This window comes from Gastrolobium bilobum, unplaced genomic scaffold, assembly GCF_033153095.1.
Source record: "Gastrolobium bilobum isolate Gb01-03AN ecotype WA unplaced genomic scaffold, APGP_CSIRO_Gbil_v1 utg1266, whole genome shotgun sequence".
In the NCBI taxonomy this organism is placed as follows: Eukaryota; Viridiplantae; Streptophyta; class Magnoliopsida; order Fabales; family Fabaceae; genus Gastrolobium; species Gastrolobium bilobum.
Window position 1 is genome coordinate 46,636 of NW_026898770.1, and position 72,089 is coordinate 118,724.

At 35.4% G+C, this 72,089-nt stretch overlaps 4 protein-coding genes, 1 non-coding gene and 1 pseudogene across 7 annotated transcripts; 4 read left to right on the forward strand and 2 right to left on the reverse strand.

The window, feature by feature from the left end:
• Positions 1-10,277: 10,277 nt before the first annotated feature.
• On the forward strand, positions 10,278-12,737 carry LOC133283939 (transcription factor MYC2). Of its 3 annotated transcripts, none has more exons than XM_061480869.1 (2): positions 10,278-11,341; positions 11,468-12,737. In XM_061480869.1, exons 1-2 carry the CDS (start codon positions 10,418-10,420, stop codon positions 12,404-12,406), a joined length of 1,863 nt encoding a protein of 620 aa, XP_061336853.1. In that variant the 5' UTR covers positions 10,278-10,417; the 3' UTR covers positions 12,407-12,737. The 3 variants fall into 3 exon arrangements, with proteins under 3 accessions (XP_061336853.1, XP_061336854.1, XP_061336852.1); XM_061480870.1 differs by having other exon boundaries at positions 10,278-11,245; positions 11,441-12,737; XM_061480868.1 differs by having other exon boundaries at positions 10,278-12,737.
• Positions 12,738-19,552: 6,815 nt separating this feature from the next.
• On the forward strand, positions 19,553-33,310 carry LOC133283957 (uncharacterized). The gene is made up of 5 exons (XM_061480893.1): positions 19,553-19,672; positions 19,765-20,099; positions 20,403-20,660; positions 20,781-21,164; positions 33,010-33,310. The coding sequence occupies exons 1-5, from the start codon at positions 19,553-19,555 to the stop codon at positions 33,308-33,310; spliced, it is 1,398 nt and encodes a 465-aa protein (XP_061336877.1).
• An 864-nt stretch (positions 33,311-34,174) lies between these two features.
• On the reverse strand, positions 34,175-37,928 carry LOC133283969 (uncharacterized). Its single transcript, XM_061480904.1, has 2 exons — positions 37,698-37,928; positions 34,175-34,827 (listed from the first exon to the last, which is right to left on the reverse strand). Exon 2 carries the CDS (start codon positions 34,805-34,807, stop codon positions 34,310-34,312), a length of 498 nt encoding a protein of 165 aa, XP_061336888.1. The 5' UTR covers positions 34,808-34,827; positions 37,698-37,928; the 3' UTR covers positions 34,175-34,309.
• A 25-nt stretch (positions 37,929-37,953) lies between these two features.
• Positions 37,954-38,038, forward strand: TRNAM-CAU (transfer RNA methionine (anticodon CAU)). The gene is given in 2 exon segments: positions 37,954-37,991; positions 38,003-38,038. It is a non-coding gene; the product is annotated as a tRNA-Met (tRNA).
• A 15,023-nt stretch (positions 38,039-53,061) lies between these two features.
• Positions 53,062-54,570, forward strand: LOC133283948 (protein HAIKU1-like). Its single transcript, XM_061480881.1, has one exon. It carries the CDS (start codon positions 53,389-53,391, stop codon positions 54,361-54,363), a length of 975 nt encoding a protein of 324 aa, XP_061336865.1. The 5' UTR covers positions 53,062-53,388; the 3' UTR covers positions 54,364-54,570.
• A 16,113-nt stretch (positions 54,571-70,683) lies between these two features.
• Positions 70,684-71,744, reverse strand: LOC133283949 (abscisic acid receptor PYR1-like; annotated as a pseudogene).
• Positions 71,745-72,089: the final 345 nt, after the last annotated feature.

The following is a 72,089-nucleotide window of genomic DNA, read 5'->3' on the forward strand; positions in this document are numbered from 1 at the left end:
CTGAGGTGATGTCAACAACTTATTCTTCCGGTCTCATAAGAGTTTTATACCAAGAATATAATTGGCTTCCCCAGTACTTCCATACCAAAACACTAACTTAGCCAACTCTTTATGCTTGATATTACCTCCACATTGTTTCTAATAAGGAGCATATCATCTACATAAAGTACCAGAAAAGCTACTGTCTTCCGTTGTATCCTTTACATACAAATACACATCATTCATCAAGGTTCTCTCAAAATCAAAATTTTGATAACCTGATCAAAATTGATGTTTCAAGACCTGGATGCTTGCTTAAGTCTATGAAATAGACTTTCACAACTTGCATACCGTGTGTTCCTACTCATTTGCTATAAACCATTTTGGTTGTTGTATGTAGATATCCTGACATCCAACTCCCAAAATCAAATCTCATAATTGAGACTTATAGCAACCAAGAGAATCTGGATAGACTTAAGCATGGTGTCTGGCAAAAAATGCCTCCAAGCTAGCTTTGAAGGTTTTCACCTTTCTGTCCATCCTCTCTTTGCCTTTTATGTCCACATGCACCTTGTGGGTTTTACCCCTCTTGGTGTCTTTACTAGGACCGAACAGAGTTGAAATACAAGTATTTCATCTCATTGTTCATAGCCTGAGCAACACTTGATCAACATCTTCTAGTGCATTATCGTAACTAGTAGGATCAATGTCACTCAACAAGAGACAACTTGAGAGTTAACAAGGTTCTCTCCCACTACGAATGTACTGCACTAGACCTTGTATATTTATAGGTAAAACAAAGAGTGGGTCAAATGATGGATCTTCAATTTCTTGAGGATCCGCTTATCCTTGATATTGTTCCTTTACATGTGATACTAATATTTCTACTAGTTTCACTTATATATTATCATGTTGACTTTCCAATCATGGTTCTCTTGTTTGTTCACTTAGAGATATATCTATCCCCTCTTGAACAATCAAGGAAACAGTGGATGAAGCTTCTACAGATTTTGGAAATTCTTGATCTGAGATAAATCTCATCAAGAATAACCTTACCTTATAGCTTATAATTTCTCATCTAGTCCTCCTTTAAGAAAATCATGTGAGTGCTCACTTAGATTATCTTGTCCTTAAGACTAAATAAGAAATCATCCCTAGTTCTCTTAGGGTAGCCAAAAGATATGCACTCTTCCATACAAGATTCCATCTTATTTGACTTCTGTTGTAGGACGTGTGCCGTAGCACCCTAAATCCGAATATGGTTTGATCTGGGCTTGCACCCTTTCCATAATTCTTTAGGTGTCTTTACAACAAAATTTGACGGAATCAAGTTAAGAAGGTACATTTCCTTCTCTTAGGCATCTCCCTTGAACAACATTGACAAAGATGAATAACTGAACATGATCTTCACCAAGTCTAGAAATGTTTGATTTTTGCATACTGCAACTTCATTCAACTAATGCGTTCTTAGAGTTGACAGTTACAAAAACTATCCCCTCTTAAATCAGGTAAGACCTGAACTTACCAGACAGGTAGCCAACACTTTAGTCAGACCAAAGTGTTTTTGATTTGAACACCTACATGTTTTTCTGCCTCAGACTAAACCTCTTGGAAATTTCCAAAAGCTTTAGACTTATAGCGCACTTGGTTCATCTGTCCAAATCCAGAGTAAACATTCATATAATGAAGTACTCATCACCTCTTCTGGTCTGAACGCTAAGTGGTCCACATACTTTAGTATGTACCAGTTCCAGTTGAATAGTTGCGCAAACCTTCTTGGCCCTTGTAGGATTGCTTGGCCACTTTACCTTCCAAATAGGACTAACATGTAGCTGTTAGTTAAAAGATTCTTGAACTTTCAGTCCCTCTTTTAACTAAAACATGTTTCCTACTTGAGATAATGTGACTCAATCACAAAGGCCAAAGTTATGTTTCATTTGAAACTTTTATTTCTTTGGTGAAAATCCTTGTTCATCATCATTTCCATTCAACATAACAAATTTAAAAAGGGTATAGGACATAGGTAATAAAGACTATTTAAACAAAGTATCAGAATAAAATAAGACGAAGATGAACTTCGAAATGTAACTGAGGAATCAATTGCATTGTCAACCCATGTTTTAACAAAACAAATAACAAAAATTGAATTCCTCTTGAAATCTGGAACAAATAAACAATCACCCAAAACCATAGTCTTATAAATAACTTGTCCTACTGCAAATGCAGACACAAGTTCTCATTTTCAAGCTTAAAATATCTATGTCCATTGCTGACAGGTATGCCATGTTTGAACTACTACAAAGAGTAACAAACATAATCAGTGATTCCTGAATCAAAAATTCATTCACTGATCAGGCCTTGATATGCCCATGTCAGGTTCTTTTCATCACCTCTGGGCAATTTTTCTTTCAGTGTCCCTTTAGTCTGCACTTGAAGAACTTGCCTTGCGGCTTCTTCATAGCAACTGGTTTGACAACTGATAACCAAGTTATTTTGTTCTTGTTACCACCCTTGGGTTTCCCTTTGGATTTAACAAGACTCTTAGCAAAACCTGCACCGACTGCATTCTGTCTAGCAGAGCTGCTAGACGCAGCAAACATGTCATTAAGAGTTTGAAGCATTTCTACTCCACTCTTAATCATGTACACTTGCTTCTGCAAGTATTTGGAAAGACTGACAATAATATTGCAGCGAACTACCATATTTGCCATTTCCTAATCTGAGAAATGCATCTTAGTTTCCTTAGACGCATCCTCTGCAGGTTGCTATGGCCCTCACATTGCCAGGACAAATTTTAGCTTCCATATTTTAGAACAATATCAAAAAATTTGCTTTTCACTTATTCATAGTTGGTACCATCTAGAGGTTTTCGACTCAAAATCATTTCTAAGATATTTTCTGAAAAACATATAAAGCACACAATTACAAACAAATAATGCAATAAACAAATGAAGTGCAGGTAGATTCTCATAACTACTCTTGTTTATTGTTAACAATCCTTCAGTTTATCTTTACAAGGCTTACGATGGGCAAGTCACTTGTAAAAACCAAAATTGTTATTTGGGCCTTCAGTGCCATTGCCAGAGCCTCGATGGGAGGATTAACAATTTTACCAAAGTTGAATGTAATTAACCATTGTTTAATTTTAACTAAAATTTTGAAATTATTAAGATTTAATCTAGTGAAATCTGATTATCCTTATCCGATGGGGCTTCAGCGATAACCATTTCACTAATAAACCCACAAATGGAGCCCGCAGGTTTTAAAATTAATTAATTTTTAAAACCTTCACCCATTCAACATTTTTGTTTGAGAATTTTCATAAGCCCGGTCGAATTCATTGTTTAATTTCAAAATTATCTTTAATAACTTAGTATTATCGACGATGAGCCGTACAATACTTTATTAAAATTTTGAAATTATTAAGGCCCAATAAAATCCAATCATGCTTATCCGTTGGGGCCTCACATGATTATTTTATTGATAGGCCCACAATGCACCTGGAGGTTAAATTAATTTCTTAATTTAAATCTCCTCCCATAGATATTTAAGTCCAATCTAATAAAATCCAAGCATGCTTATTCGATGGGACTTCACATGATTATTTTATTAATGGTCCTATAATGCGCTTGAAGGTTAAATTAATCTCTTAATTTAAATCTCCTTCCATTCAACATAAACAACATTTTCTAATTTCCAAGAATTATTTAATTGAGAGTATCTTTTGTTTGATTTCAAAAACTATATAAGTAAGAGCGCCGATAAACGTGCACTAAGCTTAACATAATTTTGAAAGCATTAAGGTCCTGAAATTCGGTCACTTTACGTCAGCATGTGCTCCAAACAATCATGATACATGAAGGTTGTATGCAGCGTGTGTTATTCCATGACCATTTCAGAAAACCCACAAATTACTCGCAAAATAAAAGAATTCTCTTAGGAAATTTTTTCTAATTATTTTTCTTGATTTAAATCATCCAAATAGCTGACTTAATTATTAATCTAGATTGCAACAATCATAATAATTATCATTTATGAGGATAATTTGAAATCAAAATAATTTCCATAACGATTATTTGTCTTGATGTTGATTATCCAAAATTAATTAATTCAATTATTAATCTAGATTTTTAATTAAAATCATAATAATTATTAATTAATTTCTTAGGATGATTTAAAATCAAAATATTCTCATAATAACTATCATACTAGTCGCTGAAGACATAATAGCTATTATGCTCATGCAATCATACAAGTTATGCAACAATATGGCACCACCTATTCTATATGGCATGTTATCGCAATAAAGCATGTTATCAATCATATAATTTATACCAATCAATAAAAGCATTAAATAATAAATCATAATTACTTTAATCCATGGCCTTCCTATTTTAAAGAAAATAAAATAAAATAAAATTAAATAATACAACTTTGGAATTCGACTTTCGCCTAGCCCATAGTATCTGTCTCAAGCCCCTTTAGGGTTTCATGGGACCAAAAGCCCAAAGACCCAATCCTTTGGCGAGAAACCCTAGGACGCGAAAGAGGAACCCTAGCCGTCAGGTCTGCCGCGCCGTCACCCGAAGTCAAATCAGGCTGAAACTCCAGGGGAAGGACCGCCACATAGAGACGAGTGCACCGCCTCCAGAACCACCCAAAAAGGTGGCCGGACGCTCCCTCACTCTCCCATTCTTTGCCGGAGAGTGGCGGCCACTCTCAGACGTTTGTGGAGGCGCGTGGAGGAGCGCGAAGGCTCCTATGGCGGCGATCCACCCACCGTTGCGTTCTTCTTTCCGTCCTCTTTCCAACCATATATAGATCGCCCCATTCCGAGATCGGTAAGTCCTAGAAAAGTCTCCGACAGTGCTGACTACGCATCTTTCTTGCGATTTCTCGATCTTGAACTTTTACAAAATATTGAAAAAATACACAGAAATTCCAAAAATAAACAAAAACAACAAGGAGGAAACCTAATCATATGGGATTAGGCTCCTTGTTACAAATCGAGAAATACACGAGAGACCCTAACCATGGATTAAAGCATTTTTACCGATTAAAATTTAAACTTTTATGAAAATGAATTATAAAATACACATGCTAGATTCATACCATAATCCTAGAACCCTAGGTGCCACATTTCAAGAAGCAAAACTAATTACATGAATAGTGAAACTAGATTCACATACCAATATACAGCCAAGGCTCTGATACCAATTGAAGGAAATCTTAGATTTATGCTGAAGCGGTTTAAGACCTAGTACATTGGTATGCTTACCGAATCATCCTTGTTTCACAATTAAGTCTCGGTGCGCAGGTCTCGTGTAGAATCTTCCCTTGTAGGATTCCTCTTCACGAACAGCTCACCTCAGCGCCGCAGCACGAACAACCTCCTTGAAGCTGGACTGTGGCAGATCTTCCAGACTATCTCTCGAGGAGGATGAGATGGTCGTGTGGGCAACCGTTCAGATGAAGAATGTCTGCCTCTTGGGGTTTGTTTCTGATGATCTGTTCACCTTGGAGGCACAAGAGGAGAAAACTATGAATATATACGTTTAGGTCTTAGACATAACTCAACCCTAAGCCTCATGGGCTCAAGTTTCACTGAAGCCCAATAGGACTTTAGTGACCAAAAGAGCATATATCCAACACTTTGAGTATAGGAAAATAGATACAATAATTGTATCTCAATACTCAACGATTTATCAAGATTTTTTTTGGGGTGATATAAGTTATTAGAATTTTGACAATGTTAATTTCAAATAAGAATCCTATACTTGAGAGCCTATGTCCATTTGTACCAAAAAACCAGTTTTATATCAAAATAAATTGATATTCACATATTTGTTTTTAGACTTCTTTACTGGTGCATTAATTAATCGATTCGAGCTCTAAATCATTAGTCAAATTGAAACAATCTTATACCAAATAATTCATGTGCTTGATGACATTCGCATATTATTATTCTAGTTATATAAGCATGCACACCGTATCATAACTCACTTTGAACAGCAATAGCGCTTATATGTAATTTAAGATTAAAATGCAAAAACCCTCCTTTAAACAAAATGAGAAATACCTTATTTATTTTAGATAAGTACTAAACATGAAAGAAAAAACCTATCATATTCAGGAAGAAATTAATGCGTTCATAATGCATTGCGATTTTGTTTTTTTACAAAATATTATTTTATGTGCTAGCTGTTGAAATAACTTATTTTATATTTTAAATACGAGGAATGTTATCCTTACAACTTTTTACAATTATATTTTAACCATTGATTTTCACCAATTAACGTGTTTAATACTTTTGCTTTTATTATCGAAATTTTTTTTCAGTCACATTTGGATCCCACTATGAAGAAAAGAGGTTATGTGTATGACAGACACATTTTTGTTATAGTAAAACAGAAATATTAAACCCTTTTAAATAATTTATAATCAAAATATTTTTTTTAAAAAAAATTAATCAAAACCAAGGGATCTTGTAAGAAAACACGATAGAGAATGCCTTTACTTTAAAAAAGCTTCTCTAGTGATTTACATTACAAAAAGTAATTTTGATCTCTATAAAAATTAGTTTTGCCTTCTTTGAATGTAAGAGGAAAATCATCTCCCTCTAAAAGGAGGATTAATATCATCCTTTTTCCGTTAACAATGATTCACTGCATTATCTATTTCTACGAGGAGTTAATCTTATGGGCATATTCTGAGAACAAGGTGGATAGAAGAAGTTGTGAGACGATAATTACATGTTATTTAAAAAAAATAAAATAGTTTTGCCACTTCTTTCTTTATTTCTCTCATTTCGTAATACATAAAAAAGAAAACAAAAGTGGTTTCAAAGGATACTCTTATAGCTTATAAAAAAAAAAAAAAAAAAAAAACTCCTATAACCAACACTCGTTAGTTTGAGCGACGAAGAATTTGTTATCCGTTAAGTACGGTCTTAAATTCAAGTCTTAGAAAAGGAATAAACAAATTCCGGAAAAAGTAAAAGGAATAAACAAATTCCGGAAAAGCTTTGTTCTCATAGGTGGCTCTACTTGACTACGATTAGTGAGACCCAAAGATATTATTACATATTAGAAAAATAATGTGATATTTATTCAATAATTAAAATTTTGAATTAAATTGATTGTTTTATATAAAATCAGGGCTTTTCGACCGAGTGATTATGAATTTTATCTTTATACAATTAAATATTATAAAATTTCCTAATTAACATATGTAGATAAGCTTGTATATGTGTCACGCTTTCAATAAATTATTATAAAAGGTGGCACGGGAGCTTTTGACCTTTGACCGGGAGTTAAAATCTACATGGATATTTTTTTTTTGAAAGAACTCATCAGTCATCATCCTCTTCAATCATTTTATATCACTCTAACAGTTCTCATCATTGACATTGCACGGTGCATGTTAGAGAGGTTGTGATCCCACTATGTAAATTCAAATATTCTCTAGTAGGGAGCTTCCATACCCAAGTCCAATCGCCGCCAAGGTTAGTTGTGCACTTATGTCGGGATAGAACCTAATAGCGGTCATTAGAAAAATCGATGGTTTGAGGTGGTGTATGTATAAGAACAATTTTGATATGGGCAAACTATGTCTTTAGGAACAAATAGTACTCAAATTAGTTAATTGACCTTGATCCCAAAGGTCTTGTACTTGCAAGTAGTTGGTGAAGTTGCATTTAATTTGAATTTTGAAGCACAATCCAAAATGATCTGTCACCATTACCAACATATATATTTGTGCGCAAGCAGGATCACCCAAATTTTGTTCCTATTATTTCGAAGGTTCCAAACAAGCTTTCCAAGAATACAAATATTCACAAGCTAGCTATTCCCACTTTTAATCCGCCATGACGTTTTTGGGCTGGTAACCTTTATCCTAATTTACCAAGTGATGCCCCCCAAGAATAGTCTCTATGACCATATAAAAACCTACGAACCATCCCATCAATAGCATCAAATATGGATTGATGATGATGCCAAAACATCTGTATGGTATGTTTAGGAATTGAAGTGATCAATTAGTTAGTTGAAATGAGTCAAAGCATCCGAATAAATTATAATTAATCCTTACTCTCTCTTTTTTATTTTATCAAAACAAGTAATATATAGAATATTATTAATTCCAAAGATTTGGTTGTAAATAAGGGCTTAAACTCAAATGAAATAAAAAAACAAAATTATTAATGGATGTACTATTTTTTATCAAAACAAATATTTAGAACCTTATTAAACATAAACAATCAGATTGAAGTATGTGATTTTATTAAACACAATTGTCTTTACCTTTCTCATAATGAATTGCACAATTTATTAAATATTAAAATACACATGCAATTTAAAAGAGTATGTTATGTATTGTAAACTTACTTCCTTTTGTGGGAGGAAATATCTCAACCAATTCAGTCTTCGAATCAAGACGTGCAAGATTATCTTGTAAGGAAAAAAAAAAAACTTATCTTTCTTTGCCTCCCATCCACCTTCAATTCAGTTTTTTTATGAGAGGATTTTTTAATTTAATTTAATTTAATTTTTAATTTTAACAAGGGCGTTGGTTTCAATTTGGGGCCATACTCTTACGGCGTGTTTGGTACTTGAAAAATTTTGCAATCTCCGAGAAATTTTGCTTGGAGAAGTAACAACTCCATGTTTGGTACCAAAAGTTTTTATCCTTTTCAGAACGAATATATTTCCTGACAATGTCTTTTATGTGCAAAATTTTGTGCGTTCAAGAGCTAAATAGTTTCATAGATTAAATGGACCTTTTTGGTACTCGAGAAGTTTCAAATTAACGCAAAAAATGTGACGAAATTAACCTTACTTTTGGTACGATCTGTCTGAAAACATTTTTGAATCAAAAGATAAATGTGAAGTTATTTTGATAAAATAACATCATATTCCTACTAATAATTCATAACCAACCAAATACATACTCAGTAAAATAACTTTTATTTTTCTAAAAAAATATGGGTCTACTAAACAACTTTTTAGTAATATTTCAGTAAAATATATTTCACGCTACATTTCGATAATAATTATTTTCCAGATAAAAAAAAATTTCACTTCGCTCCCTTAGTCTCCACGGTTTGATTACGGGACTCACCGTACCAAAAATATTATTCCCTTATCTCACCATCAGGAATGCATTGAATTACTGACATGGATGGGAGCAACAATTCTGAGATTACACTTTATGCACAATAAAATTTTTTTACCTCATAAATACCCCATTCTCTCGCATAGAAGGAACTTTTATACTTCTTTTCATAACTATCATGTTTGTTTGTGCTCATACTCAGCATAATCTGAGTCCCTAGTACACTCTTCCCTTTTACTTTCCTAATCCAAAATTAGCCCCATTTGTATAAGCTAGCATGGCTCGTTTTGTCCACACTATAGTTCTCTAACCAATTACATATTGATTATTTCAACCCCTTTATAGGTTGAAACCTCATTTCTCATATCTACCTGACATAATTTCCTTAATTTGAGATTGTACGATATATGTGCTTATAATTTTGTTATTTCCTAGAAAGACACGAGACATTAACCTTTTTTTTTTCGATTTTTTTTACATCCTACGTGTGACATTAACTTACTAACAATTATTCTTTTTTTATGGAGAAAAGGTGGATTCATTAAACATTTTACCAAATAACCAAATAATTATTTTTTTATAACAACATGGGTTTTGTTGTTTTTTTTTCTTTCTCAGTATTTTTATTGTAAGGAATTAATACAATGTAGTTGCTAATTTTCGGGGTATAAAAGCGGCACCTGTCCTGACTCGTAGGAAAAAAAAAAAAACCAAAAAGACAAAGAAATGGTATTTAAAAATCGAGAAAAATACAGTTATTTTAGTTAAAATTATTATTTATAATTTAATATTTAAATTAAAAAATTATTATTTTCTCCAATTATAATTTGTGTTTTTTTTTACTATAAAACATAATAATTTTAATTAAAAAGATATATTTTTATATTCTTTAAAGAAATGCTAATCCCTTAAAAATCAAGGCGCATCAATTTTGATCCGGTGGGCGGAGATATTAAGGGGGAGATATTTGTTGTTGTCCACAAAATTAGAAAGAGAAAAAAAGAAAATAAAAGAAGAAATGAATCAAATGCTACAACTGAACAGTGAACACTTAATTACTAGGACGCCGACTTTTTACTAATAAATCGGCAAGGCCATTTCCGCGAAGCCCCACACTCGCTGTCTCTTGTAAAATTAAATTCAAATGCACTCGAAATAAATCCCAAACCCAAATTCACAATCTCTCTGATTAAACAAGCTATATTCCTGTCTTTCTCTTTCTCTCTGTGTGTGCGAGCGCGTGCTTCTCTCTCACCACTACCAGTGCCATTCCATTCCTTCAACCCCAAAACTAAAGGATTTGTGTTTTAACTTAAATCGGTGAATGAATCTGTGGACGGACGACAACTCCTCCGTGATGGAGGCCTTCATGTCCTCCTCCGATCTCTCCTCCATCTGGCCAACGCCGGCGGCCGCTTCGCAACCCGCCACCGTCTTCAACCAAGACACCCTCCAGCAACGCCTCCAGGCACTCATCGAGGGTGCCAGGGAGAGCTGGACCTACGCCATCTTCTGGCAATCCTCCTACGACTACTCCGGCTCCTCCCTCCTCGGCTGGGGCGACGGTTACTACAAAGGCGAAGAAGACAAAGGCAAAGCCAAGGCCAAGGCCAAAGCCACCACCATCGCCGAGCAAGACCACCGCAAGAAGGTCCTCCGCGAGCTCAATTCCCTCATCTCCGGCTCCTCCACAGCCTCCGACGAAGCCGTCGACGAGGAGGTCACCGACACCGAGTGGTTCTTCCTTGTCTCCATGACTCAGTCCTTCGTCAACGGCGGCGGGTTGCCGGGTCAGGCTTTCCTAAACTCCACCCCTGTTTGGGTCACCGGCGGCGACCGACTCTCGTTGTCGGCGTGCGAGAGGGCGAGACAGGGGCAGGTGTTTGGGTTGCAGACCCTGGTGTGCATACCGTCGGCGAATGGAGTGGTGGAGCTGGGGTCCACCGAGCTGATTTACCAGAACACGGATCTGATGAACAAGGTGAAAGTACTCTTCAATTTCAACAACAACAATAACCCTGACGTGGCTTCATCGTGGCCGTTGAATGCTAGCACCGCCGATCAAGGCGAGAACGACCCTTCCTCGCTCTGGCTCAACGATCCTGAGATCAGGGATTCCGTCAACACCGTAGCTGCCACTCCTTCAGTTTCAGTTCCAAACCATAATAACAATCAGGGAATTGCGAAAACTATGCAGTTCGAAACCCCAGGTTCAAGTACCTTAACAGAAACCCCTAGTGCGATTCATGTCCCGAACACTGTCACTCATCATCAGAACCAGCCATCGCAGAACCAGAGCTTCTTCACCAGGGAATTGCAGTTTTCCGAATACGGCTTCGAAGCGAAGAATGGAAACAACCAGCATTCTCTGAAGCCCGAATCGGGTGAGATTCTGAGTTTCGGAGAGAGCAAGAGAAGCTCTTACGGCGCAAACGGAAATTCCCATTCCCATTTCTTCTCGGGTCAGTCTCAGTTCGTTGCTGCTGCTGCTGACACCACCACCACCACCACCAACAACAACAATAAGAGGAGGTCGCCGAATTCGAGGAGCAGCAACGACGACGGAATGCTATCCTTCACCTCCGGCGTGATTCTGCCGGCGTCGAATATGAAATCCTCAGCCGGCGGCGGCGGCGGAGGAGATTCGGACCATTCGGATCTGGAAGCTTCTGTGGTGAAGGAGGCTGATAGCAGCAGGGTTGCTAGGGTGGCGGATCCGGAAAAACGACCAAGAAAAAGAGGGCGAAAGCCGGCCAACGGAAGAGAAGAACCGTTGAATCACGTTGAGGCGGAGAGGCAGAGGAGAGAGAAGCTGAACCAGAGGTTCTATGCGCTTCGCGCGGTGGTTCCGAACGTGTCGAAGATGGACAAAGCATCGCTTCTGGGTGACGCGATATCTTACATCAATGAGCTGAAATCAAAGGTTCAGAACCTTGAATCAGATAAAGATGGAATTGAGAAGCAACTAGATGCAGTCCAGAAGGAACTCGAGAAAACCAGGGAAAACTCTCCCCCTCCTCCTAAACCTGATAAATCATCATCGTCATCAAATAACGTTTTGATTGATTTGGAGATTGACGTGAAGATTATTGGTTGGGATGCAATGATTAGGATCCAATGCAGCAAGAAGAACCATCCCGCGGCAAGGTTGATGGCGGCTTTGATGGAGTTAGACCTTGACGTGAACCATGCCAGCGTGTCAGTGGTGAATGATTTGATGATTCAACAGGCAACCGTTAAGATGGGAAGTCGTTTTTACACGCAGGAGCAGCTTCGGTCAGCACTGTCGTCCAAAGTTGGTGATGCCCAATAGCTTTGCATTCTGTGCCATTGGGATACGTTATATGTCCTATCATATGTTTACACTGTTGTTCCTCTTGTTGTGGGGGCTCTGGGATATTTTAAGGCTTCCCGGTAGCAGTCTCTGTAAAATAAATTTCTTTTTGGTAGCTTAGTCTGAATGAACTAGAACTAGCTAGGGACAATTTTCATCAAATCTGTTGGCGGAGTTAATTAGGTACCTCTGGTGAAGTCAAAATAGCCGTATTCTTATCTGTCTAGATTGTACATGTATATATTTATTATATATATATATTGTCATAAATGTGAACATCATGAATTTTCTGAAGATTATTCTTCGGCTTATCACCGATTTCGTGCATTGCAGCTATATATGCTAATTGTGAGTGAATGGTTTTCATATTTGGGTTTTCGTTCGAGTATGCACTATGCACCTTATTATCGCTCAACCAAAGAAGAGGATATTTTCAGAATCTCTGCCATCTGATAAAGTTCTTTTGTGTTTTGGCTGTCTGATTGATCTATCATTTCAAAAGTTTGATGCTTTTTTTTTTTGTGTGTGATGGAGTTGATCGTTGGTTGTCTGTATTTGGGAACCAAAATTTGGTTTCTGCTTTGAGTTGATGGATCCTTTAAAGCCATGTGAAAAATGCATACCAGCAGAAAAAGCTTCCCCCGTCTCTATCTTTATGTTGGTGATAATTATTTTTGAGCGTATGTGTCTTTGCCAAGTTTTGAAGTTTTTGACTTGCTCGCACTAATGGACTTCTTGCTTATTTTTCCCATCTGATAAGCCTGTTTCTTTAGTTATGACCCCACCATCTTTGGCAATGAAAATGTTGGCCAACATGCATGGCAGGATTAAGGTTAAAAAAAAAACCAAACAGGATATTGAATGCAACTTTAGTCTAAAGTTGTCATAGTACGAGGCTCTGGTATGTTTGTATTTGTGGAATCTGAATCACCGGTAATGCGCAATGATAGACAGCAGTCCACCATTGGAAAGCTGGTTGTTCTTTTTCTCTTTAACCTCCATTAAAATATCGTGGAATCGGAAGCTGGTTTTGATGCGTTAACCAACTACTTCTGCAATGTCAAAATGTTGGCCTTGCGTATTCTAATTTAGGGATATGATGAGATTTTGATACAAATTAGGCTCAAATTATGATAAAAACTTCTAAATATATCAAAACCTTTGATGTTGTATTGGTCACTGTAAGACCGTTATTGTTTGGATTTGATTCATGTACCATCCAGTCGAATGTTGCCATTTGTAAGGAAGATAATATTGCCACGGTTAATGGAGGCTTTTACTGTGTTAATGCTTTATCCAATTTTCCATGTATGGGCGTCAACTGTCTTCAGCTTTTAACGGATTTAATACCATAGGTGATTAGTCCCTTTCCTTCTATTGGGTTGAGTTGTGAAATCAACTTTCTCCTTTAATGTCTTAGCAAAGGCATAGGGTGTTAAAATAAATGCTTTGCAGTGCAAGTCTAGTGCATTGAAAGGAGGAGTTCAAGCCAAAAGTATACATCGGGCTTTTCTTATCAGAGGGAAAGTAATGACTGATTCTTTATTATGAAAAGTGAAGATACAAATGTGAGTTACATTATTAACACAGTATCCTATATACTGACTGATACAGAAAGGTGAAAATAAGAAAGTTGGTTATATAACGAACAGTAACTGACTAAAAACTAATTCATATCACTTATAACTGATTCAAGCCAAAAGTATACATCGGGCTTTGCCAAAACAGACGCAGGAGGTTGCATTATACAAGACCATCCATGGACTAAAGAAACCGGATAAAGGAACCGCTATATCTGAACGCACATGATGGGAATTGTGCAGTTGTTATGAATGACTTTCGGTTTTCACTTATGTTGTGGAATAGAACCTCAATTTATGGTTGTACTCTCTTATTTAAAAATAAAAATAAAAAAATTCTTGTATACACTTTTGGTTCCCTGAGTTTTACCAAACTCAGAAGTCTTAATTTAAGCTTCTTACATCTATTGTCCTAAAGTTGAATTCTAAACTTTTGAATTGGTGCGAGTAAATTCTATCTATATTGTTAACCCCCATCACTATGGTCCATTTACAAACTTCAGTGATGATTTTCCAATTGAGTTGTGATAGGCAGCCAAGGAAAAATAATGCCTAGTTTACATAAAAGTTATACAAATATTTTTAGATAACTTAACTTCAAAGAGTCATGCCCCACAACACAATTATATATATAGAATGATACAGAGATGTGATGGAAGAGGGAGAGAGCAAAGAATGGCAAGTGGATAGCCGTACCTATAGATAGGAGTGTGATTAGAGATAAGCGATACCGGACAGTGTTCTTTTACACACAATAAATACGTGGATTCGACTGAATTTTTTTTTTCTTTCCTTTTGTCAATGGGATCCATTAATTTGTTGTGTGTGTATATAGGAAAAAAATATTTTCTCATTTGACATGAGAAGATATTACCCAATTAATATATACACATATAAAAAAAATAAAAAAATGCCATGGCCAGGCAACAGGAAATCCCACGCTGATGCAAGAGATTGCTTGCTTTAGAGAGAATTGAGGAGCTTGATTTTTCCCCTCTTTGTTATTCAATTAATATTATGAGATAGAGACGTATCATATTTATATCATTATTGGGGTTTATTTTCCCCCTTGTGATAAAAGATGCTTTGAATGCCTTAATAATGATTTGAATAAACGTTAGTTGAACTCAATAAGAGCAACTGTCAATATGTTTACTATATAAAACAAAGTGGTTAAGTAATATTAAGCTAGAATGAAACGTGATTAAATGATAAAAGAAGACAAAATCTTAGGATGGAGGACATCAAGATATATTTTTATGTCTATCTCTATCACTTTCTTTTAGGGAGAATGTAAATAACAAATCTAACTAAAAATAAAAATAAAACATGCAAATAAATTAAAAGTGATGTGGATTCAACCAATGATCAATACTCTAGGATCAACACTTCATTATAACTATCAAATTATTCTTCATCTATATTCCAATACGTTCTTAAAAGTGGTTTATCTAATTGTAATTAGTTATTTCTCTCTAATAAAAGAAAATGTTAGAATTAATATAATGCCCAAACTCTAGAGTAGTATTTGTGTTAATTAAAAATCATTAAGCTTTTAATTTACTCCTCAAAGGATTTAGCCCATCCCTAGGTCTAAGATTCTTAGGTTTAATTCCATGATTTTCCAATATTACACTTTATGTCTTGATCCTTCATATAATACCTAAAACCTTGCAAATATGGATATGGACATATCACATGCATTAAAAGAGTTACATCCTATTCCTAGAAAAGGGATCTATCCTCTTTTATAGACATTAAAAAGCACATGAATTACAAAAATACAATATCAATCATGAACCTATCTTGGCAATGAAGGAAAATAGTTAAAAGGAAGTGATGTATCCAGATTTATTTGATGGACCTTTGCATTTTCCAATCTGCTTCAGTTCTGGATCTCAATATTGATAGCTTCCTAGAAGCTCTCTAGTCATTAACTTATTGCCACAAACAGTTTTTTTTCTCTTATTTTTTCTCTTAATATTTATAAAAGATGTGCTATAAGTTGTTAGATTAGGTCAAAGAGTCCTTTCAGGTGTGTAACTTATTCATCTCTTAATAAGGATTTCAATCTTTATTAGAAGCCTTATCAAACTAGAATTTTTGTTTATTTTGGAGTAGTCCGGTTATTTTTTCCCTTCTTTTCGTAGGAACCTTGGACCTAGTAAAAAAATGTTTTTATAACTCTATACCATATAAAGTGATAACTCTTAATTAAAAATGTAAAAAAATATATATTTAAGCATCAAACAATATGGAATTAATCATTTTTTTGAGAGAGATGAGTGAAGAGAGAGAAACCGGCAAGGAGGCGAGAGATGCTACGGCGGAGGAAGAAGATATTCTCCATCGAAGCACAAAAAAACCTAAAGGCCCTGCTATGGAAGATCAAACTATGGATGATCACATGGCATAGGAGGATATCCAGGTGAATGTGACTAGAAACGGGGGAAAAAAGAAGGAGGAGTCAGGTGATTCATCTAACAGGAAGTTGGTGTCATATAAAGATTCTCTTCTTGGTTTTAATGGAGGACCCCATGCTGCTGATAGCGATGAGGAAGATTGGATAGAAAAACTACGTAAGGAAGAGGACGAAGAAGAAGGGGATGAGGTCTTTGTTACGGTTGATGGTGAGGAGGATCCTCTTTGCCCAACGTACTCTTTTCCAAAAGCCTTGCATTTAGAAGGTTGCAGAACTTGGAGACAGGCAGTGATTGTGAAACTTCTGGGGAAGAAAGTTGGAGTTAGATTCTTACTCAATCGTTTACTGAGAATGTGGAATATCTCAGGCACATATGAGTTCATTGATCTGGAGAATGACTACTTTTTGTTCCGATTTTCCAATAAGAATGATTACTCTCATGTTTTGGAGGATGGTCCTTGAATCATAGCTTATCATTATGTGGTAGTTCAACGGTGGCGTCCCTTTTTTAATCCTTATGATGATGAGATCAAAAAGCTGGCAGTTTGGATTCATATTCCAGGACTTCCTATTGAATTCTATACCTCTCATCATTTGTGGAATATAGGTAGTATTTTTGGTCGCACATTGAAGATTGATAGGAACTCTATCAGGAAACGTGATTCTGGTGAAGGAGATATTACAGAGAGAGCAAAGTTTGCTAGAATTTGTGCCGAAGTTGATCTTAGGAAAGACTTTTTGTCCAAATTTCGAATTGCTGATCGTATCTTCCACGTTGGATATGAGGGTCTCCACTTAGTTTGTTTTGCTTGTGGAAAGTATGGGCATAGAAGGGATCAGTGTTCCCATAGTAATCTTCAACAAGATATTACAGCTTATTCTCTTGAAGTTTCTGACTCGGTGGTGCATAAACAGCCGGAAAAAGATTATGTTCCGGTGAAGGAGGAACCGTTTGGGAATTGGATGCTGGTGCAGCGTAACCGTCGATCAAGGAGCATAGCAAAATCAAAGGAGGAATCAAGGAGCATAGCACAATCAAAAGAGGAATCATTACCATCAGGTAGGAGACAAGTTGGCGTTGTTAATAATGCAGCGTTACGTAATAAGGCAGTTTCCAATTCTGATCCTAATCACAGACATGTCATTCAATCAGGTTCAAGATTTCAAGCTATTGCTGAGTTGGCTCAAAAGGATAATAATATCTTAATTATTTTCCATTCTCCAGTGATTGATTCAATCAACATTGAATCTGGTCTGACACGAATTAATCATGGGGAATTAATTGCTCATAATGAAGAACCGTTGGTGAAAAAGGATATTCAAATGGAAACAGTTTCTCCATCTGCTAACCTATCCGCGGGCAAGTCGAGAAAAGAGGTCCAAAGTCAAGGAGTAAAATTCAAAGAGAACCAAAAGAAGAAAGCAGCTGCATCATCTGCTAAAGTTCATCAGCTGGTCCAGAATGCTAATATTAGCAAAGGCAGATTAAATGCTTCAAAAGGTGCAGAATCTCAAAAGTATAATTTTAAACTTGATTCTCAGAAGAATATGTCGGAGGATTTCCAAGATAGACAAATTGTCTTGCACCCTTCTTTTTCTAAATTCCAGAGGAAGACGTCTCATGTGGTTAATGATCAGTGAGAGACTCTTCCTTCTTCTAGTGGCTTGGATAATGGAGGTAAACATGGAAGACCACCAGATGCTCTTACGTTAATGAGGAATTTTTATCAAACTCACAAGGATTCTATTCCTTTGGATAATTTGGACGTTTTGGGTGCGACTTCGGTCTATACCAATGCTCTTTCTTAGGGTCGGTCTCTGTTCGGATAAATTTAAGATTATTTTTATGAATATTTTAACCTGGAATTGTAGAGGGGTTGGGAAAAGGAGTTTTCCGCCTCTGATTCGGGATCTTTCTCATAGATTCAGTATTAAAGTTATGGCTTTGTTAGAAATCAGATTGAGTGGTGTTATGGCGGATAGAGCTATTCGGCGTCTTGGTTTTTCTGGTCACTTTCATCGTGATGTTGTTGGTTTTTCTGGCGGTATTTGGGTGCTTTGGAACACTGATGAAGTTTCAGTGGATGTTCTTTTTTCTCATCACCAACTTGTTCATACTAAAATTTGTTGGGTAAAAGAAAATAGAGAGGAGTTCATGACTTTTATTTATGCAAGTCCGCGAAGACAGGAACGTATTCAGCTGTGGGAAGTTCTGTCTTCACTGTTTGATCAGTCCATGAGGAATGCGACTTGGGGGATAGCAGGTGATTTTAACACTTATTTGTATGAGTATGAGAAGCTAGGTGGTAATGGGCATAACTGGAATAGCATGAGGGAATCTTGTGATTGTTTAGATGAATATAGCTTGTCTGACATTGGCAATCAAGGTCCTATTTTCACTTGGCAAAGAAGAAATCTTCAGGAATGTCTTGATAGGGTTCGCGCTAATGATAATTGGAACTTGGTTTTCCCTAACCGTGTGGCTTTCAACTTGCCTTTCTTTGGCTCAGATCATCGACCAGTATTATTATGGGAAGGTCAACCTGCTATTTATCCGAGAGGAGAGCGTCTTTTCCGTTTTCTAGCGTCCTGGTTAACAGAGAGCACTTTTCATGAGGTGATTAATGGATGTTGGTCAAACAATGTAAACTGGATGCATGCTATGGAGACATTTCTTATTAATGCTTCAGAATGGCATAGAAATGTTTATAGGATTTCTCTGAAAAGAAAGAATGATTTGCATGCAAGGATTATAGGTATTGATAGATGTCTTAGTTATCAGTACAGTCATAGCCTTGAGATGTTGCAAAAGGATCTATGGAGGGAACTAGACAAGATTTATCTTCAAGAGGAAATCACTTGGTTTCAAAGATCGAAATTGAATTGGTTTGCTCTTGGAGATAGGAACTCGCGTTTCTTTCATTCTGTGACGGTTGCCAGACGTAGGAGGAATCACATAGATACGTTGAAAAACTCGGAGAGAGTTTGGATTGGTGATCAGCAGGTTTTAATGGAAATGGTTGTTTCCTTCTTTGAAAATCTGTACACAAAAGATCCATTATCTAAACCGGCTTTTCCAGTTCGTGGTTTTTTCCAGTTATTGAAGCGCATGCTTTAGACACGATGAGTATTATGCCAAACAGTAAGGAGATCAGAGATGCAGTCTTCTCTTTTGGTCCATACAAGTCGCCTGGGAAGGATGGGCTTAATGCTCTTTTCTTTCAATCTCAGTGGGATAAGGGGGTGAGTCAGTTATCTCTTTTGTGAAAGGTGTGTTCCTTCATCCGGATAATATCAAAGAGGTTAACCAAACTTTGATTTGTCTGATTCCTAAGATTGATGTTCCTGAATTACTTAAAGATTTCAGACCTATTAGCCTTTGTAATGTTATTTACAAGACTGTAACTAAGATTGTGGCTAAGAGGTTGAAATCTCATATGGCTCACTTGGTTATGCCTAATCAATGTGGTTTTATTAAGGGTAGACAAGGAGCGGATAATATCATTGTGGCTCAGGAAATCATCCATTCCATGAATAAAAAGAGAGGAGGTAAGGGTTGGATGACTGTCAAAGTTAATTTAGAAAAGGCTTACGATAAGATTTCTTGGGAGTTTATGAAAAACACGCTTGTGGATGTTGGTTTGCTTGAGAATATTATTTCTCTGATCATGTGTTGTGTCTCGTCATGTACAATGAATTTGTTATGGAATGGATCAACTACGACAGAATTTTCTCCTAATCAAGGTCTTCATCAAGGAGATGCTTTGTCTCCTTATCTTTTCATCCTTTACATGGAAAGACTTGCTCATTTGATTAATGTAGCAGTTCAGGAGGATGTTTGGAAGCCTATCAGATTGAATAGAAGGGGACCATAGCTTTCCCATCTATTTTTTGCAGATGATCTTCTGCTCTTTACAGAAGCCACAGAAGGGCAAGCTGTTATTATTAATAAGATTCTGGATTGTTTTTGCAGGTGCTATGGTGAGAAGGTTAGCAAGGAAAAAACAAAAGTCTTCTTCTCCAGGAACGTTAATCATACCCAAGTGCAGAATCTAAGCCAGTTGATGGGCTACTCTCCTATAAATGACTTGGGTAAATACTTGGGTATTCCTCTTCGTCATAGCCGTGTTACAAAGAGTACGTTTGGCTATATCTTAAATCGAATGCAAGCTCGTTTAAATGCCTGGAATCAACGTACTCTTTCATTGGCAGGAAAATCAACTTTGGCTAGGTCAGTTCTTACTGCAATTCCTCAATATCCTATGCAAACTTGTATTATTCCTAGTGGTACGTGTGATCGTATTGAGAGTGTAACTAGAAATTTCATTTAGGGATGAACTTCTGAACGAAGGAAAGCTCACCTGGTTTCTTGGGAGACGGTTTGTTTGCCGAAGAATGTAGGGGGGCTCGATTTTCGTAAAATTAAAGAGAATAATATGGCTTTTATCATGAAACTAGGTCACCGTATCATGACTGATCGTAATTCCTTATGGGTTCGGGTCCTTCGTAGCAAGTATAAGGTGGAGGAGAGGCTTATTCCTAGTATCTCGGCTTCAGCAAATGATTCTGGTTTATGGAAGACTATTGTTAAGTATTGGCCTCAAACTCTAGAGAATTCTCGTATCATTTTAGGGGATGGGGTTCATACGCCTTTTTGGATGGATTCATGGGTGCCAGGGTGTCCTCAACTTGTTTCTCTGGCCGTTCAACCTATTCCTCCTACTATGACTCATTGGTCTACGTCTCAATTTGTAACTTGTTATGGTAATTGGGACTGGCCTTTATTCCAGCACCTTCTTCCTACTTCAGTATTAGACAAGATTCGTAGTGTGCTCCCTCCTACAGTGGATCCTTCTCCGGACCGTGTTATTTGGGCAGGTAGCCAAGATGGGTGGTTTTTTCAGTGAAATCAGCTTATAACTATCTCATGGGTACCTCATGTTGGGCTTCCTCCTTCAATGCTAAGCCCAAGCCCATTTGAGGGGTTTCCTAAAAAACCCTAACCCTAATTTCCACCTCCTCTATATATACTCATTAGTTGTGGGTGGAGGCTAGGTCAGATTTGAGAGAACAAATTTGAGAGAATTATTTGATTGTTTGAGCAAAAGCTTTATGCTTTGCATTTGAGAGATCTCTAGAGAGAGTTTGAGTGAAACATCTCTAGGGTAGTTTGATTATCACCATTGTTGGAGAGGTTGAGTTAACCACCACATTGGTGTATTTGATTCGTTGTAACCATTATTTTCATAGTGGATTTCTGATCTGGACTAGGTCCCGTGGGTTTTTACTTCTTCATTGGAGAAGGTTTTCCCACGTTAAATCTGGTTGTGTTCTTCTTCTCTCTCTCTCTTGTTTTCGTTTTGATTTTTCCGCTGCGCTGCCTGACCTGGTGAAGTTCAGGCCGAGGTATTGCCGAGATCCGAGATCAGGATCTTGTTGATTGACTTCCGCACAAAGGCCCCTGAGCCGAGCTTGAGGGAACCGAGTTTTCCCAACAGTGGTATCAGAGCCCGGGTTCGACGGGTTCTGAGGGAGACGAGATGGAGACCAGTGGCATAACTCATGATGAAGATATGTTCAAGTTGACCGCAGACAATTTCATATATTGGAGACCGATGATGGAAGATCATCTCTACTGCAAAGATTTGCATGAGCCCATTATCCTTGATGAAAGACCGGCAGGCAAGACAGGTAAGGAGTGGGAGATCCTGAGTCGGAAGGCGGTAGCCACGATCAGGAAATATATTGATAAAAGCCTCTTTGAGCACGTGTCCGAATTCATGAACGCGTATGAGTTGTGGACGAAGCTGGAGTCCATGATTCAGAAGAAGACTCCCAGGAACAAAGCACACCTGGTTCGCCGACTTGTTAAGCTTGAATACAAGGACGGCATGAGCATGATTGAACACCTGAACACCTACAAAGGTATTGTGAATCAGCTGTCAAAGGCAGATATGAAAATTGATGAAGAATTGCAGGCATTGCTGCTGTTGAGCTCGCTGCCAGAAAGCTGGGATACTCTGATGGTGACCCTGAATAACTCGACTCCAGATGGAAAATTGAAGATGGATGTCGTGACAGACAACCTCCTGGGCGAAGAATCCAGGAGAAGAGAACGAGGTACTTCGAGTACGTCTGAGGCCAACGTTGCTGAGAACAAAGGGAAATCTGACTCCCGGGGTAGAAGTAAAAGCCGCGGTCGAGATCGAGATAGAAGAGAAAAGTCCAGAGGTCGGTCAAAGCCAAAATACGAGTTAAAGTGCTTTTACTGTGGAAAGACAGACCACAAGAAGCCAGACTGCTGGACCCTGCAGAATGATGAGAAGAACGGCTCTGTGAAGCCGGATCAGATTATTCCCAAGAAGAGGGAAGTCAAGAGCACCACTGCAGTGGCTGCCAACTCAGATGCCGAGATATTCCTCCTTGGTGAGGATAATTATTTGAATGTTGCATATGATGACTGCACCTGGATTGTTGACTCTGGTGCCTCCTTCCACGTTACTCCACACAAAGGTTTTTTCTCCTCTTATCGAGGTGGTGATTTTGGAGTCGTGAAGATGGGAAATCAGGTGACCAGCAAGATTGTTGGTGTCAGTGATGTAACTCTGACCACAGATGTCGGATGCCGACTTGTGTTGAAAGATGTAAGGCATGTTCCTGACATGCGTTTGAACCTAATCTCGGTAGGCAAACTTGATGATGTCGGGTTAGTGAACTACTTCGGTAGTGTTAGATGGAAGTTAGCCAAGGGAAACTTAGTCGTGGCCCGAGGTAAGAAGGAAGACTCCTTGTACGTGATGCAAGGAAAGATCAATGGCGGAGAAGCCAATTCTGTTCGAGATGAACCTAGCTTGGAGCTATGGCACAAGCGCCTCGGCCACATGAGCGAGAAAGGGCTACAGATCCTGAACAAGAAAGGATTACTGACTGGGTTGAAAGGCCAAGCGTTGGAGAGTTGCACACACTGCCTAGCTGGAAAGCAGCACCGAGTTTCTTTTGTGAGACCGGATCAACCAAGACGACGCAGGTATATTCTTGACCTCGTCCATACTGATGTCTGCTCCATGTCGGAAAGATCCCTTGGAGGAGCTCAGTACTTTGTTTCATTTATTGATGACCATTCCCGCAAAGTGTGGGTATATTTGTTGAAGTCTAAAGACCAGGTACTCCAATCCTTTAAAGAATTCCATGCTATGGTTGAAAGGGAGACTGGCAAGAAATTGAAGGTGGTCCGATCTGATAATGGTGGTGAGTATTGCGGCCCATTTGATGCATACTGCAGAGCGGCCGTGATTCGACTTGAGAAGACGCCCCCCAAGACTCCACAGTTGAATGGACTGGCTGAGAGGATGAACAGAACTATTGAAGAGAAGGTCTGAAGCATGTTATCCAATGCCGGATTGCCGAAATCATTCTGGGGAGAAGCCGTCAAAACAGCCGTTGACTTGATCAACCTCTCACCGTCACGACCACTTAAGGAGAAATTCCAGAAGAAGTCTGGACAGGTCGGAAAGCGGCCTACAATCAATTGAAGGTGTTTGGATGCCGAGCTTTCGTGCATATCCCTAAAGATGAAAGGGCAAAACTTGATGCAAAGACCAAAGAATGCATTTATCTTGGTTCGCCGAGATGTGAGTTCGGGTTCCGACTTTGGGATCCAATCAATAAGAAGATCGTGAGAAGTCGAGATGTGATCTTTCATGAGCATGAGAACATTCATGACATCTCGAAGCCCAAAGTCCGGGTTACTGTCAGACGTGAATAACCCATCCCTCCTGTCCGAGCTGAAGCAGGGGGAGAAAATCAAGAAAATGAAGAAAATGATGATCAGCAACAAGCTGATAATGACCAAGACACTGAGGTCCGAGTTGATGATGAGATTCGGGATGAGAATGATGAACCGGGTTCTCAAGCTGAAGAACAGCCGAGATATCCAACTCGAGAAAGAAGACCCTCTACGAGATACCCATCGGATGAATACACCGTTGTTGCTGAAGACGGTGAGCCTCAGAGTTATGATGAGGCTGTGACGAGCTCAGAGAAAGAAGAATGGGAAAAGGCAATGCAAGACGAGATGAAGTCTCTGCACGAGAATCAGACTTATGAGCTGACCGAGTTGCCTAAAGGAAGACGAGCTTTGAAAAATAAATGGGTCTACAAGATTAAGAATGAAGAAAACGGGCAAAAGCCGAGATACAAAGCCCGGATTGTAGTGAAAGGCTGCAATCAGAAGAAAGGAGTTGATTTTGAGGAGATTTTTTCTCCTGTGGTGAAAATGACCTCGGTCCGAACCGTGCTAGCCATGGCGGCTTCAATGGACCTCGAGGTAGAACAAATGGACGTGAAGACGACATTTCTTCACGGTGACTTAGAAGAAGAAATATATATGGAGCAACCTGAAGGATTCTAAGCTCCAGACCAAGAAGACTTGGTATGTCATTTGAAAAAGAGCCTCTATGGCTTGAAGCAAGCACCTCGGCAGTGGTACAAGAAGTTTGAATCATTCATGACTGATCATAAGTTTGAAAAGACAGATGCCGACCACTGCGTATTTGTGAAGAGGTATGAGGCCGGAGATTTTTTGATCTTGTTGTTATATGTTGACGACATGCTTATTGTAGGGAAAGACAAATCGAGGATAGTCGCCGTGAAAAAGGCGTTGAGCTCGTCCTTCGCAATGAAGGACCTCGGCCCTGCAAAGCAGATTCTCGGAATCGAGATCATCCGAGATAGACAAAAGAAGCTACTGTGGCTGAGTCAAGGGAAATATATTGAGAAGATTCTGAAGAGATTCAGCATGGACAAAGCCAAAACAGTGAGCACCCCTCTAGCCGGACACATAAAGCTGAACCAGAAGCAATGTCCGAGATCTGATGAAGACAAAGATGAGATGATGAAGGTCCCGTACCAATCCGCCGTCGGAAGCTTGATGTATGCAATGGTTTGCACTAGACCCGACTTGGCGTATGCTGTAGGAATGGTAAGCCGGTATTTGTCAAACCCCGGCAAAGAGCACTGGGAAGCAGTGAAGTGGATCTTCAAGTACCTACGAGGTACGACCGACTTATGTCTCCGTTTTGGAGAAGGCAAAGCCGAGTTGCAAGGCTACTCAGATTCTGATTTAGGGGGAGACGCAGACTCGAGGAAGTCGACTACATGATATTTGATGAGATTTGCCGGAGGAGCTATCTCTTGGCAATCAAGACTTCAGAAATGTGTTGCACTATCGACAACTGAGGCTGAGTACATTGCCGCTACTGAGGCAAGCAAAGAGATGTTGTGGATGAAGAAGTTCCTCATGGAACTCGGCCATGATCAAGACAAGTACGAGCTGGGTTGTGACAATCAAAGCGCAATCCATCTTGCAAAGAATTCTACCTATCACTCCAGCACAAAACATATTGATGTGAGGTATCACTGGATCCGGGATGTGGTGGAAGGTGGAGAGCTCGAACTCGTCAAGGTGCACACTGACCAAAATTGGTCCGACATGATGACAAAGTCGGTTCTAGCAAGAAAATTTGAAGACTGCTGTGAAGGAGCCGGGTTGATGCTGAAGCCGACGCATTGAAGTCGGAGGGGGAGATTTGTTGGGCTTCCTCCTTCAATGCTAAGCCCAAGCCCATTTGAGGGGTTTCCTAAAAAACCCTAACCCTAATTTTCACCTCCTCTATATATACTCATTAGTTGTGGGTGGAGGCTAGGTCAGATTTGAGAGAACAAATTTGAGAGAATTATTTGATTGTTTGAGCAAAAGCTTTATGCTTTGCATTTGAGAGATCTCTAGAGAGAGTTTGAGTGAAACATCTCTAGGGTAGTTTGATTATCACCATTGTAGGAGAGGTTGAGTTAACCACCACATTGGTGTATTTGATTCGTTGTAACCATTATTTTTATAGTGGATTTCTGATCTGGACTAGGTCCCGTGGGTTTCTACTTCTTCATTGGAGAAGGTTTTCCCACGTTAAATCAGGTTGTGTTCTTCTTCTCTCTCTCTCTCCTGTTTTCGTTTTGATTTTTCCGCTGCGCTGCCTGACCTGGTTAAGTTCAGGCCGAGGTATTGCCGAGATCCGAGATCAGGATCTTGTTGATTGACTTCCGCACAAAGGCCTCTGAGCCGAGCTTGAGGGAACCGAGTTTTCCCAACACCTCAATTATCATCAGGATAGGATTTGGAAGGTTATTTGGGCTTAGCCTGGTCCTGAACGTATTAGACAATTCTTATGGCTTCTCTACAGAGGTTCTCTTTTAACTAATGTTCGTAGAGTGCATCGTCACATGGCTACAGATGCAGCGTTTCTGAGATGTCATTATAATCTTGAGGATAGTTTACATGCAATTAGAGATTGTCCTGGTGCTAGGGAATTATGGGAGCATTGGGTTCCTTCTGATAACCGTAGTGACTTTTTCTCCATGGATCTTCACCTATGGATTCAGACAAATCTAGGATTAAAAGGTCCGTTTCAAACTGATCGAACTTGGCCTTTGTATTTTGGGGTGATAGCTTGGTGATTTTGGGGGAAAAGAAATAAGGCGATCTTTGATCAAACTAGCACCTCGAAGTATGGTCTCATTAGGCGCATTACCTACACTTGTGGTAATATTCAATTGGCTAATGAAACCCTTATTAAGATTGGTCATCGGAGCTTAGAAGAGAGGAACGTCTTATTCACTGGAATTTTCCCTCTGAGGGTTATGTTAAACTTAATGTGGATGGTTCCAGCATAGACAGTGGGCAAAGGACTGCATGTGGTGGAGTCATAAGGGATGCTGCTGGAAACTAGTTAACTGGTTTTACAAAATTCCTTGGGAGTGGTACTTCTACTTCAGCGAAAATTTGAGGGTTCTTGACAGGTATGGATCTGACTTGGCATAAGGAATTTAGGAGAGTCTTTGAGGAGGGTGACTCCAAGGTGGCTTTGGAATTTATAAGAAAAGGGTGTGACGTAAGTCATCCTCTTTCTGCTTTAATCATCCGAGCTCGTAGCATGCTTCAAAGAGACTGGATTATTCAGCTTAGTCATACTTATAGAGAAGGCAATTTTGTTGCTGATTGGCTTGCTTCTCATGCACCTCATCATGATGGACAACTGATTGTGCTGGATGTCCCTCCAACGGCTTGTTTGGAATTGCTTCATAATGACTTGAGGGGAGTTAGTCTCACAAGATTGTGCCCAGTATAGGGCTTTTTTTATATTAATTTAGTTTTCATTGTATTTCCAAAAAAAAAATTTTGGAATTAATGCAGTTTATATTCAGACGAGTAGGTCTATTTTGTACATATTAGTAGTTCAGCTAAATTTGCAAAGCGCTTTACTCAATAACATTCGATATATGAATTTTTCCTTAAGCATCAAATTGAAATACTTTTATTGAGTGATTGATTATTTGAAAAAAAAAACAGTTTATTGGACCAGAATTGATCCTAAATTAAAGAAGTGGACCACAGATATATGCCCCCATATTAATTAATTAAATCCTTTCCTTTAACAACAACTTAGAAAATCCATATCGAGATGGTTTTATTAAAATAGAGAACAGTGATATCCAATGACAAGACAACAATCTTTTTATTTATATAATATATAATATATGGCCAAATGAGTGTCATGGACCCAATGAAAGTGATTATTATCTGTTCTTGTCTACACAATTGAATAATGGTCTATTTCTTCAATCACAAAATTAAGTATAAGATACATCTTAACCACAAAACTTAGGGGCCAAGATTGTAAATAATGATCTTTGAGTTAGCTATTAAATAATACATTTATATATTTTTCCTTCTAGTTTGGTGATGTGTAAATTCTTGAGAATAATCGTTGGATATAAAATTACTATATTAGGCCTTATATAATAGTTTGAGTGAGAGTTAATTTTTGATAGAGTATCAAAACTTTTTTTTTTAGTAACGAGTATCAAAACATTTTATGATTAAGTAATTAGGAGTCAAGAGTGTAATTGTTATTGTCTCCGTTTTTAAATTAAAAATTAAATTTTAATATGGATTAAGGTGAATTTGTTATGATTTTTATAATAATAATATTGTGCCGCAATCAATTGTATTTCTTTTTTCTGTTTTAATAAAAATGAGTTAAGTTCTGATTCATGTAGGGGTGCGGTCTATTGGATTAAGTGATTTTTTTGTTTAGGCTTGTAACACTAATTAGTGTGGGTAGTAATATAGACTTAACACATAGGTCTGTGATGGAAAGGGGACGAGGGCTAATAATTTTGACTAAGACTCATTTGCATTTATAATATGTTGGAAAACAATCACTTCAAATTTGGTCAATCGATAGTTGTGAACAAGAAGTGATGTGAACTGTCGAAGAAGATCATATGATCCTTCAACAGTTCAACTTTGAAGGAATACCGAAGCAGGCAGGACAAAATTTATATATCACAAATCAACTTAAACCTTTTGATGCTATATTAGTTTTTCTTACAAAACTTTCACATCATTTATACTTTAAGCACAAATATTGACTCTTTAAGTGAAGGAAAATATTAAATACAAAATCATTTATAAAACTTCTATATAATAATTTATACTTTTAGAAAAATTAGTTATTGACTCCAATATATATTTTTATTTAAATTGTGACACATGATATATAAAGGTCTTAAATTTTAATTTTAAACTGCACAGTGGTGATTCTAATTAAAAGAATGAAATTTATAGTATTAATTAATAATCTATTGTCAGAACTTTCTTTCTTTCATTTTTTTTAATATGCTATTGTCAAAACTTTCACAAATGTAAATTTTACGTGAAATTATACGTGTACGACTGTCTCTAATGTGAGCAATAAAAGCAAGATTCAGATGTGTAAACAGAACACCATGAACTTTTTTTTTTTTTTTGAAATATTTCAATGGATTCATAATTCGCGACTAATTTGATTCGGAGTGAGTCTCAGGATTAAAATTTTAAACCCCTCTCAAATATGGTACTGAAGAGAATCAAATACATAATTTCACTCCACCTGCTCAATCCTTTGACACCGAGCTACCATTATTTGGTTGTGTGGTCTTCTTTTTTAATATGAACACAGACGCATGAATGTATTCGCTATTCAATTGTAAGAATTCAGATCTTGCAGTTTTAAAAGAAACTGCAGCTACAAATCCAGCCAAAAATTATTAAACTCAGTTTTTACAGATAAATTTTTCGTATAATAAAATAAATTGGATGGATGTTAATTTATGCAATTGATCTAAAAAAAAACCCTAGACGATCGCCATCCCCAATTGTATACAGCGTGCATCATTGTCTTGTCAAAATGTAACAGAAAAAAAAAAAACAGCTCCAAAACATGCACTCAACAGAAAAAGAAGGTGATGAGTGTTGTGTAATTGAAGTAATTTCGTTAAGTTATCATGTCATGTTAGCCGAGGAAATACAATGATTGTGTCAATCAAATATCAGGTTAACGTCATTTGAAACAAAAGACATGATAATGTATGGTTACATGAGAATAAAATATAAATCATTTGAATAACTTGCGGATTATTACACAGACAGTGATAAATTATTATTTAAAACAATATTTAATTATTTAAAAAAAATCAAAAAATCATTTTTTTAATGGGAGGGTTCAAATTTGACCAATTTATAAAAAGAATTTTTGCACACTAGTTTTTTTTAAAAAAAAAATTCTTTAAAATAACATTGTCACATTTTCAAGGAAGAAAAAAAAAATCCTTTATCTTTCAATTATGAAAACTTTTAAGAAAAATTATACTCTTATGTTATATGAGATTCATCTCTCATGTTACACTCACGTAAAAAGATGTGTCTTTTTTTTTCTTCTTTTTTCTTTTTTTAAAAATTGGTGACCTCACTTTATTTATCTCACAACATAATATAACTTTTCTTATATTACATGAGAGAAGTAAAACCCAACTTTTAACGTGTAAACTTTATGAAATCTTATTCAAAACAGTTTACCGGAGAAAGCTATACCTTTAATTTGTTCGGTGGTTTATTAAGGTTCATGCCTTAACAACGACACAGGATAAATCCCAAGATTATGAGAATTTGTAAAATTCTCAGAAATTTCAAGTTGTTGAAATTCGGTGTTAAAACAGAAATCATGATAATTGCTTATAGACAAGTCAAAGGCAGGTGGGGCTAAGAAAAATACGGGTTTGATCTCTTCAATCATTTTTGAGCACTTTACAAATAGGATATATTCTGTTTTACTCCTAAGTTCAAGCTTCGCCGTTCACTTTTAGAAGATATATAAATCTTAATTCGTTTATTTATGGATTTCTTGCTCAGAGTTTGCTTCCTGATAAAAATGTTTTAATATACTTTTGTCTAATATAGTAATTAAAATATTCAAGATTAAAATTCGTAGCAAATAATAATCTTAAGTATGCTATCAAATCATAAATTACAATGAGTTGAGATATATGTTTTATATTTTTTTATAATTTTTTTATATCGCCTATACTAGAGTTTTTATTAGCTAATTAAGGAAGGAAGTAGAAGAAACTGAGAGAAATTACCCAATGGGTGCAGCTCAGTTGGTAACTTGGCGCTGAGTTAGTGGGGTTGGATATGTGTTCGATTCCCGCTGAATGCATTCTTGGGGAGGGGGCTGAACCTTTAGCCATCACTGTTCCCCCGCACTCCGGATTAGTCTCATAGCTGGCTCAAAGAGTCGAAGCTCGTGGGGATACCGGAGGGAGCCAACTCGTCTCAAAGAGATAATTAAGGTTGGGTAACTCCAAAAAAAAAAAAGAAACTGAGAGAAATTCACTTTCTAAAACGTAGCTAAATAAAGGATAAGTTTTTTTATTTTATAAATATATTTTTTGGGCAGGATATACTTACCATAAAAAAGTTTATCGCTCTTACAACCAATTTAATCACCGTTGATTTCCGTCAATCTAACGGTTATAATTTATTGTGAATAATAATTAATTAATAAATGTGATACAATAAATGTTATTAATTTTCAATATATTATAACCGTTAAATTGATGAAAATCAACGGTAATTAAATTGGTTATAAGAGTGGTAAATTTTTTTGGCGATAAGTGGATCTGTTCCCTATATTTTTTACTTTAAAAGATTTCATATTTGAAGGAGGGAAAACAAAAACTCTACTTGGAAAATCGTCTTGTACTCTTGTATACCTTTTTATATACTTACGAGAAGATATAATATTAACAGTAAACAAAGATTAATATCTTAATATCAAGGGTGCCGAAAAAACTTGAAGGAAAAAGAAAAATTGGTGTGCCAATTAATCATAAAAAGATGCATAATTTGTATAAGTGAAACACAGACAGCACGACAACGTTATTCTTTTTTATTAAAGTTTGTTAAAACACGAATCAGCCCAAATGCTTGTTTAGGATTAAACATCCAAGTCCCTTTTTCACTTAAGGGGGGGAAAGTTTGCTTTGGGTCAATTTTGAGATCGACCTGGGTGGATATATACTGGGCCATTAACAATGAGGGCCGATCCGTTTTACTTTTGCTGGCCCAATATATCTGCCCAATCAACTGGGTCCGTCTTGATAGGTTTAATAAATTTGTTTTTTGTTTTATTTAGTTTAAAGGATGACATGCTGAAATGGACTCTATATGGGAAAGGAGTTTTATGGCATACCTGTAAAATCACTTTGAATTTGTGCAAACATGTTTGTTACTTTTAATGCAAAATTGATTTTACATTACTATTCATAAAAACAATATTTTGTTACTCTTGTGGTGAAAAAAATCCACTTAGATGGGTATGGGCAAAAATATCTTCATAATTTCACATTATATCATTACTCTGACAATATTTGCATCTCCATCTTAATAATTACACATCTTAAAGTATAAAGTTAGAACTATATATTTATTTTCACTATGATTTATTTTAAAAAATTGTTACTACAAATTAGACAAACAATTCAGAGTTGAGCTGCTATGTTGACCTGTTTACACTTTACAGCCACAAACCTTTGTAGTTAGTTTTAAAAGCGGGTAAACCTAAAATGGAGAGAGTCCTATTTTGGAGGGTAGCGATTAAGACTTGAGTTGGTACCAGACTGGCAACAGTCTAAATTCTAAAGTTTATAACGGCAAAAAATCTTAAAGTTGGCCTCCACCATGAACATTATGCGACCCAAATTCAATGCAATTCCGAGTATCAAGTGAGTGAAAGATCAAAAAGAGATAATATGAGTAACAAGAATGACTAAATTGACAAAAAAAACACTCCTTTTTAGAATGTAGGTTATAGAAGATAGTAAAAACCAATCAACGGGGTCAATGGTCAAAATTACATGCAAAACTATATTCCCCCAATTAAAAATGAATGGCTGGGCTGTGTTCACGGAATAGAAATCAATGCTAAAAGATAGCAACAGTTTCATTTTTTCAAAACCTCTCTAGCAAAACCCATCATGTCTTATCCCCACTTCATTCCCTTTGGTCTATAATTTTATATAAACTCATTCCCTGCCCCCACTTCATCCCCACCAACCTTCCTAACACTATAAGGAGGAAGAGAGCTGGGTTTGGTTATTTGGGACACAAGAAAGAACATGAGTCTCAAATGCCTAACCTGCAGCCAGGTCCTTCAAAGGACAGACTCATATAGGGAATATTTACCTGAAAATGATTATAGGGAAGTTACCAAAAAGGTTGACAGAAGCTGGTCAGGGAATATAACATCACCCCAATGTGAGCTACCCAAAGTTAAGGGGGTTGTGGCTAAGATTAAGGCTGATCATCGCCGAGTTCATAGTGCAGGAAATATTCAATATCCAGGAAGTTCTGAACCAAGATTGGTGAGGAGCAGTGGAATGAGAAGAGAATGGAGTTTCGAGAATTTGGCTGAAAATAAAGACCATAGTGTTAGTTGCCACTGAAATCATATGAATCAAACATTATTTGTCACACCTTCGTTTCTCGTGTTATATTCAGCCTCTTTCTACATTGTGTATACTTTGTTTGTGAGGGAATGATGAAAAGACTGGGGAAGCGGGGATTAGAGTGGATGTGTGTTATAAATATGGTGTTTCAAGCGCCTGGTACAAGTTATGAGAGCGCTTTTTTTTGCACCATATGTAATTTACATCCCTTGTAATTTATTTTATTTTTTTGTTTTCATTCTGACTCATTCATTGTAAGTCATGACTCAATATATGAAATTCATCTCATTTATAATCAATCTTTCTGGCTAGACATGAAATTTAAGGTGTTTTAAAATAAAAGGAAAAGGAAACCCGAATAGGGGTAGAATGACCGACCATGAAACATTGAGGCTTGAGCACATTGTTGACCATTTAGCTTTCAAGTTCTGACAAGCAAAGAGTAAAACCAGTATTCAATTCTTCTATTATACTTTAGTTGATCTATTTCAATCCTATTCTACCAAGGCCGTTGAAAATTGCAGTTTCAATGGATCTAAGGATAAACAACACATTTTACAAGCATTCTAGTCGTTTACATGAAATGAAAACAAAAGATCCTCCCCCGAAGAAGATTGGTAGCTTGTCTGTGAAACATGCATTGCACTCAAAAAAGAAAATTTAAAAATTCTCCATGCATACATGGTACTTCATATATCTTTTCACAGTGGAGATGGACTTCTAATTTAATTATGTGCCAAAGATCAAGTAATGACCGGATTCAACTTAGCTAAGCGTGTTCTTTAATACCCTGTCTACGTCTGCAATGAAAAGTATGAAAGAATTAAATAGAAAATGAGACAGAAACACAGTTTTCTTCGGTGCTTATAACTTCAAAACCTGCCAAATAATGTAACAGGGATTTTTCCAGCATTCTTTACATTATATAATGTCTATCATACAACAGAAAGTCCAGTGGGAAAAGTACTCTTTTTAAAAGAAGAAATGAAAAATCCACTAGTTTTTCTTTCTTCTAGCTTCTGCTTTCCAATCTCTACGACCCAGCACAATTCTAGGAATTTCATTATTAGAAGGTCCAGATTGAATTTCCCTCTCTAGCATTGTTTCTGCCTTATTCCCAAGGGCTAAGCATGTCACCTCAGGTACACAAGTTAGTGTTGGAGAAGGATCAATAGATCCATTCATTTCTTGATGCTTTGAAACATGAGCCCGTCTTGCATCCTTTTTCCAATCTCGTTTGCAATATATTCGGGTCATGAAATTGTGATTCCCATTTGGTTGTAGTTCTACTTGCACTGCTGCTGTCTCCTCTACAATAAAAGGCTTCTTGGTTTCAGCTTCTAGACGCTTACGAGCCCTATATCTACGTTGTCTCTCTCGATTCTTTAAACGTCTAGTCAATATGTCACTACGCCCTTTAGATCGTGCTCTTTGATCAACGGACTTCATTATAGAATTATCTTGAGTTCCAGAACCAGTTTGCTTGTTTTCCATTCTCAGAATAGGGCTAGCATCTGCAGTAATCAAGTTAGCTAAGGATGAAATCTAGAAATTCATTCCATGTCATAATTCCCGTGATGCAAGCATCTCATATTTTTATTAGAGCAAGTTAGCTTTTTAGTCTATGTTATACATCCTTTTAGGCTTTAGTAGCCTCTCCACTCCGGTATCACAATTAATCAGATTATATATAATAACCAATAAATAAAGTTTTAACAAACAGTGAATGGAGAAAAACTACAAAATAGTGCCTGCCCTTCATTGAGAGGCCACTTTTCTGACAAGGCTCCCTCCTCAACCCCAAGGAAAAATGGATGTGTCAAAATTTGAAATGGATGGGCGTATTATTAAAGCTAAAGAAATGTAGATAACCAATTTGTTTATAGGAAACATGGAATAAAACAAAAACAAAATTATATAGTCAATCATAAAACTAGAAAAATATGCTATAGTAGTCCTGCAAAATGTAAAAAATATCCTGCCAATGATGCAAAATGGTGATTTTCTCCTCTTTTCTTATCTTTCAGTCTTTTTTTATATTATTTTCGCTGAAATCTCATCAATGTGTAGCCGAAGGCACCAAAAGGCGTTGTCAGCGTCTTTCTGGTTCATGCAAGACATGCCTTTAGCATCTTATTGATAACAGTGAAAAATTTATGAAAGCTCAGTCATCTAATCAAATTAGTCAGAATGTTAAAAGAAGCTTAGGACTAGCCATCTAACTTGCTAACTGTTAGGCTTGACTGTTAGCAGCAAGCAACCTATAGTTTTGTAGGATGAATATCATTTTTACTATGAATATTATGCTTGAGTAGTAAATTTATATGGAAAATCAGTGCAAAATGTTCAAATATTACTATTATCCTTTTCTAATGCTCATGCCTTTCTCTAGTATGACATGCGCTTTATGGAACCTCTCCTCTCAAGGTTTTAAAACCTCTAGTGCCTTAAAGGCGCCTTTGCCTTTGCCTACCATATCTCATCATATGCTTAACTTAGGAATGTGGGAATGTGATTTCTTGGCACGGAATCATTTAGGCTCTTGCCAAATAGGTATTTTGAGATCATTGACTTTGTAGGGGAGTGAAATAAATTATCAATGGAAATCGCAGCATGATCATAGGGAGTTACCTAAAGTTTCTTGTATTGAATGTTGTTTAACTTACCATAAATGAGAATTAGAAAAGAAAGAAATGTATGATTTGAAGAATTAAAACTTAATGACAGATGGAATCTCCTGCAAAAAGAAGATGCAACAAATCAAACTTAGTCAGACTCTGACATGTAGTTAATGTCATGAATAGCTTCTTCCGATAAAGTTGTCCTACAGACAATGTATGTGCTAAATGTGCCCTGATGCAATAATTATCCGACTCCAATAATCCTATGATCCCACTCATTAAGTGATATTATTGATTACAAACTTTAGATGCAATTATGGCAAGTCGAATACTTCCAAACAAGGTCATCAAATTGCAATTGAAATCGTGAATTGCCAACCTAGTTTTTGAATGGTGAATTGTATCAAATCTTAACATTCAAAGACACAATGAAATATAGCTTAACAATGTAATAATTTTAAACTAGAAATGGACAAAACAATTCGACCATAATTCTCACAAAACAAAATTTTAAGTCATAAGTCATAACTGAGTCACATAAAACGATTGGGTAAAGCCTATGTTTAAAAAAAAACAAAAAATAGAGTAATAATGTAACCAAATAAGGTGCATATAGAGTGAGCAAGTGACTTGGTGAAACTTTAGTATCAAAAGAATTAAAAAGAGCAGTAGAATAGTCAAATAGGATGCATAGAATGAGTGAGTATCGGTGTGATTCCCCTGTTTCAGAAGAATGAAAACAGGACAATGTAATAATCAAATAGATGAATATAGTAATAGTCCTTTAGTTCCTTTCTCACTTAACAACTTAAGCTTATTTGACTCTTCAATTTATTTAATGAGAATTGATGAAAGAAAGCAAAAAAGAAAAAGAAAATAAAATGAATCATTGAATCTTCGATTCATATTAGTGATACGGAATCAAACCAATTTATGCATAGATCATGATAAGAATCGCTGGCTTGCCGAATCAAATCGAATCATGAGATTCGAATCGAAGATAGCTCATTAGCCATTCATTTTGTCTTATGCATAGGGGCTTTACTAGAATTAAAATGGAAGTAAACGAAAACAAAACCAAATAAATAAGTAAATAAATAAAATGCAGATTAATCCAAGAATTTTTTTCCCCCTTTTGGTTACCCGCAGATAGCAAGAGCTTTATAGCAGCAATCTTTTTATTTTATTTTATTTTAGTTACAAAAAGGAGGTCGTAGAAGATGAGTTAACTATAAAGTACAGGGCTTGAAATACAGCTCCTGGGCCAGTTCTAAAAAAATTTAACAGAATGCATCCCCTACATTTCAGTAAGCAACAAGTAAATTATCACAAAAACTCGGATCATGAAAAATGAAGAATCTGCGGCAAAGGGTATGAAGTGATCCTAGCAGCAGACTATAATGTGGCACCGGAAGAAACAGATAAGTAGTTTGAACTTTGAGAAACTCACAGTCCCCAAATCAGGCAAGAAAAAAATGGCAATTTCAATTCATGACAACACCGTTACAGTCATAGTCATAGGGTTATGCAGCAAAACAGATTACAATTAAACCGTGCAAAATTCGCTACCAAAAGGGTTAAGGTGAGAGGGGTTTCCGTCCTCAAATCAGAGAGGGGGAAAAAAAAAACACAACCATGTGTATGGAAAAAGTGACTCAGCAACAGAAGCTTTGAGGTTTCAACGTTAAATGGTTGTAGCTATATTTATTTAATGAGTAATTGAAAAGTGGAGAACATGCAGAAGAGGAAGGAGTTTGAGTTACCTTGGAGGGTGCAGATCCGCACGTGTCCTTGAGATTGTATCAGACACAGAGAGTAAAAAACGCAGAACAGAGAACATGTAATTGACACACACTGTAATAAAGATGAAAGAGACGATGTTTGAGTTTATGTTGTTTGGATTCGTCAAAACTGAAAATAACTTGGACAAGCTCTGAAGCTGGGTTGGTCTTGTCGATGTGTAACAAAGTAACAAAAAACTCAGTATTAGATGCTTTTGTACGGCCCTCAAAACTCATAGGGGTGGTGGCGCAGTTGGCTAGCGCGTAGGTCTCATAGCTTCTGAGTTATCCTGAGGTCGAGAGTTCGAGCCTCTCTCACCCCATGTTTTTGAGTTGCATCAGTATTGTCAATTACTTTATATTCAAAATAACTAATGAGATGTTGTCTCAATTTCTGAATGTTGGGATTTGGAGAAATTTCAACACCTTTTGCTCCAATTAGTGCTCCATAGAATTGTTGGAACATCCCCATTTTTTTTGCAATGGCCAGGATCGAGTCTCATAGGCTAGCTCTAAGGATGAGAAATTTTTCATTAGTTCTGCTTAGTGTCTTCTTACTGGTGTCCCTTTCGGGAATTCAACAAGGAAGTGGGATTTCATTTGGAGTTGGAAAGGCCCTAAAAGAATAAAAAGTTTTCTAGACACGTGTCAGACTTTGATACCTGTCCTAGATGCCTTCGAGAGTGTGAAAGTTGCCTCCATATGGTCAGGGATTGCTCATAGTCCAAAGAGGTTTGGAAATCTTTTATTCCTCCTTGTAACTGGTCCTATTTCTTCTCTCTTAACTTCTCTTAATGGCTTTTTCATAACTTATCTCCTTCCTCGCTCCTGCATATGGATCAAAACTGGCCCTTTTGTTGGTGTTGTCTGTTGGAAACTTTGGGCAGGTAGAAATGAATTGGTTTTTGATAATACTCATCTTGCTGTTGAGACTCTTGTTAGGAGTGCTCAAAGTCTCAAACTAAATTTTCTTGATGGTCAAAAGCTCCTTTGTAAAGCTGGTCTGCATCCTAAACCCAGGAAACATGCTTTTATTTCCTGACAATTCCCAGAAGTTGGCTGGATTAAAGTAAACACCGATGGTTCTTGTGGCAGTGGTGGTGCTCGAACAGGTTGTGGAGGTGACTTGAGAGATGCTTTTAGCAATTGGATTAGGGATTTTTCTAAAAATCTTGGTATTGGAACGTCTACCATGGCTGAGCTTTGGGGTGTGCTAGTTAGTTTGGAGCTGGCCTGGAATCTTGGATATAAAAAGATTCACTTGGAAGGTGATTTAGAAGCTGCTCATAAATTCATTAAGGAAGGATGTTCCCCCATCATCCCCTCTCTAATCTGGTGTTGCAAAATCGTTCTCTCCTTCATAGGAATTGGGAAGTTAAAATTACTAACACCTAAAGAGAAGGAAATAGTGTGGCTGATTGGTTTGCTATCCAAGCTCATCTCCATAGTTGGGATATTTTAATCTTCAGCAACCCTCCTCCTGATTGCTTGCAGAGGCTGGGCATCTCTTGGCCTAGAAACATAGCTATTAGTAGGGGTGTTCGCGGTCTGGATTGGATCAGTTTTAGAAGCAAAAATCATTTGATCCAATCCCTTCGGTTTGATCATATAATCATCCATTCGGTTTTGATTTTTTTTCAAATCCGATCCGATCCAATCCAATTTTTTTCGATTTGGATTGGATCGGTTTTCGGTTTTTTGAAAATTCTAAAATTTATTTCATGATTATTGTGCAAATAACATCTTTTGTATATATTGGCGTAAATTTGTTTTTTGAAATACTAAAGCATTAGTAAACTATAATATAGTTTTTTTTTTGACAATGAGATATGAAGCTCTACAAAGATAAAATTTTGTTGATGAGATGTGACTAGATTTTTTCTTGGGTTTAGTTGATGGGTTAATGGGTCTTGGGTTTAGAAATTTTTAGGCTATGATTAGGGAAAACCCCAAATAGGTAAAGGGGAATTAATATATTGGATCGGTTTGGATAGGATCGGTTTTCATCAACTCATCCTAAAACCGATCCAATCCAATTAAAATTTGCGGTTTTTAATCAGTTTTCGATTTTTCGGTTTTTGGTTTATTCGGTTATCGATTTTTCGGTTCGGTTACTACGATTTGAATCGGTTTGGATCGGTTGATGAACACCCCTAGCTATTAGTTAGTTTGTTTTTTGTTTTTTTTCTTGTATCTCCAAAAAAAAAAAAAAAAAAAAAACTAATGAGAAAGCCGAGAAAAATTTGTTTCCTTTTATCTACATTTTTTTTCAAGATATGTGTAATTAGAAATATCAATTAATTCATAAGCTGATAAATTAAATACTTTCTAAAGATAATTATTACTTTTAAGGTGAGGACCATAATATGAATAAAAAGCGATTTCGCAAGCATACAGTATACTGCACCATTGTGAAAAGTAGGGTAATGGGGATCTGAATGGAACTAATTTTGAAGCAAATATTATCTGATTCAAATCCTTTGCTTTAATCATTTTTTTCCTTCAAAAAATCCAATCCAATCCAATTCAATTGTCATACAAATCACTAATTATATCAAAAGAAAGACATTCAAAGTCCTCACCAAAAAAAAAAAAGACATTCAAAGTAAATCAATGGAAATTCAAGTCTTCAAACTAAAACAAGTCTTAAACTCATGAAGAGTTAAAATATATTAATATAGACAATAAAAAACTAAAACAAGATAATTTGCTATCAATAACATCCAAGATTCGAAGTCTATAAAACAACAAGATTTCAAGTCATCATTTTTCAAAAATAATAAATACATGATACATTGGACTAGTTTTTACCAACCAAATCGAAAATCGATCCAATCCAATTAAAATATCCATTTATTTTTCTGTTTTTGGTTTTTGATTTTTTGGTTATCAATTTTTTGATTCGGTCATTGCGGTTTGAATCGGTTTGGATTGGTTGATGAACACCCCTAGTTAGAAGGGAATAATGTTTCTCATATTATCAAAGATAATTTGATCTCCTACACACATATAAAAGTATGTGAGACTCATATGAAAAATATGAAAATACAAGTTCCATATATTTTTATATGTGTATATAAGATAAAATTATCTTCTACAATATTAAAAACGCTAATCCCTTCTTAAAATCAACAATTATTATATGGGACAGGATCCGTTTACAAACTTTTTTTGCAATTACACTAATGTAGGACCGGTCGGCGGTCGTACACTGTGTGATTAATGTAGGACCGATCTTACATAGTGTAGTTTGTAAGAGTTTGTAAAAATATAAGCTGTCTCATATTATATTTATAAAACCAAGTTTGCAACAATGGAGTTAGACACTTTTGCTAAGGAGTCAAGATGAAAAATATCATTTTAAGAGTAAATGATTCTAAGAAAAATTATATGGGGTTTTTTCCCTTTCCCAAAAAAATAAAATAAATAAATAAATAAATTAAGAATCCAGCCAATAATGATATATGCAGAACCATCTGCTGTATTGGATCAGTGAAGGGTTCTTTAAACTTTGGTAGAGGAGAAATTTTTTTTTTATTCAAAAATCTCAATTTTTAAAAATATAACTTTTACATTCAGTTTATGATAACATCTAAAAATTTAAAATTTAGAAAAATTTAATTTTTCGAAAATTCTAAAAAATACCGCATACCATACGGACCTAAATTGACTCGTTGACATTGCTACTAGGGGGCAAGGGGTTTTCCTCACAGAGCGATGCCCACCAATTATAATTTTTAATGGCTAGGTTGACTTTAGCTTGTGCCATGAGAAATATTTATTCAAGCCCAGGATTCTAACCTCCCCTTACCAATCCACGTTTGGTAGATAAATTTGTTTTGTATTTTTTAGTATAGTCCAAATTTGTTTTAATACTACGAGAAATATATAGATCAAAGTCTTTAAATTTTATGTATGATAGATAATAACGCTGGATTTTTTTTTCCTTTTCGAAAAGTATATAATTCATTAATGAATTTGATGTTGTTCATATTATAAGAAATAAAATTATGAATTTGTGTTTTCTAAAGTTACTTTAGATAATTTTATCTAATGTTTACCGAAACGACGTCGTTTTGGGACGGAAATCATGGTTTTTTGTAATTTTAATTTATTTCAGGATTATAATAGTTTTTATCATTCTAATTTTTTAATTATTTAACCACAAAACGACGTCATTTTGATAAACATTAGACAAAGTTATCTAAAGTAATATCATATACTTTTTTCCCTAAAATTATTTCATATTTTATATGTACATGTATAAAAGTATATGAAACTTATATAAAAAGAATAATAAAAAATAAATATATAATCCTATATACTTGTGTATATATATATGTAAAAAATTATTTTACTTTTTATAATACAACAAACATTAAATCCTTTATTAATAAAAGGAAAAAGGTATAAACGAGTATATTATATATAAGAAGTGACGGATCTTCTAATCAAACCTCAACATCATCATTAAAGTTAAAACTAACAAGCAACTTGACGAGTGACTGGCATTGTTTTCCGGACAAAATAAATTATATTTAACTTATATTACATAAGATAAATAAGTTTTCTACACACATAAAATAGGTGGATCTTACGTCTATTTTTTCTCTCCTCTTACATATAGATTCATTTATAATTTTATTTCTATAACATGAGATAATTATTATTATTATTATTTTTGGAATTACTCAACCCTAATTATGTCTTTGAGACGAGTTGGCTCCCTCCGGTATCCCTACGAGCTTCGACTCTTTGAGCCGGCTATGGGACTAATCCGGAGTGCGGGGGAACAGTGATAGCTAAAGGTTCAGTCCCCTCTCCAAGAATGCATTCAGCGAGAATTAAACACATATCCAACCCCACTAACTCAGCGCCAAGTTACCAACTGAGCTGCACTCATTGGGTGAGATAATTATTTTTTTACTATATAAGAAAAATATAACCTTTTTTTTCTAGACAAAATACATGAGAAATATAGTGACAAAAATAATAGTTTCGGCGATAAAATATCTTCGAGCAAATCTTTTGCTTTCTAGAGTCTAGACTACGAATGTCCATCAAGAGCGCATGTTCTACTGTGGTCTGTGTTAGTGTGTTTCACAATTATCTTTTAAAGATGACAATTTTCAAATTTCGTCTATATAGTCAAACACATAAATTCTTTCAGTCAACGTTCGGCTATGATTACGAAGCACTGACACTTCAAAAACTCTGACATATTGTGTTCGATATTTTTTGACACTCTTCGACACTCCGACATTCCAACACGCGTTATAGAAATTTAAAAAAAGATTTAAAGGTGTTGCGTTGAGTTTTTAATTTCAACTATTAGATTCGTTGGATTACGATTACTATTTTATTATGTTTAATATAAATATTTGGGATATCTTATGTTTTTTTGAAAAATTGATGAATATTATAAGTTTAGTTTCATTTTTTTGTTAAATTATTGAATATTTAATATAATATACACTACATAAATTAAAAATATCATTTAATATCAAAATGTGTCCTAACGTGTCGAAATCTAACATTTTTTAGAATTAACGTGTCGGAGTGTCGTGTCGTATCGTGTCACGTGTCTCGTGCCAGTATCGGTGCTACATAGATGTTCGGTATATGAATTTTTTTTCTTATCCAAAAATCACAATTTTTAAGAGTATGTTGGAAAAATAAATTTTCAAGAAATATTACCAAAATATTGTTTGATAGACCAAATATTCCTTAAAAATGTTGGGCCAATTTTTTTAATACTATGTTTGGTTGATGATAAAATATTACCAATATGTAGACCGAATTTACAAAATTAGCCTCATTTTTGTTTATTCAACTTCATTTTTTTTTTGTTCTGTTCATCTCAACAACTTCTTCTTTTTTATTTTCTTTTTTCGTTCACTTCAAGAAATTAAACAATAACAGACCATAAGTAATTCAACATTTGCAACAAACGAAGCGACATTTTGTTGACAATGACCCATTCCGGTAACCAGAAAACTAGCTCCATCATAGTAAATTAAATAGTAACAGACAACAAGTAAAGACTAAATGACCTATTCCAGTAACCAAAAAACCAGCCCCTCAGCAAGGATGCTGACAATGGGGAACTGAACTGAACACAGTAGCTAGCTAAACAAACTAAGATTTCTCTGCTTCAAAGCAGAAATCAGCACTTCAACAATGTGGTGCTCGAAACAATCGGTGAAGAAGATTGAAGAACAGGGTTTGATTATGAACGAAGAAAGGAAAAAAAACCCTAGGCGAAGATGGTTGAGATTTGAAGCATTACCGTTCAGAGAAGGAAAAGGCGTTTTTGGTTTTTCGCTGAATCTCGACTAGCAAAAGAAATTTACTCAGGGTTAATTTTGTCAAAATTTTCGCCACTAATTTTTTATTTTCTCGAGAAAGTCAGAATACCACCATATGGGTGGTATTCTTTGGTTGGATTTTGCTTCCATTTTTACATAGGAAATAGATTCCCTGGAAATTCGTGAGATAATTTCATCCAATGTGCTACCAAACATGGGATTTTAGGAAACTCAACCTCACTTTTTCAGGCATCTAAAAATAATCCTCCAACAAAACACTCCCTTAAAAATAAACCTCACTTTGCCAAGGTTTTCACAATTGGAAAGAAATACTAAAAAAATGCGAGTTTTTGAAGATCATAAAAAAAAAACTACTTAATTATCCTTAGATTGCATTACAACTAAAGCTGTCATTCTATGATGCACCGACACCGTCACGCGACACGACACGATATTCTGACACGTTAATTTTAAAAAATATCATATTTCAACACGTTAGGACACGTTTTGATATTAAATAATATTTTTAATATATAATATAGTTTACATTTAATACATATAGAAACCCATAATAAGTCACATATCAAATCAAATATTTAAATTTCATAACATAAATATAAAGCAAAAATAATAGAACATCCTAAAAGTGTATAGTGTAGAGTGTAGACTACTCATAAGTTCAATTATTTTCATCTCCATCTTGAATAATCACGGCTTCTATCTCTGGCTCATCAAGTGAAAGACTAGCAAATTGAGGATCTCCAACATCTTCAAGTGAATCGAATGTATCTCCAACAATATCCCACTTTTGATTTGCTCCTTGTACATAACTATAACTCTTGCTTGATAAGAGTCGAAGGTTGCTATGCACATAAACCAAGTCTTTAGCACGTTTTGGAGTGATCTTATTTGTTGCTTTAAGAATGCTACAAAAAGAAATATGCATACATACAGACTCAAAAACCTGTTTGTAGGACTCTCGGCCATTAATACAAACAACTTATATGCATCAAATTTTCACAAAACTCACAACATTAATCAACATGCAAATTAATTCAAGGGTATCTCATCAAGGTAACTCAAAAAGAAATATGCATACATGGAAGGAAGATAACACAATTCCTTTAGAACCATATAGTCCTTTAGAACACACATGCATAGAAGGAAGATATCATCATTCCTATTACCAACCCATATATAACATCCAATGCCCATAGAGCCACCCATAACCAAAATTATAGAAGAGATGAAGGGGGTTTTAACTTACCTCCTTGCACCCCTTTTTTCCTTTTCTACGTATTCACTAGGATCTTCCCCTATTATCCTTTGCCCAAACGTCTTCCGCAGCTGCAACAGTTTTCCCCAAATGGTGTCAGACCTTCAACTATAAGGTTACCCAAACTAGTATTTAGGTACAACAACAAGTTGTAATTGTTGGAACAAACAATAAAATCAAATTGAGGATGTTAGCATGTTTGTAAGTATAGAGAGAATGAAGAAGAAAATAATACCTGAATAGGTGTGTTAGAAACCTTAAGTGATGCTAAATTGGGTGAAGATCCATGAAATAGAGGAGAACACTATTCGTATACTGATCCAATTCCTAACCCAACACCAAAAGCAAGTGATGCCCACCGAGCTATACCGTGTAGACCTCAAAGGGTTGGTTGAGAACGAAGAAGAGACCTGGCACTAGCACTGACGGACGACGACGTGAGGGAGAACGACGATGGTGAGTCTGAGTGGTGACTGATTTAAGGCTCAAAACGTTCGACAAAATGTTTTTTTTTTGTTTTAAAAATTGTTTTTATTTTAAAATTATTTTAATTTTATTAAAATTTCAAAAAAATTACATTTGTACCCATTGATCGTGTCGGACACAGTCAAAATCGTGTGTCGGAATAGTCATCGTGTCATAAAAAGTTGACTACGTGTCGGACGCGTGTCGGAACATGTCGGTATTCTACACGTGTTCGACGCGTTTTTCTTTTCATTTCAAATTTGACGTGTCGGTGCTTTGTAGGCTGTCAATATGAATTACCAACCAAGACCGATCCCATTTTCCCTTCTTAACCTATTATTTTTAAAGCTTATGATGTGTTTAGAAGTTTGGAGAGGAAGGGAAAGAAGGAGATCCAATGAGAGAGAGGGAAATGAAGTAAAGAAAAATAAAGGTATTCACTTCACCGTATTTGGGAGTTAAAAATTCTTCTCATACCCCCAAATTGGAGGAATTTTAATTTCAAAAGGTAAAAAGGATTTTAGAGAAATTTACAAAAACCTCCAATTTCCTTCCCCTATTTTGTTAAACTCACAAATAAGGGGAATACATAAGTAAAATCTTCCCCTTCCTTTGTTACCCTTCTTAATAGTGTCTCTCAAACACAACCTGAATGGCTATTTTTTTCCACCTTAACTCATAAATCTTAAATTTATATGGGATATAATTAGGGCCAATCTAGATTAACTCACAATTAGACTTATCAATTTTTTCCACAAAAATTTAATTTCTCTTCCATTAAAATAAGAACACACTTATTCTTTCTTTTTAGCTACTATTTCTGGCAAAAATGATCAAACTCTATTCCTAATCCGTAATTTCTCCGATTCATAATTAAGAAACTCAACAAATTGTGTGTTCTCAGTCTCACTTAGGTAAGAATATTAGGGTCTGATTGATTGTGTTTTAATTTTTTTATTCTTAAAATAGTTTTGTATAATAGTTTATAAAAACTGTTTTTCAGAACAAAAAAGGAAAAAATCTGTTTGATAAAATTATTTTTAAAAGAGTTTTAAAACTTAAAAAACAAAAAAATTTGCTTGGTAATTTTGTTTTGGAAACATGTTTTCAAAGTCAAAAAATAGAAAACTCGTTTGATTACTATTTTTTTGTCAATTTAATTTATAAATTTTTTTAACCGTATGTAATGTTTTAAAGGAGAACTTATTTCCGCACCATATGTAATGTAAACTTCATTTTATAATTTTTTAACAATATCAAATAACTTAAAAATCACCTTGGATGTAAATTTAAAATATCAAGATCATATTTTTTTATTTATTATTATTATTTTTATAAAATCAGGCATTCAGAGCAAATTTTATTGTAACAATTTCAGGTCCCTATTTACCCCTATCACCATCATGTAATGTATATGAGAAAAAAGTACTCATATTTGATTACCTTTCCTTTAGTGCTACATAGTGATAATGTAAGCATACCTTCAAACTTTTTCAATTTCAGATGTGCTGTTGTAGTTCACTTATCAGGCTAGTTATAGTGATAGTACAAGTTTTACATACCACAAACTTTAACCAACACAGCTGATTTATAAACTTTAGGACATAATTTTACTATTGAATACAATTAATTGTATTGATCAAGGGCAATTAGAGTTAACTTAGATATAAGCCTAATAGTTATGGACATAAGCCTAAATAGTAAAGTTTTCAAAATCTTAGGTTAATTTTGTATCTCCTAAACTTTAACCAACACAGCTATATAGTAAAGTTTTCAAGTCAGCAAAATTTGAGCTTGAACTAAGCCTAGGAGATACAAAATCTCAGTCCATAACTATTAATTTCATCCCACTGGATAAACTTTTTCCTTTGATATGGGAAATACGATAATGGCTTTAAATATATCTATGTTTTTCCTTTATATTTAATACATCTAGTTATTTATATATAAGTGTGATTAATGGACAATTAGAGCATTTGGATATAAATGAGATTGTAAATCATTACCAAGTACATTCAAGTATATAACAAGTGAGATCTAGCATCTTTCTCAATTGATGTTACAAGACTACTATCCATTAACAAGGTATGCAGACTTGTACGACTACTGGAACATTCATTTGGCAAAAAGGAAGTAAACAAAAGAACTCCAAGTGCATAACACTTCAAATTATTATAACTATTATGCTACAACTACACAACAAAATACATAAGCTAGGTTGAACATTATACATCCTACTATACAGAAGTCCATAAGTCAAGACTACACATACGATCAAGTGTGTTCCTTTGCATTAATATTTTCCAAAACAAATATCTATGTCCACATTAACAGAAATGATCAGAGCAAAGTTTTTAGCAAAACAAAAGTTGTACTCACAACAAAGTGAATCTGATCAATACTAAAGTTGCAAAATAAACCCTAAAGCCACACTGCAGCACCAAAACTAAAACTTAAGTGTAGCAAACTACAACATAACATGACCCAACCAAAAAACATCAGTCACACATGCAAAGGTTCTCAATCAAGACTATCTAACCATATATTTCTCGTATCAGTATACATGGTAAGAATCACTTCCCTCCAACTAGGTTCCATAAACTTTTGCAAAGCTTTTAGGTGGATGTCATTAGCAATATCTTTAATCTCATCAAGGGCAATCACACACTTTGCAATAGAATAGTCAACTGAAGGAGTGACCCTATACTTTTCAGCTTTAGCTAAAGATTCTTCTGCTCTTACTTTAGATGCTTCGACCCATGCTTTAAGTGCATCTCCCATTTGATATGTTTTAGACTTTTTGTGTGACTTGCACTCTCTTACTTGAATTTTACGCTTTCTCCCATGTGTGTTGTACTCATTTGTTTGTATGTCATCATTTGAACTATCCCCATCAAGATCTACATGAACCCCATTATTAAGGTATTAATTTTCAAGCTCTTGTTCTTCATCTGTATTGGGTGGGTCTTAAGTAGAGCAATGATGAAGTATTTTGGTTGCAGTACTTCTATTGAATATGATTCCCAATAACTTGTAATGCTCACATCTTTTGTTTTGAAATTGAGCAGCCTCCGAATGTGCCTAAAATAATTTTAAAAAATAATCGAATTATACTTAAAAATGTTGACAATCAAGTAAAATCATAAATCACAAATAAAATATTAATGATACCCGAATGTATGATTGCCATACTTCTTCACTAGCAGTAACAATGTTTGTTTCTGCATCCCAACCAAATCCAGTGTGTTGCAAGACTAAAGAGAACTCACGATGCTTGGACCGCAATCTATTGTACTTTTGCTTTATTTGCTTAACATCAAAAGAGCGGTTAGTTATGGAATTCAGCCTATCCTTTATGGAATTCCATGTTTAGAGTTAAAAACACCAGTTTGCATATTTCCTTTGGTAACCTCTTCAACCATAATCTGGATAAAAGACTTAACTATTGAATCTGGCGAGACCTTTAACTCATGTTTGTCAATATTGGTTTCCATCTATAATGAACAACATAAAGACAATCTTGTTATTGTTGCTGGTATGAGCATTTCAAAATGTTAAATTTAATTGCATTTTTGAAATCATGAACACATTCGAAATACTAAGTAAATCTCACCTATGTAGCAGCCAACTACAATCATCTAATAATAATTACTTCACAGGAGAAAATGAACAAAAAGAAAAAGGCATATGTATTTGAACTCTGCCCAAGGAAAATAAACAGAGAACAACACATGAGAGGGATCATTTTGGGTGAGAACTCACTAAAAGACTCAACACACTTCTCCTATCAACACTCATCTCTCACCAACACACTCAAAAAAATATCACTTTAAAAAACAATGGATTTTGAGAAAAAGGGGGAGAGACTAAACATATACTGAACGTGAGAGTTCAATTGAAGTTTACAACTTCTGCAAAGATCATCAACAACTTTCAAGAGAAAAAATCATTTCAACACAAGGGAAGAGGATCTCGATCTTGTTCTAAGTTCCAAATATTTTTGGCACAAAGATAAGTTTTTCACTTTACAACTCATATAGATTATGCATATATTTTATTATTGTAGTATAAGATATCAGTTTTGGTTGTGTTCCATGGAGGAGAGAAGATAGAATGTAGAGTTTGAAAACATGGTTAGCAACCCCAGTTAGGACGCTTGGGATGTAGTAGTGTTTAATTGGGAGATTTGCAGAATCGGTGTGCAGTTTGATATGATTTGGAAATTTTGACAGGTAACACACCCTTAGTTGCTTATATATGTGTAAAAAAACTTAAGAACTGCTTTATTAAATTAAAATACATTTTCTTAAGAATGACTTAAATTTAAGTCCAAAAAACAATTCATTATGATCTGTTAAAAGACGTTAAAACTTTTAAGCATCTTGAATATATTGCAAAAGATGGATTCCTAAATCTTAAAAATTAAAATTGTATGAAATACCAATCTAAAAATATTTTTAAATTCAAACCTTCATTGAAAACTTGTTCTACGTGAGAAAAATTCGTGACAAGGAGAAGTGTGTTGAGTCACTCAGTGAGTTCTCACCCAAAATGATCCCTCTCATGTGTTGTTCTCTGTTTATTTTCCTTGGACAGAGTTCAAATACATTCGGAAACATGGCACTCAATTCATATTCTAAAGGGTGTAGCCATTGAAGAAAAAGAAAAAGAAAAACCCTTTTAAACCCTAAGACAAATTATCCATCCAAATGGCCACTTTTTAAGATCTACACATCAGACTATAGTTTACACACAAAGAGAGATCCGGGAGAGGTTTTAGAAAGAGAGAGAAAGAAGAATGATGGTCTGCCATTCTTAAAGAACATACAATCGATTGTAAAGGAACAACTCAAGAAAAAGGAACAAAAATGGATCCAAGAAAAATAAATCAAAGCTGACCTGTTATATGCTAAACAAAACTACGTGATGCTTTAAGGTTAATGAAGTTGTACCTTGCACATGAGGAAGAGGTGATGAGATAATCCTTTTGCGCACGCTTAGTGGCTTCAAAGGATTTCTAATTTGCCGCCCTCAAATCCTAACTCAATACATTTCACTTATATTGTAAAATGAGAATACAGATAACACCACTATTTACATCATTGCCATTAATGAGAATAGTTGTTCTCTGTGTTTTCACTTGTTTTGGGAACAAAAAACTAAAAAAGAGAACCAAAACATCATTTAGTTGTTTCCTAATTTTTGTTTGAAAAACTAAAATCTAGTAACAGTTTTTAAAATTATTTTTACAAAACAGCTTTGCCAAACAAATTTTATTTTTTATTTTTTTGTTTTTAAAATTTAAAAACTGTTTTAAAAAATTGAAATCAAACAGGCCCTTATTGTTTTTGTTCTCTTCAGTTTTTCTTTTCTTTTCTCTTTAGATTTCCAAGTTTCGATTATTATTCTTTTCACAAATTTCTACCAACTATTTGAGAAATATGATTGCTTTTTTATTTTTTTATTCAAGCTGAAATTGAACAGATAATCTAATATAAATTTTTATCATAAAATCAAACCTATTGATTTATTTTTATCATTTTTTTTTTCACATAAGTCTAGTTTCTCTCGTATGAAAACAAGCACATACTTATTCTTTCTATTTCCATTCCTTTTTCGACCAAACTCTCTTTTTCTTTCATAATTTATCAATCATAATACTCCACTCACAAACTCAACAAATCACGCGTTCTCATTCTCACTAAGATAAGATTGAACTTTTTTCATGATTTTGTTCTCTTGATTTTTGTTTTCTCTTTAAGATTGCTAAGTTTATACCATTATTCTTTTCATATATTAAATTTGTTATATATTTAAATCATTATTTTTTTTTTCACATATTTCTACTTATCATTTAACGAAGAGAAAAACGGCACATAGGTTCAAATAATATTTCTAACTCAAAGCATATAATTTTTGATTTCTTCATACACTCAAGGTTAGAAAAAAAAAGGAAATATTTGAGATAATTTTTATGTTATAAAATAGGGAAAAGTGTTTGTCATTTTAAATGGCATAAAATTATGTCATTTTAAGAGAGATAAACACAAAATAATTTTTTTATTTAAAATTTAAATTAAAAAAAAACACCCACTTTCTCTCTCCCATGATCAGCTCAGCACGGACACGCAACTTGCAAAAAAAATTGCGTGTCGGACACGCATCCGACACGCAGTCAACATTTGGGGACACACGGTCAACTCTCCGACACGTCCCGACACATTTTTCTGACAAGCGATCAACGCTAGGACACGCTCGGACATTTTTTTTTTTTAAATCTTAATTTTATTTTGTTAACTAAATATAAAAGAAATAATTTATAAATTAATTTTTTTCTGTTATGAAATTTGACATGAAAAATTAACAAAGTACGAAAAATTATTTATATTTATATTTATGTTATGAAATTTAAATATTTAATTGGTTATATGACTTATTATGGACTCTTACGTGTATTAAATATAAATTATATTATATATTAAAATTTTTATTTAATATCAAAACGTGTCCCAACGTGTCGAAATATGACATTTTTTAGAATTAACGTGTCGGCACGTCTTGTCGTATCCCGTGTACGTATCCGTGCATCATAGCCCATGATTTCCATTTTTTTGTGTCTATCTCTTTCTTAAAATGACATAACTTATTTCATTTAAAATGACAAATAACAAATCCGGTAAAATAACCATGATAAAAGAAAGACTAAATATAAAAAGATAACATTATTATAGAGAAAAAAAGATCTTATTTCCAAAAAAAGAAAAAAAGAAAAAAAAGATCTAACATAATTCCCATATCACAGGCCATTGACGTTATAGTAAAACTCAACTTCGTTATTCATTTGCAGTTTTCATCCCAATTCGCAAGTCACACCTCCCTCCATCCCCATCAGCATTCAGCTTTCAGCTTGGACCCCAATTTCAATCGCTGCTGATGCCTAACTTTCATTCCCCCCATTGACCACTCTCCAACGTGTGTTTTTTCTTCTCTTTTCCACCTTAGGGTTTTCTACTTTTCTCTGCTCCTCCTTCGTTTTTTCCTCTTTCACACTTGCGAAGATTCAGGTGGACCTTTTTTTCATACCCTTTTCGATTTTCTGAAAAAGTCTTACTCCCTCAAACTCAAGTTTCAATTTTTCTTAACCCCCCTTTTCTGGGGCCTTCTCTTTGCGGTTCCCACGTGTTGGGGTTTGGTTTTTCGATCTGATCCGGTTACATTGGTGCTGAGGATTCTGCGAAATTTTCTGAAGCTGGTTTTTCAGTCTGTTTGTTCTTTTGGATTTCGGGCTAAGCTCGAAAAAGGGTATGTTTTCTGCTTCTTACCTCGGCTCTAGGGTTAATTTGGGTGCTTTTGGTGGGATTGATCTGTATGTTGCCTGTATTTATGATAAAGATTCGCGATCGAATTGAGATTCAAATTGGAAATTTTTGGTGTTGATTTTGAGTTTGGAATTTGCTTGACTTCAGGGATGCTTAGTTTACTGCTCAAGTTTGGTTTGTTGATGTAGTGTATTAGAATTGTTGAAGTTCAACGTGTTCTTTGGGTTGGTTTGTTTTACTGGAAGGGGAAAACAAGTGGTATTTTTCTTATTGGAGGAAGTGTGGTTTTGGGTTTGTTTTTGCAAATGGATAACTCCAAAAACAGGCATAATGATAGTTTGGGAGTGAACAGAATGGGAAAAAATATAAAGAAGAGCCCTTTACATCAGCCCAATTTTGGTAATAATGCTGCTAGACAACAACCTCAGCCTCACGTTTACAACATAAGCAAAAACGATTTCCGGAATATTGTTCAGCAGCTTACTGGATCGCCCTCACACTCACAGGATCCTCCACCTAGACCTCAACACAATTCACCAAAACCACAGAGCATGCGACTGCAGAAAATTAGACCTCCCCCGTTAACACCAGTCAACCGACCTCGCTTCCCCCCGCCAATGCCAGTGCCTGCAGGCCCTCCTCCAGTTCCGTACAATAATGCCTTACCTAGACCTGCTCAGTTTGGACAACCATCACCCACTCCTTTGCAGCCATTAACGCCAGGGGATATATGGTCTAATACATCTGAGTCACCCATCTCTGCCTACATGCGCTACCTTCAGAATTCAATGATGGATCCAGGTCTGAGGGGTAACCATGTTCATCCTCAATCACATCCACACCCTCAACCCCATGCACCGGGCAATGTTCAGCATCAACCTCCTTCATCTGCTTTGCTTCCTAATCCTCCCATGCCCATGTTCCCTTCTCCAAGATTTAATGGTCCAGTGCCACCTATGAATGCTACTAATCCTGCAGTGCCTAGTATTCCTTCACCACAAGAAAATGGCCCTCCCCTTTTACCTTCCCCAACCTCTCAATTCCTTCTGCCTTCTCCAACTGGTTACATGAATTTGCTATCCCCTCGGTCACCTTATCCACTACTGTCACCTGGCATTCATTTTCCATCTCCACTTACACCCAATTTCCCATTTTCCGCCATGGCACAATCAGGGATTTTAGGCCCTGGCCCTCAACCTCCACCTTCTCCAGGCCTTGTGTTTCCATTATCTCCTTCAGGCTTTTTCCCCATTTTAAGTCCTAGGTGGAGAGATCATTAGTCTTCTCATTTCGTGCTTACATGTTTTATTGGGGGTGCTTCCTTCTAACTGGACAGATCCTAGTCTTGTTCATTGGCATGTAATGTACAATCAAGTTGTAAGAGCTCTTTTTGGCTGTTTGTAGTGTTCATTTCCCATTCCTTTGTTTCTCTTTTGTTGATAACTGTAATGTTGCAATCCTTTTACTTTGACAAGTTTTACATTAGGCTATATATTGAAGATCAGAAACTCAATTGGACAGTTGGAGAAGAGGGCTGTAAGATGGAAGACTGATCTGTAACATAAAGGGGAGTAGGATTACAGACAATATTTGTTTTGTAGGTTAGTTCATGTTCTTTTGTAATATAATGGATTACATCTTAAAGTGCATAGCTAATTTCATGTTATCTTGCCAATGGAAGGTGTTTTTAAGTACTGATGTTATGGTTATTACCATGTGATTTCAATGAACGATATTTGCTTCTTCAGCATATTTTGTTTTTCTTATATCATGTAGTTCCTTATTTCATTTAATAGCTGTTTTGGTTGATTTCTTTAGCTGCCTCTTTCGTGGGATAAAGGGGACCAAAGGCCCTAGAAAAAGAAAAACTCACCTTATATGGTGATACTGAGTAGGTTGATTAATCTTGCTGTGGATATATACTCTGGGAAAATGATTTTACTTGGGACCAATTGTCTACGTTTCCCTAGTACATTTGGTTATTCAATATAAAGAAATAAATTTCAAATTTGGTTAATGTTTCTAAAGGGAGCAGCTTGGGAGAGAACATAATACAGCTACTTCTCTGACTTATTTATGTTGATTTTGTTATTCTTTCTTTTTTTAAACGTTCTGAAATCGTTAGCTGTTATTTTAACCGGTAGGCATTTTACCATCTTCTCTTGACCATCCCTTTGGACCCTCATTATGTTCTGGCTCTTTTGCCTGTTAAATTAACTTGTGTTTACCTCAAAATATGCTGCTCCCGTGCAGACTTGTGGGCATGTGCATGCTATCTAGAACTTTAGTCTGAAGATGTTCACTAAGTTCTTGTGTCATGCCCCTGAAAAGTATTAATTAGTTTTGTGGCCTTAAGAGTGTTTTACTGTTAATGGCTTCCTTCTATCTGATTATAGGAGTTATTCACTGCTATCTTTTCACCATTCACGCATAAATCTGGATATAACTATTTGTGCTGTGTCTTTCTCCAGCTTTGCTTTTCATCAACTCCAATCTTTACTTATTATCGCATGTCCTCCATCGCATGCATAAATCTCAGTTTATACTCCTCTTTCTTCCTCCTGTTTCCCTACCATTGAGAAAAAGTGAAAAAAGAGCTATGTGAATTTTTTTATATTTCAATTCTACATTTAATTGGATGGAGAAACTCGTGATGTAAATAGCTCTATGGACATGAAATAGAATTCGAATAGATTTGTCAACCTTTAGGAAATTACTCTGATGTGAAATGATAAATTTTTTGGGCAGGATACTTGCGTGTTACTGACTGCTTTAATTAATTTTAAAATTGAACTGGTTTTTATGAATTGTATTTATTGATAAATTCAAACGGTTAGTTAGCTTCTGCAACTAGTGCTTTGTTAAGTTTATATTAGCGTCTTTAGGGCTCGTTTGGTGGACAGGATATGATAAGAGTAGGATAAGATATGGGGCTGATAAATGTAGGATATGATATGAGGTTGATAAGTATGTCCTGTGTTTGATGAACACCTGATTAGCAATCTGATAAGATTATGTAAAAGGAGAAAGGAAAAAAATAAAAAAAAATATAATGCAATAAATATAAATATATTGGATAGCGTGAAAATATATTGGGTAGCGGGAGATATATTGGGTATTCAAGATTGGTATTCTATCTTGTTGAATCCTAATTCAGCTCCCTCCATAGGATAAGAAATCATGTATTGGATAGGATAAAATGAGATAATAGGATAAGTTAATCATATTCTATTGACTCACCAAACAAGAAATAAAAGTAGGATATGATAAGTTATCATATCCTATCTTCTTTATCATGTGCTCCTAACAGGTTCTTAGACCTGAATTTTACTTGCTTGCTTGTTTATGATTTCAGCCATCCGTTACCGAGTGGTGGTGGTTAGAAATGGATAGTATGGAATCTAGAATGAAGTTTGTGTTTGCATCCGATGAGGAAAATATTAGAGTACTAAAGGCTCAGGACATCTTTACTAAGTTAGAAAAACTAACCTATTTATTCTATCCACCCTTTGGGTAATGTCATCAGTCATTTTTTTTCTACTTTTGATAAATAGTTATTACATAGAGTACTGAAAATATGTTCCCCGCTTACGATTTTTATAGTGATTAACTTCGTTGTAGTGTTAAAATGTTTCAGCTGCTTTTATTTTGCCTCTAGCTCCTCATTTTGAAGTTAGAAGCTATTTTTAAGATAAAGCTAAAAAAAAAAAGTTAAAATTTGTTTGGAGATTATATAAAAATACACATTTCAAGAAAAGTCTCTTTCTCTTTCTATCTCTATGGCTCTTTATTTTTTTAAAAACATAATTTAAGAAAAAATGTTAAGAGTTTTAAAAAAAGCTCCTCTTATAAAAAAAGAATTTTTTGTTATAAGAGTTTTTTTCAAAATTTATTTGGCTTAACTTCTGCTTATAAAGAGAAAAGTGAAAAGAAGTTAAAAATAAGAATAATTCAAACAGAGAAATATTTAATATGGTATAGGATCACTGAATCTTTTAGTGTTCTCTCTCACTTCATTAATTTTTTTTTTATTTTTTTTATCTTTGTTATTTTTCTTCTTTTCTAATATCCTCCTATTTACACTAAGGGACCACCTAAAAAATGGTGGTCCCGGTTCATAAGAAATAATCTCTTCAAACAGGCATTTAGTTTCGGGGTTGGAGAAAGAGATACGATACTGAGACATCTTTTTCTTACAAAAGTCAACTATTTATGTAGGTTTCTATCAATAAATTGTTTGCCCATGATAGTTTGACTTTTCATATGCAAAGGGAGGTGGCGCAAGTATTGTTCTTGTTTCTAGTAGAAAGTCTTAGGCCTGTTCGGTATTTATTTTTTCTCGAGGAATCTTTGACCCAAGCCAATCGATTTTGTGGCCCAGAATGGAGTTCAATTCCAGAGAGTTATCAGTTGAATATTCAAGGTCGATGATGCCTATATGCTAAAACAAAGATTGATAATTTGATATTGAGTTCTTATGAGGAGGTCTGTGCCTGATAAAATTTGGATTTGAATTTTCTCGTGTGAAAAAGTGGTTATGTTATTTGATCATAATCACTCATTTAAAAGTCATATACTTTTTTCTCTCTTATCTTATCATTAATGAGTGGTTATGATTACTTGCTACACCATTGGAGATAGATAGTTTTGGTATCATATTAAGAAAAGATCTTGTTAACTTTAATACATTTCCTTGATATATTTAACCATGATATACGTAAAAGAAACCAAACCATATTATTGAATTCTCAGAATTATTTTCTCTTTTTGGAATTTCGAATAAAGTGAAAAAAGTATAAGCAATTAATGTGAAAGAAAGGTAAACTTAGCGTAAAAAATAATAGGAAAAAATGTTTGTCATTTTAATTAACATAATATTCTGTCCTTTTATGAGAGAGACAGACACAGAAAAAAAATTTATTTAAATTTTAAATTAAAAAATATCACTACTTTCTCTTTCCCATGATTTCTATTTTTTCTGTGTCTATCTTTCTCCTAAAATGACATAACTTATGTCATTTAAAATGACAAACACCAAACCCAAAATAATAACATGGTGATAATAATAGGGTGAAAAGTGATTCCATTTTCAGTAGATGAGACTTCGGTACCAATCAATTCAGTAGATGAGACTTCAGTACACGGGGCTTACAAATGAGGGCTTGAACCTTAATGTGTAGGTCATTCGAATCCGTCCAGGAAGTTGAGTCATTTTGATGGGCTATATCCTTTGTCCAGACAGCAGTTATTATTTATTAGGAAAAAAATGTTTCCCAAAAAAAAAAATTTATGACACGCTCACATAAAACTGAGTGGGTTCTTTGTAAAGAGAAGAAAGAAAACATATTAGTGGAATCCATTCACTTTTACAAGATTGTGTCAGATAAAGTTTTCCTACAACAAAAGTAGAAACATTAAATCCATTTAAAAAATACTTACATTTTTTCAAATGAGAGGGTAAAAGACACACACACATATATGTGTGTTAAACATTTCTACTGCTATTTTAGATAAGATTATCTACAGTTATCCCTTTTAAAGTAAGTCTCACCAGTAAGACATAAAGATTGCATTTTCTCTGTCTGCCACGTCAGTCGACAATGTCTGAGAAGAGAAAAAAAAAACTGTTTTATTCTTATAACTATGTCTTACTGGTCAGACTTAGTTAAAAAGGGATAGCTGTAAATAATATTATTTAAAGTGGTTGTAGAAATACTTTTTTCCTAGATATATATATATATGGGGCAGGATATTCTTACACCAGTGTAAGAGTTAGAAGTCTTACACTCAATCTTGACCATTGATCCACTTGTATCCAATGACTCACATTATTAAAAAATTTGAGCCCTTGGATACAAGTGGGATTAACGGACAAGATTGAGAGTGTAACTTACACTGGTGTAAAATGATCCTGACCCATATATATATATAGGGTCAGGATCATTTTACACCAGTGTAAGTTATACTCTCAATTTTCTCCATTGATCCCACTTGTATCCAAGGGTTCAATTTTTTTAGTAATGTGAGCCATTGGATATTTGGATACAAGTGGATCAATGGTCAAGATTGAGTGTAAAACTTCTAACTCTTACATCAGTGTAAGAATATCCTACCCCATATACATACACACACACACATATATATATATATATAGACAGAGAGAGAAAGAGATGCACATATAATCTTATATCGATGTAAGTTATACTCTCAATCTTAATTGTTGATCCTATTTGCTTCTAACGGCTTATGTGAGTAATAGATTAGAGCAGTTAAAATTATTCAAAGTAGAGGATAAAACACACACACACACACATATGTTTAGTTGTTGTCTTGTTGATACCACTTGTATCTAGCAGATCAAATGAGTAATAAATTAAACTAGAACCATTAGATGTAAATAGAATCAACGATTAAGATTAGATTTATGACATATTAATTTTACATTGGTGTAAGTTGATCGTGTCATATATATATATATATATACATCTTAGACCAGTATAAATTATGCTATCAATCCTAGTTATTGACCTTATCTATCTATACGTAATGACTCTAATTTATTAGATATGTGAGTTGATTGATGCAAATGAGTTAATGATTAATATTGAATGTAAGGTTTCTTATTTAGTTATTCTTACACCAGTGTAAGTTGAACTTGCCCCCTTTCTCTATAGATCTAGGATAATTTTACATCGGTATAAGTTATTCTCTCAATATTAGTTGATGATTTCACTTATATCTAACGACCAACGTGACTAATAAATTAGAGTAATTACAATGATTAATTTTTTTTTTTATAAAACTTGTTATTTTTACACCAGTATAAATCAATCGTCCCCCCAACATATACACACATATAAAGACGGATATTATAATTACAAATACTTACGAGTTATTATTTAAACTTAAACCCAAAATCATATGATGAATAATGATTTTATGGATATTAGAAAATTATTGGATCTGGCTCCTATTTTGAATCAAAAGTCACATTACAATCAACATTAGAGGTCCCACAAAAATGAAAGCATCCTGTTTTAGAATCAAATGAGCAAATTAGTTTTGAGATAACCATAGTGATTAGTGGGGACTATGGTAGCTTATCAACAAATAACAAGACTAAAATAGGCTCATTTGATGGCGCATCCTGCTCAAATTGGTAAAGAAGGAACGGAAAGTAGGGGCATCTACGAACAGCAATGAATACGATTGGACCTCTCATTTTTTGGCCCCAACATTTTTCATTTCATTGGCTTTTGGAGGCCTTTAGTTGTGATTGTAGCCACTACTTTTTGCCAACAGAAGAGCCAATAATGAACTAGCAAAATGAAAAGAAAAAGGAAATGCTTCAATTTGGACTAAAAAAGATTCTTTTGACACACCAGCATTCAAGCATCCCCTCTTGTAAAGCTAGTCTTTGTAGCTTCTATTTCTTCTTGTCCCACTCCATATTCAATTTTTCGTCTTTCTTTAGTACCCAAGTTGGCAACTTGTATCCACCCCAATACCCCGATTGGCTGACTACAAAAGGGGCCAAGTCGCTTTCTTGAACCTTTCTTATCGTCGGGTTCAGTGCTCTTCACGTGCTATGTTTACTGGACGGAATTTTGGTGAAAAGGAAAATTATTGCACATATAATTTTTATTTATTTTTAGATATTTCAATCTTTGTATTGTTTTGCGACTAGTTTAATTTGAAGAAAATCTTAGAATTAGGACTTTAAACTCCTCTCAAAATCTGTTTAACATATAATTAAACCATATGTATGTATAGTCCTCCAAGTAAATGGTCCCAAAAAAAAAAAAAACACTCTATTTCTCTTCTACGTATTAAAAGATTCATATGTTTTATAAATAAATTCTTTTCTTACAACTTATCAAAATATTATGTGTCAAATGAAGTAGGATCTTTTGACACTAGTGTCAAATTTGAAATTTGACATTTCATCTGAGAACCGTTAGATCAAAAAAGATAACGACTCTGGTTTGTAAGCATGTGACACCATTGATCTTTTTTGTTCTAACGGCTCTCAGATGAGGTGTCAAATTTTAAATTTGACACTAGTGTCAAAGGATCGCCTCGTGTCAAATTTATTGAGTCTATATCTATAAAGTTCATGAATAAAACTGATAATTCTCATGATCTAAAGAGGTGTTTGGTAGGAGGTGAAAAAAAAATTCCCTAGAAAAATGGGATGGAAAAAATTATTTGCCTATGCCTGATAGGAAATGAAGTTAAAATATGGTTAATTTTTTTTTTCCATCATTTACTTTTCTATATAAAAAGGTTGAGGAAAATTATCATTGAAGGGGTGAAATTATTTTTTCTCCCAATATTTCTGAAAAAAAATTAGTCTACCAAATACCTCTTAGTAATTTATCTAAGAAAAAAAAATTTCCAATCAAAAATTATTTTTTTCCGATAATTTTTTTTCTCTTCTACTAAACATCCCAAAAAGAAATTCTTACATGGGGAAATTTTTTCCTAAACATAGCAGACTCAGTCATCTACTCTCAAACATGTGTCCCTGATTTAAAGCTAAATGGCAATCAGCTCGTCACTCAATGGGTCAATCAAATCCTTCTCCCTCACTATATTGGATAATTGGATATACCTGCAAAAAGGGGTGTCACACGTCACACCATACACACCAGTTTTGACATCCACATTACTTTCCCAGGAAAACACCTGTTCAAATGTTCATCCTCAACTATTTCTAAAGTTGCTTTTCTGCTGCAGGAGCCCCACAAATACAGAACATTTTCAACACTATAGTCGTATTGAGAGGACGATAATAGTTGAATATAAAATCATAAATTTTGTATTTTAAAAATATATAGTTATAATATTAAAATTATGGGAAATAATACTCTCATGCCACATGAGATACTTCCATTTTCCTACACAAATTCGTTTTCCGTGCCAATTAATTTTTCTTTTCTTTTTTAATATAAAATATGGGACCCACATTTAACTTCTCTCTACTTTTTTTATCTCCTACAATCCTACAACATAAGAAAAGTTAAACCCTAAAATTATTTTTTTTTTCTTTTCAAAAACTATATCAGCTAATATATTATGCTCCTATAGTCCTATTAGTGAGATATACATACATGATATTGCTGTTTCAATGCCTGAATTCTGAAAACCACTCGTAAAAAAAAAATGTGTCCCACTTGTTTCGTCTCCTTCCCTTCTATTACGAGGCTACGTTCTTTGTTTCTCTAAAATTCAGAAGAAATTTTGTCCTTACAAGATATTATTCAACTGATGGATAAAAGTTCATATCTACATTCTTGCTCATTTCATTAAAATGTTGTCTATAAATAAACTCAGAATTACAAATAAATTTGAATTGGCAACAATTTGTAACCAATTCGTAAAATTGCAACCCCTAATAAAATGCAATCAGATCCTATTAAATACAAAACATAATCAACTCCTATTAAACACAAAACACAATTAGCTCCTAATCAGCTCTTGTTAAATTAAATTCAAAATTCAAAATTCAAATAACCTCCAATACTCCTCCTCAAGTTGCAGCATGTAAAGATGAAATGCCCAACTTGAGAAGGAAACCATGGAAGGCCGAGTGTCCAAGAGCCTTTGTGAACAAATCTGTCAGCTGAGACTGAGAACGAACATGCGCTGCAGCAATATGACGCGCGGAAATATGATCCCTAACAAAAGGACAGTCAAGCTCAATGTGTTTAATTCGCTCGTGAAATATTGGATTAGCAGCAATGTGAAGTGCTGCTTGATTATCACATAGGAGATCTATAGGACCGGAATGATTAACTCCAAGACTCAAGAGAAATCCTTTAAGCCAAATCAACTATGAAGTAACCGCAGCCATGGCCCTGTATTCGGCCTCTGCTGCAGAACGAGCTACGGTGACTTGTTTCTTTGTTCTCCAAGATACAGGAGAGTGACCAAGCATGACAAAATAACCTGTAACAGACCAGAATTGGTGCCAGGTGCAGAGGTACTATGTGTTTCAATTATACAGGAATATTGGTTTAAATATTCTGGTTGCTTCCGAGTTCGAGCAGAACGATGCACACAAGTGAATCTTCTGTTGGAGCAGTAATAGTCTCTGTAGATCTGGTAATAGTATCGGGTTCAGCCTCATGTTCTTCCTCAACATGTTTAGCTGGATACGTGGATGTAGGATTTCCCTTCTCTTCAGCAATAGATAACTCATTTTGAGTATTAAAAACAGGATCAAAACTGTGTGGGATAACGACAGGAAAAGTTGGCGAGAAAACTTCATCATCAACATGGTTCTTTGCTGCAAATGGAAATTCATCTTCATGAAAGCTAACATCACGACTCACAAAACGTTCATGAGTTTCTAGATCCATCACACACCCCCCCCTTTTGATCAACAGGGTAGCCAATGAAAATGCAACGGTGTGAACGAGAACTGAATTTATCATGCGGTTTGGGGCGAACTGCTGCATAACATAAACTTTCAAAACCCTCAAACGTTCAAAATCAGGTGGAATACCATGTAACAGCTCATGTGGGGTTCGACCTCCAAGACCCTTAGATGGGGTTCGATTTATAAGATAGACGGCTGTCAAGACACTTTCTTCCCAAAATTCAACCGGCAAGTTTGCCTGAAACAACAATGCACGAGACACATTAAGTATGTGTCTATGTTTTCGTTCCACCTTTCTGTTCTGTTACGGTGTATGAACACAAGACGTTTGACTTAAAATGCCCATAACTGTGTACAACTTGGTTAAATTATTATTTTTGAACTCTGTGCCATTATCAGACCGGATCACCTTAACTGTTTTCTGAAATTGAGTCTGAATCATGAGAATAAATTTCAGCAACCTAGAAAAGGTTTCACTTTTATCTGCAAGCATGTAACCTAAATAGCTCTACTGTAATCATCGACAATTGTAAGAAAATAACGAGCACCAGAATAAGATGAAGTTTTATAAGGACCCCATGTGTCGCAGTGAATAAGATCAAAACATGCTTTACTGTTACTAAAACTCAAAGGAAATATACTACGAACATGTTTGGCTTGATAACAAATATCACACGCCTTATTTTGATTTTCTTTATTCAAACTATTATTTTGATTTTCTTTATTCAAACTACTAGAAAGAGGAATCAGAGAAACAACTTCATGTGATGCATGTCCCAATCGTCTATGCCATACTTCTGCGGTTTCTCTAGTGCGAACAATAGCAACAGATGGTTGGGCAGAGTGAAACACATAGACCCCTGCTCGGTTGTCACCTAGTCCAATCGTCTGGCTCAATATATGGTCCTGCAATACACAACCCTTGTCAGAAAAGATCACATTGTTGTTTGTTTCTTTTAATAATTGGGACACCGAAATCAAATTGCACCGTAATTGTGGCACATATAAAACATCATGCAAAATAAAAGATGAATCAAGAACCACATTCCCACGTTGCTCTGCTAGAACCATGGTACCATTGGGAAAACTCACGGGCAAAGGTAATATAGTCCTCATGTCTTGCATCAAATCTTTCGAACCTGTCATGTGTTGTGAAGCTCCACTGTCTACAAGCCATTTAAAATTAACAGACTTACCCTTGAGTTTGTCATTTGATTGAGATGGATCAACTAAAGCAACCAGCTTTGTAACAAGATCAGGTGTAAACATGGTATAAGCACTAGTTTGTTGAGGTTCTCCCATGGTTTGAACAGTGCGGGCCTGTTGCGTCTCGCCATTTATTTGCATAGCTCGAGCCTGTTCGTAGTTGGAACGACCCCCTGATGAACGACCCATGCCCCTTCCACGACTGCCTCCTCTATTAGAAGGATATCCAATGATTGTCCAACATCTATAAGGATGAGGATTAGTCTTCCCACAATGAGGACATGCGATTCGTTCACGATCTGCTTGTTGTTGTGGTACCATCCTCCGATTGTATCCTGCCTGAGAATTTATATTAGTCTGAGCAACATAGCTAACCACCTCAGCTCTCTCATCATTCTTTCTTGACATATCCTGGTGCATCTCCTCCTGAACCACAGCTGCATAAGCTTGATTTAAATTGGGAAATATTGGGTAGTTGAGAATCCGAGTCCTCAATGCACCAAATTGATTATCATCCAACCCCATAAGGAATTGGTAAACCTTTTCCTTTTCAGCTTCATCACTATTATAAATTGCCACGGCACATTTGGCTCCACACGTACAAGAAGGTTGGTTTTTGCTTGCATCTATCTCATCCCAGATAGCCCTCAGACGTGTGTAGTAAGTGCCAACCTTGGTTCCATTTTGCCTGATATTAGCAAGACTGGTGCAGAGTTGATATAGTCGTGGTGTATTTGCAACTGAATATCGCTCTTTCAGGTCTTCCCAAAGTTCCTTTGCTGTGTTGAAATACTGAATATAAGGCTGCAACTGCGGATCAATTGTATTGTGGATCCAACTATTAAGCATCGAATTGCATTGTGTCCAAGCAAAAGACTCATCGGCTTCACTTTCTGGAGGTTCTTTCACATCACCACTGATAAATCCAAGTTTGTTCTTGGCTTTGAGGGCGTTTTTCATGGCCTTAGCCCACGCATCATAATTTGTTTCTCCCTTCAGCACCACGTTGGTCAACATAATACCTGGTACATCTGCATTGCTCAGATAAAAGGTTGACCGCTGGTCAGAAATTGCTAGCTTTTTTGCGGTACTGGTCCCTTGAGGGTTTGCGTCGGACATGGCTTCGTTCCTCACTTAGAGTTGTTAGCGGAAGGTCTTGCTCTGATTCCAAGATAAAAATTGGTATCTATACTCTTGCTCATTTCATTGAAATATTGCTCATAAATAGTCCCAGAATTATAAATTACAAATAAATGTGAATTGGCAACAATATGTAACAACTCGTAAAATTGCAACCCCTAATAAAACACAATCAGCTCATATTAAATACAAAACATAATCAACTCCTATTAAATATAAAACGCAATTAGCTCTTATTAAATACAAAACACAATCAGCTTCTATTAAATTAAATTTAAAATTCAAATAACCTCCAATACTGATAAAAGTCTTGGTGTGCAACAAAAGCTGCACTACCGTCCACGCAACAGAACAATGAGAACATTTTCAGCCTATTCTTTTCAATATTCTTTTTATTTTTTATTAGATTATGTCCCATATTTTTTCCAATAATTTTAAACAAATTAAAAATAGGTATAAAACATAGGGAAATATTACTCTTCTTTTACATGAGATTACTTCTCTCCTACTTTCTCACTTCGATTTTCGCACCTTACCTTTTTCTTTTTTCTTGTAATGGTGGGACCCACCCATTTTATCTCTACAACATAAGATACATATCTTATGTTGAAGAAGAATAATAAAACCTTAAAACATAATTCAATAATATAAAACGTATAAAAAAAGTATTGATAATATTGTTGGTAGATCAATAAGGCATGGTGGATGTGACAAATAATTGACTTAGAAGCCAACTGCCGAAGAAGTTCGACGCCTTCGACTTATGCACTGTATTTTAGCTACAACTTCAAGGCCTGTTGTTCATATACAGATACATTAATGAAATTAATAGTTTCCATGCAATCGAAGACTAATACACAGTGAAATTATAGACAAAGACACACTTATTAAAATATTTCTTTCTATACACAAGCATTTACCTATAGCAGCGTCCTCATCTCATTTGCCACTTAATTACCACAATTTAACAAACGAGAGCATTCAAATGAATAGTACTTTATTTTTATTTTTTTTTAAAGTGTTGACAAATTTAAATCTGGGAACTTATACCAATAATGATTGGTTCAATTGGTAATAAGATTGTTAGCTTTAATCGAAAAAACCAATAATAAGGAGCTTGTGCCCTTTAACGGATTTGAATCTTTTTATGTAAAAAAAATGACATAATCATGTGGGGAATTATATTCATATAAAGGTGAATTAATTGTAATAAAAGAAAAGATAGAAAAAACATTGAAATAGGTAGTTATACAATCATAACTATTGATTCACCTTTGTATAGTTGAGATCTTTACATATGATCATGTCATTTTTTATTTTTTTTCACATAAAATTATTCAGTTTCCCTTTAATCAAAGATATCGAGTTTGAATCTTAGAAATGAAAAAATGGTCTTGAAAAGTCACCCATATAATGAATCTAAGATAGTTAAACTAGATTAGTTAGATAATCAATAACTACACAAATTACCATAACTAGAGGTGACACTCACTTAGCTATCAATCTGTCAAAAAATGAGTCAGTTCATCTTGTCTCACTTTTAAAAGTGAACTAGAAAATTCTATCCACTCTATTGATCCGAAACTATTTTATACTGATGTGCCTTATCCTATTTGGAACCAGACGGCTCCACCCGCCAATGCAAGCCTCTTTTGCCTGCGCTAACCATAACATGTCATCGAAGATATCAGTGTGACCCCCCGTCCTTTTTTAAGTTGAGTGGGTCCTTTTTTAAGTTGAGTTTCTAATATACATATATTATCAAATGGAACTTCTGAATTTTTTATTGCTACAGAAAACTAGTTCCACTAATGTAAACTGTAAAGCAGATAAACAAGTTGACGCTAATAAAAAAACAAGAGGAGGTTGAAAAAGTTAAACGCATTTATCAGTATAATCTCTACCACCTAACCATATATGCATACCCTTGCTTCATATGTATGTTCAACTCGTTGTAACTGGGCATTAAATTGGACAGTTTTGGCAAAACCCAAAAGCATATTTTATAAGACTGTTAAATCAGTGAATATAATAAAAATCTCAATTTTAAAAGAAAATCAAATTTAACAAGTCTACAACCTGTTTGACTTGAAATATTTATTCATTTTCAAACTAAGTTTTTCAGTATATTTGTATATATAACCTCTTGGAATTAATTTTGAGTTAATTATTATAAAAAGTTTGATTTGAAAAGTTATGTCTTTTCGTCGTTGAACATATGTGTCTTTTCGTGCGTCGAATGAATGTGTTATTTCGTCGACGAATAGGTGCCTTTTGAATCGTGACCTTATGTTTCGTAAAAATATATAGAGAATTAGGATTTTTGGATATAGTTTTTCCCCTTTGCATTTGCATTTGCATTTGCATTCTTCTACTCTAGTGCATTGATCATGCATTGGTTGAGTTCGATCAGGCTATTCAGTGTGGAAGTGCCGCCACAAGAACAGAGGTAATTCATTCTGTTATGGAATATTTTCATATCCTAACCACCTAGCCAAGGATCTCTTAAAGGATAATTACCCAATTATCCTAAGAATATAAAATAGTAAGGCTGCTAAGGATAGAGTCTCTATCCCAACAGAAAGGAAGTTGAATCCTATTACAACTGGAAGATCTACATAAGCCCAAGAGGTAACCCTTATAAATAAGAGATTAAAGACTTCAGGTACACACTTTTTAACCTATTTACTATTGTTGTCAACACTGTGCACACACCCACGTCTTGGTTATAAGCCTATTGCTTGTACGCAGTGATTGAAATATTGACTATAAGCCAATCTGGGTACCTATCTCTAGGATATCTCTGAGCGCATACCATACAATATAGCAATACGGTTCTCTAGGACCGAACACATTCCATCCTATGAGACAATTCTCCAGGAATCTTGGGTACCACAGAGAGGACAATATTATCTTAAGGACAAAGTATCTAACACTGAGCTCAGATTTTCCCTTGATACATTAATATATTTTCGTATGATATGCTTTAACTTTGTATTATTGCACGTTTTGATTTCTTGTGTGTATTTCATGACACAACCACAAATATTGTTCAAGCCGATTTCTCTATATCCCCTCAAGATAACATAACCCACATATTAAGTCGGGTACTTAGGGTGAATGGGGAGGTTGTGTTCTTGATTATGAGTAACTAAAGCAATGTACGTAGTAAGAGGCACTATCCCGTACATCTGATTGTCAGTGTCAGAGCATATGCTACCTAACAAATCAATCCTGATACGTTCCAATCTGGAAATCAACAAACAAACATGGAAACGTTGACAGTATCAGCATCCATGAACAGTGACAACCTAATAGTACATGAATACTCGTGTATACTAATATAACCAAGGAAAACCCTTATAAGTATACCCCTCCTTGCAACGATATGAAGGCAGATAAACCATGGGACCCTAGTGTTGTAACGGACGGTTAAGTAGTATACAACTAAATAGAACAATTGGATTGGTATACCTTCAATTGGAGATAAACTTATGGTACCCTAGTATAGTGAACGAACGGTTAAGTAGTATACAACTAACCAGAATAATTGGATTGGTATGCCTTTAATTGGAGATAAGAGCCACTTTTAGCCCGAAGCTGGAAATGGAAGGAAGGCAATAAAAACTTGGCAGAAACGGGGTCCTTCTCAAATTTTTAGCTTCCTTAGAAATTCCCTTTTTCCACACTGCAATTCAGAGAAAGATGCTCCATACATGATATCCCACACTAGCATCTGACCCCATTTATTTTCAATTTTTATCGCTACCCACCACCCTTTTATCTGAGAAACAAAGGACCCTCAGTGAACCTGCCAGGTAGGTAGGTGGTTCTACTTCTGATTATACCTTCCTTCTAATGGGTTCCAGAATCCGACCCATTTAGCATTCCAAATATTGGGTGTCTTAACTTTAGTATTTTGTTATACATTCAAAGTTGTTTTATTTTGACGGTGAGTGTGGGGTGAACCTTCGGACTTCTGACTAGTTTCTGTGTATTTCTGATTCTATCTAATTTCACCCATAGAGTAGAAAGAAAGTTAGATACAAAATTAATTGAACAACAATCAAACCCACCCCTATGTTGTAAATACGAATGTTTATATAATTTGGAACATACCCTTGACCCTCCCTTTCCGAACTTTGTTATCGCATTAGGTTTTACATGGCATAACATCATTCTTAGTTTATACGAGCATTATTCTTAAAGAATATGTCCGCATGCATTTCTTAATTTACATGAAAATTGAAAAAATATTATATTTATAAATTACATTAAATATGATCTATATGACCAATTATATTTCCCCATCAAGAGTGTATGGTCATATTAAATATAATTTGACAAAAAAATTTGTAAAAAGATTCTTTGCCGAAAATTGAACCTCAAATTTCAGCCATAGTTGATTTTTACCATTCTTTTATAAAATCACTTCGACGAAAAGCGTTTCCTAGCATTGGTTCGTATCGCTTAAGTATCCAACATAACTACTAGCTAGTGTTGTGTTAGGATTACAGGAAGAAGAAAATGTCGAAATTCAATTTAAAAGACAAAAGGAATTGATTCCACTACGGTGACACTTTTGTTCGTGAGAGGAAAAGAGGCTCTCATGCTTTGTTCGAAAATGTGCACTCTCCTCTCCATTATATGTAAGGGGGTCAAAATGATTTTTAGTTGAAATATTTAGTTAAAAAAATATATCAAATATAAATATCATGTAAGTGAGTTGGGTATTTAAGAGGAAGCATCTACTTTAAGTGGGAATGCACTTATAGCAGCAGAAAGTAAAATAAAAAAAAAATGTACATTACATGGAATAAAATGGAGAGGAGGTAGGAAAAGCAAAGCAAGAAGCAAATGATATTCACAGAGTGGTTGAAGAGACACGATGAACATACACAAGTCAACATTTCCTATACAAGTGCATTAACCGAAAAGCCCTCACACATTGTAATAACAAATTTCAAGTGACATGCTCGCGAAGAAGAAGAAGAAGAAGAAGAGTAGAAAACCATCAAAAATCGAAAACAAAAAACAAGACTCACACAAAAGAAGGGAAAAAGAAGAAGATAAAAACTTTGTTTTTCTTCTTTTATGTATTCAATTTTTTTTTTTTTTTCCTTTTCTTATATTTGGGGTTTCAGGTTAAGGTTGAGGTTCACCCCAAGTATGACTTACCGTCACCGTCACCGTTACGGTTCATCCCTTGGGGACGGAGGCGAGCTTCTGCAGGTTGAGCTTCACAAAGGTATCGGCGAAGAGACGCGTGTCCTCGTCGGTGTTACCTTCGGGGACGTCCACTATATACGATTCGAGAACGATGGTCCAGATCTTACCGTCGCCGTCGTCGAAGCCGTGAACGGTGGTGACGGAACGGTAATTCCTGAGGCGGTGCTCGCCGCCGATGATGCTGAAACCGGTGACGCGTCGTTCTTCGTCGAGGACGTCGAGCCTCTCGGTGCTGGTGGCCGCCGGCAAGCCGGAGATGACATTGACTTCCCTGGTGCAGCCAACGGAAACTTGAAAACCGTCTCTGACGGTGCAGCTCTTGATGAAGTGCTTGTAAGTCTGGGGCTTGTCGAAGCGCCGCACGACGGACCAGACTGTGTCCGGCGGCGCGTGGATGCGTTGGGCGAGCAGGGAGGAGCATTGGCCTGGTCCCATGAGGTAGGTGTGGTGCTCCATCACGGAGGGGATGAGAGAGTCGAACTCTTCCTGAGTCACCCCGACAGGGAGGGTCAGGTGGTGGCGCGTCGGGTGCTTCCCGTCGGAATCTTGCTCCGATGTGGAGGCGGAGCTCTCGGCTTTCTCCATCGCGCGGAGAGAGAAAGTGAAGGACGCTATGCGCTCTTGCGAAACGCGAAACGAGATTTTGAGGGACGGCTAGGGTTAATATTGGAAATTCCTAATGTGAAAAACTCTGTTTTCTTCTATGCTATGGAGTATGGAATGGAGTCATGGCAATGGCATAGAGTAGTGTTATTATATATATTTATAGGTTCATGCTATTTAAATAATGATTAATGGTAAATGCGTCTCTCTCAACTCAAGATGTTATAATGGTAACATATGATAGAGATGATATTGAAAGAGAAATAGAGCACTCTTACTAAATTGAGAAATTTTTTAGAATTAAAAAAAAAAAAAAAACTTTTTTTAATTAAATTTTTTCTGATATTGAAAACAGTGTTTGGTTGGGGAGAAATTTTATAATACTAGAGAAATATAAATACTAGGGATCTGGAGGAAAAGTGAGTTAGATAGGAAAGTTTTAAA

What these genes read in the sequence shown, in the direction of transcription:
- LOC133283939 (XM_061480868.1), top strand. Translation starts at nt 10,418, where the DNA reads ATGAATCTGTGGACGGACGACAACTCCTCCGTGATGGAGGCCTTCATG.
- LOC133283957 (XM_061480893.1), top strand. Translation starts at nt 19,553, where the DNA reads ATGAGTATTATGCCAAACAGTAAGGAGATCAGAGATGCAGTCTTCTCT. An exon ending in AATCTCAGTGGGATAAGGGG is followed by an intron (nt 19,673 to 19,764) that starts GTGAGTCAGTTA and finishes CTGATTCCTAAG; the next exon opens with ATTGATGTTCCTGAATTACT. An exon ending in GGAAAATCAACTTTGGCTAG is followed by an intron (nt 20,661 to 20,780) that starts GTCAGTTCTTAC and finishes TTCTGAACGAAG; the next exon opens with GAAAGCTCACCTGGTTTCTT.
- LOC133283969 (XM_061480904.1), bottom strand. Translation starts at nt 34,807, where the DNA reads ATGGAAAACAAGCAAACTGGTTCTGGAACTCAAGATAATTCTATAATG.
- LOC133283948 (XM_061480881.1), top strand. Translation starts at nt 53,389, where the DNA reads ATGGATAACTCCAAAAACAGGCATAATGATAGTTTGGGAGTGAACAGA.